The 59,881-nt window shown below is 42.8% G+C and overlaps 2 protein-coding genes and 2 pseudogenes across 2 annotated transcripts; 1 reads left to right on the top strand and 3 right to left on the bottom strand.

Annotated features, from left to right (window-relative positions):
- Positions 1-475: 475 nt before the first annotated feature.
- Positions 476-2,764, top strand: LOC135539072 (glutaryl-CoA dehydrogenase, mitochondrial-like; the record flags this gene model as incomplete). The annotated part of the gene is made up of 5 exons (XM_064964936.1): positions 476-692; positions 909-1,012; positions 1,230-1,355; positions 1,560-1,720; positions 2,180-2,764. Coding segments are annotated over 5 exons (682 nt in total), but the record flags the coding sequence as incomplete, so codon positions are not given.
- Positions 2,765-15,550: 12,786 nt separating this feature from the next.
- On the bottom strand, positions 15,551-20,257 carry LOC135539071 (tartrate-resistant acid phosphatase type 5-like). Its single transcript, XM_064964935.1, has 8 exons — positions 20,170-20,257; positions 19,227-19,317; positions 18,623-18,822; positions 18,304-18,428; positions 17,684-17,846; positions 17,222-17,404; positions 16,237-16,386; positions 15,551-16,009 (listed from the first exon to the last, which is right to left on the bottom strand). Exons 2-8 carry the CDS (start codon positions 19,315-19,317, stop codon positions 15,890-15,892), a joined length of 1,032 nt encoding a protein of 343 aa, XP_064821007.1. The 5' UTR covers positions 20,170-20,257; the 3' UTR covers positions 15,551-15,889.
- Positions 20,258-23,736: 3,479 nt separating this feature from the next.
- On the bottom strand, positions 23,737-39,888 carry LOC135539073 (interleukin enhancer-binding factor 3-like; annotated as a pseudogene).
- A 4,275-nt stretch (positions 39,889-44,163) lies between these two features.
- Positions 44,164-46,378, bottom strand: LOC135539074 (prostaglandin E2 receptor EP1 subtype-like; annotated as a pseudogene).
- Positions 46,379-59,881: the final 13,503 nt, after the last annotated feature.

Raw genomic sequence — 59,881 nt, 5'->3', positions numbered from 1 at the left:
TTCAGTTATATGGCTGCTGAAAAATGCAGGTGTAACAAACAGTAGTTCCACAATGTTTGTTGTCTCCACTGTGGGAACTTTAGGTGGCATGACATGAAGGTTAGATGTACGTGTGACTGTCTCATTATGGAAAGAACGTTATGAGAGGGACCTCATGCACAGCTTCATGCATAGCCATCCATATATAGATGACCTTACACCAGTTGTTGGCAAAGCCCACGCCAGACTGTTGGCACTGTTACGTCTCTATATATGTTTCGTAATGCAAGCAGTAACCCCATTGCCCTTGTATTAAAACTCAGGGCCATAATTATGAGCTCTTCCAGTTGGCCCTTTAGCTTTTCCCTGCCTGTCCCCCCCCCCCCCCCCACCATATTATATACGCTTACCCTCATATATGATGTAGTTGAACCTATAATACCCTAACCCTCACTATGGGTAACTGACTTAGCGTATTCTCTCCCCTATTCCCCAGGATCACCAACTCACCCGTGGCAGACATCGCGGTGGTCTGGGCCAAGTGTGAGGATGGCAGGATCAGAGGCTTCATCCTGGAGCGTGGCATGAAGGGCCTGGCAACGCCTAAGATCGAGGGCAAGTTCTCTCTGCGGGCGTCGGCCACAGGCATGATCCTGATGGACGAGGTGGAGGTGCCCCAAGAGAATATGTTGCCCAACGTCTCTGGACTGGCTGTGAGTAAGCCTAACTGTTGGACTCAAACACATAATGATGTTTAGAAATACTGTAAATAAAATGATGTACTATAGGAACAATTCTGACTCAATCAAAGTTACTGTATGTTTAGAGAACTCTTGAGATGGGATCTAGAGAACAAAGTCAGTTCTCTAAAGATGAAGAAAAGGTGCTCTGTTAAAATATAATACTGTAGATGTCTCATTTCTGGTCAGGGTCCCTTCGGCTGCCTGAATAACGCCCGCTACGGTATCGCCTGGGGAGCTCTAGGTGCTGCCGAGTTCTGCTTCCACGCTGCCCGCCAGTACACACTGGACAGGTAAACACCTCTCTCCCTCATTACGTCATCAACTCTATTCATTCAGAGCACTTTTTGGTATGAACGGATGAAGTAGCTTGTTCAGGAAGACGTTAGCTCAGTAGCAAAGAGTATTGAAGGGAGTCAAGCTGCCATCCTGCCTCTTCTTTCAGCATTTTAGGACCCTATTATATGTTGCTGACATCTGATTCGTTCTCTTTTGTTTTGGTCCATTCAGGATCCAGTTTGGCGTGCCCCTGGCCAGGAACCAGCTGATGCAGAAGAAGATGGCTGACATGCTGACAGAGATCACCATCGGCCTGCAGTCCTGTCTGGTCCTAGGCAGACTCATCGATGACAAGAAGTGAGTGTAGTCCCCACTGAGTGAGCGAAATGTTTGCTTTTGGATGTGAGGAGAGACTGCAATGTGTGTTTATGCATTGGTCTGTGTACTAGTTTCAGTTTTAATATGTGAAGAGAGACTATCTCTGTGTGTGTACTGTATGTGTCCATCTTTCTTCATTATATTAAACACTGACCTCTATCCTGTGTGTCTTCCCTCCCTCAGAGCGGCCCCTGAGATGATCTCCATGCTGAAGAGGAACAGCTGTGGGAAGTCCCTGGACATCGCCAGGCAGGCCCGAGACATGTTGGGAGGCAACGGCATCGCAGACGAGTACCACATTATCAGACACGTCATGAACCTGGAGGCCGTCAACACATACGAAGGTGAGGAGAAGATTGATTGAATATGGTATTTAAAGGATGGAAAGGTTGGATAGGAGAACAGGTGATTGGAACATGAGCAGAAAGTAGTCTGGATTGGAGAGACAATGAGACTGGATGACCAACAGAGGTCAGTAGTGTACAAATTAAGTGTTACAGTTACTTGTTGGTTTTGTGGTATAATTCTCAGTCAGTGGAGGCTGCTGAGGGAAGGACGGGTCATAATAATGTCTGGAACGGAGTAAATGGAATGGCATCAAACCACTTATTCAGCTCCAGCCATTACCATGAGCCTGTCCTCCTCAATTAAGATGCCACCAACCTCCTGTGCTCTCAGTATGTATGTATTATATAGCCCTACAATATCTAATGTAATTTAAATTAAAAAGTTTAGCCTCACTTGCACATTTCTCTTATCAAATAATCTACCCACAATGCCTTTGCGTTTGCTTGTTCTTCTAGGTACCCATGACATCCATGCCTTGATCCTGGGCCGAGCCATCACTGGACTGCAGTCATTCACTGTTGAGAAGTAAACTCTCCTCCTTGTCCTATTACAACGGACTGAATAACGGACTTAAAGTAGACTGGGAAAGCCTTGAGCGACCCATCTATCTGCCTTCTGAGAAGTAATCACTGAGGGTGTGTGCCTGACTGCTGATGGACTTCCATCCCCAAGTGCCTCTGTTTGGTGAGAGAATATTCAAGTAAAAGTCAACCTGAAAGAAACACTGGGTCCAAATATGAGACGGTTGTGTTTTGCTTATGTACCTGTACTCAATCAATCGACGATTGAAATACAATGTCAGCTTGAATGCTGATACAGTAGCTTCAGTCTCCTACTACGAAGTGATGTCACAATGGCATGTAGCATGTTGATAAGGGATCTGTATAGATTAGAAAAATATGTTATGGAATAAGTTAACTTAATGGGTGAGAGGTTGTACAGTATGTATGTGTATCTTTAGAGATTTGTTTACAACTGGTCTATTTGATTTATTTCTAGGTGAAAGAAATGAACTGTACATAAAGCATATTTTGAAATTATGAATTGTATAATTTCGTAATTGTGATACCGACGGCTGACCTAAATCAGCGCCCTGTTTGAGGACAGAGAATATACCAATTCAATGATCTGCCATATCGAAATAGTCATAGGATTAGGGACTCATTTGCAAATGATTTTTTTTCTCATTATTTCACATTATCTGGTCAAAAAAGCCATTGACACACAATCACACTAACTGAAATGACAAAGAAGCGAACCTTGGATTTGTAACAACACACTCAGGTTTATTAACCAAAACAGCACTTACAAAAGCACCAGACTTAAAACTACAGAGCAGGTATATTTAATCAGCTAGTTAACATTTGAACCAGCACCGTTATACTATACCCAACCACTGCACGGGGCTGGCACAGTACAGTGGGGTCATCAGTGTCTTCCCAAAGGGTTCCAAAAGGGTTCTTTGGCTGTCCCCACAGGAGAACCCTTTTTGGTTTCCATGTAGAACCCTCTGTGTAAAGGGTTCTTTATGGAACCCAAAAGGGTACTACATTGAACTAAAAGGATACTACCTGGAACCAAGAAGGGTTCTCCTATGGGGACCGGCAAAGAACCCCTTTGGAACCCTTTATTTCTAAGAGTGTAGTCACTCAGTACTCCGGTGCAGAGTCAGGCCCCTGTTGAGTCCTGCCAGCGCCTGGGAGACGGTGTGGAGCTCAGTGTTGAGCTTACTGCAGCTCTCCAGCACCAGGGTCAGCTCCTGGAGCGTGGCCTGCATGGCATGGCTGTTTTCCTCATAGACAGTGTACATGTGCTCCTTCATCTGCCCGCAGATCTCACCCACCTGATGGAGAGCATTGACATGGAATAGTATGTAGAGTACGCTATAATGAAACTGTTGGACAGTCTATGACAATGTAGTACAACACAACGGCCTACAAATATAACATAATATAACACTCATTTATACATATGTGCATTTAGTTTCTTGAAGTAAATACACATTGGGAAAGTACATTTTGAATTGTTGAGCAACTGGTGTGATAACTATGCCCTATGTACATAGTCATTGAACACTGGTCACTTTAACGATGTTTACATACTGTTTTACCCACTTCACATGTATATACTGTATTCTAGTCAAGGCTTTTACTATATAATTACTGCTGTACACACCTTTTCTATTCATATACTGTCCATAATGCCTATACACACCAACACATACATATATATTTATATTCTGGACTCTGACATTGCTCATTCTAATAGTTTTATATTTCTTAATTCCTTTTTTATTTTTGGGATTTGCGTGTATTGTTTTGTATTGTTAGGTATTACTGCACTGTTGGAGCTAGGAACATAAGCATTTTGCTACACCCGCAATAACATCTGCTAAATATGTGTACACAACCAATAAAATGTGGTTTGATAAACCGTGATGTTGGCAGTTAGCTACATACCTTTTCCACTAGCTTGTCCTGAAAGTTGTCCATAATCGTCTGGTCCATGGTGCGGCTGTCGTTTATCTTCCCAACCAGGTCCTGAACCTTCTTGCCAATGTCATCTATCCTGGAACTTAAAGTAAGAAAGTACATTTAGTTCATTCATCTTAAATCAACATTAACGCATTGGTTGACTTTCCACAGATGACGTGACTTTCCTTTGAGTTTCTTCCTTTACTATATGTCCCCAAATCGCGCAATAAATGAGCTGAAACAGAGACCGGAGTAGGACTTGAACTATTCATAAACAAATAAAGAGTCTTGACTAGGAACTTAATAAATACCTTATCTGGTGTTCCTGACTCTCATCTGTGCTCATGGTCATGGATGAAGATCTCTCACTGGTTGAGTCGTGGTCAGTGCCAAGACCTTCATCAGGGTCCAGCTGGGGGCAGGAGACATTCATCTGCAATCACAAGAACATACAGCGGAACTATTCGAATCAACGATGTAAATCCGATTGAACTATCTACTGTAACTAGATATATAATGTCAGAAAGGTCAATCAATAGCTGTACCTGGGTCGTCTCATGTCTGGGTTTAGGAGTTGATTGTGAGGTGGAAGGCAGCTTGTCAAAGAAAAAGGCATCCATTTGCAGATCTTCAGATTACATAAAATGTAATTAAATATAAATTAAACATAAAATGATTAAATAAATGTGAATGTTCAGAGTTTCGCCTTATATCTGGAGGGACAATGGCAATACACTTCGCGTGACTGAACAGTGGGGGTCGCTGTTTCAGCTAACGTTAACTAACTGTCAGGTAGGTAACGTTCGTGGGTGGATAAGAAATTAACTAGCCAGCTGTGACAGTAGGTTGGACAGGAAACATTTGACTAAATGCACTGGAATGAAAAACGACGAACCCTATAGAAGACAGCAATTGAAAAGTCTGCTTCTACAGGTAACATTACTTAGTTGGCTAGCTTACGTTATTGCATTTTGTCTTGTACTGCCGTTACATTAATTAAAACCTGTAGCTCGCTTACAGCGACGATGCGGCTTGTTTACAAGCTAACGTTAACTAGCTAGTTTTGGTCCTATATCCTGGCTTGCAAGCTAGTTAATAATGGTACGACCTTGTTACAATTCTCTGAGTATAATGTTTCAAAAATAGCTGGCGACTTACTACAAGCGTCGTGTAAGAAAAATAAGCCTTTGATTTTGAGATGGAATGTCAAATTGCGCGCCTGTTTGTTTCCCGGGAAAATAGCTACCTAACATTAGCCTCGAGCGCTAGTGGGGCAATATTGAGAGCCTTTCAGGGTCAGCTTTTTATTTTGAGGGAATAACATTTGATTTGAGTTAACACAAACACAGTCGGACATTATACAATTCTGCTAATTGTTAATCTAGGTTACCTATAAGTAAAATTATCTAGTGAATGAAGTAAAACATTTCCTGTTTTACTTCTGAATAGAGTACCAAAGTATGACACCTTTAAAATATTTAAACATTTAAAATAAGGGCTGTATTTTGTGTAGGCTTAAATATTTTTGTTGTTTGCTTAAGTTGAACCTCTATTTAACTAGGCAAGTCAGTTTAGAACAAATTCTTATTTACAATGACGACCTATCCCGGACAACACTGCAAATTGTGTACCACCCTATGGGACTATAGAATGTATCACATCTATATGTGATACAGCCTGGATTTGAACAAGGGACTATAGTGAAACCTCTTGCACTGAGATGCAGTGCCTTAATCCACTGCGCCACTCACCTTTACCCATCCATGACGTTTTCATAACCATGTACATCTCTCTAGGACAAGGTGACTACTATTACAACTTTCCAGAGTAAGTTGAAAGCTGGACTGAGTTCCCCCCTGCCGAGCCCGCTCCCCACAGTTTGGGAACCGCTGGTCTAGTGGACTCCACTCCATAGTGAAGGAAGTTTATGTTGATTCCACCAACAGAGTGGTGCAGAGACCAGGCTTTGTGGAATCTAGTTCAGACTACATTGATATGCCCCAAGGTCAATATATATTTTAAAAAATGAAACGCCTACCTTGTACTTATGTTTGCTCTTTGTAGTTGCATGCCTGTCTTTGTTTGGTGAAATCCATATTTTTTCAATAAATATTAATCAAGTAAATACTGACTGTTTGCTCATTGCTGCTAAGATGACAACTCAGCAAAAATGCACGTGCCAATTGAATCTCAACAAGGAAACAAATCGGTGGTGGTATTTGATTAACGTTTATTGAAAAAGTATGGATTTCAGCAAACAAAGAAATACACACAACTACAGAGGACAAACATAGGTACAATGTAGTAATTTCATATTATATATATTTTTTTTAAGTATTCACCTTGGGGGAATCGATGTAGTCGCAGCTGGATTCCACAAAGCTTGGTTTCTGCTCCACTCCGTGGGTAGAGGCATCAGAAACCTTTTTCACCATGGAGTGGAGTTTAGTCCGCTATCCATTGTCATGTGTTGCTGATAACTCAGAGGGTGACTTCCAGAGAGTGACGAGGAGATGAGTAAACTCATCAACTTCGAGACAGAATCGTGACTTGAATGATGCAATTCATGTTCCACTTATAAATAATGAAATGAGCATGAAACTCAAATGAACAAATCCCCCTGTTGTTTTACAAGATATAACCTTGGAAATAGTTAATAATTTAATTTGGGAGGTATTTCATCTTTTACACGTGAAATATAGAAATATGACAGTCAAATGCACAAGGCATATAATTAGGCACACCTCTCAATTTGTTTGTGAAATTACGCGAACTCAAAAATACTGCGGTGCCTTATGGGATTCCACGTTCTGGTCGAAGTGGTTGTTGGAGGGTCTAATTTAGAGCTGGGCGAAATATGGATAAAAATCCATATCGCAAAAAAATTGCCTAAATTGATGCGATAACAATACATAGAACAATAAGTTTATAATGATGTGCAGCACAGTTTTTTTTAAATCATCCTTTAAATTACTACTAGTTTGATGGTTGTAGCCATTGTCCCATTTACAATCACACATATTAGCAAACATATTTAATTTCAAACTTCACATTTTAGTATAGGCTATTATCATAATGAACGTTATCAGCAAAATAGCTGCGATAAGTTATCGGTATGGTCGGTGTTAATCATTTTCGGTTTATCGTCCCAGTTCTAGTCTAATTAGTCCCTTCTGTACTCCCTACATAATTTTCACTTCCTCAGCTTTGAGGGACACTTGTGCATATGGTGGAGGCGTGTGTGAATGCAAATGGAGGCCCGAGGGGCATGGGGAAGGGGGTGATTTGGGATTCGATCATTACCTTTGTGCAAAAGAAGGAAGCAAATATAGCCCATTTTTACTTTGTAGCTGTGGAATCTAGTGGAAACCTTTTATCATCTGCATACAGGCTTGAAAATCACCGCACCATCTTAAGCACCGCCAGTGAATAATAAATGACGAAAACCCAAAAGCAGGAACTACTGCTGCTCGTAATCATAATTCTATGTGAGCCTTGAAAGATTCTCACCGTTTCATCTGTCCACGAGAGATTATCTGATTGTCAACTGACACTACCTTCTTTTGCATTGACTTCTGTTCTGATCCTCTGGTTTGATCATGGGGGAGTGGATTAGGGGGCGGGACTACCCGAGGTTTCTTGTTCTCTCACAGTAATCCGCCAATCCTGTCTCGGTTAGCTATTCTCTCATCACTGTTACCAGAGGGTAGTGCCAGAGCGTCTTCAGCACCCTGGACAGTGGCCATCCTTGCTCTCCGACCTACGCTAGATCAAGCTCTCCTGCTAAGGAACCTCCCCTGCTTGCTCACCTAGGCAACACTGGAACACTTTTTCAAAGGGCTATGTTTGCTCACATATCCCAAAATGATCGAACATAAAAGAACAAGTGGTTGTGAAGACATGATCAAAGTTGAGGATTTTGGTGGACAGCATTCACTTTACAATTGAATAACTGAAATTCCAAGGTGAGCGTTTTATGTTTTCCCCCAGCATATGTGTGTTTAGAGGTGGTACTTGAAATCAGTCTCTATCAATGACTCATTTTCTTTTCATGATATTGAGTGAATAATATGCCACACATTTGCTTTTGTGTCCATATGTTGAAATTAATACACAGTCAGTTAATGTTCTTCTTATTCTGTGAATTTAAGTCTGCATGCAGCATTGACTCATTGAAAGGCTTGGATAAGAGAATCCTACAACCTTGGGACATTGTGGAGTAACTTTGTGGACGTTGTGAAGGAACTCATCGCAGAAAACATCCTGCATTACAAAGCAGCGGATCACCGCCAACATGGACGTCGTGAAAAGTTTGAACTTAACAGACAAAGCAGGACATTTAATCAAAATCCTTATTAATGATGAGGATATTCTCTATAAGGAATATAAGCCTCCTCCTAGGGACATTATCCAGCTGCCTAAATCCATGCTATATCTGCTGATGGCAGCTGTCGTGGTGGTGGCTGTGGCTTACGCTATCGTCGGTCACCTCATCAAGGACCTGGCCCTGGACATAGCAGGTAGTTGGGGGGGGGACTTTAAGGACAAGGGATGTTACTTGAGATTGGGATTAACCTAACGGGTTACCTGCGCTCAGTACTCAGTACTATATTGATCAGAGTTTTAAAGAAAATCAAGGACCTGGCCCTGGAAATAGCTGATAGTTAATCTCTTTGGGGGGGGGGGGGGATTTAAGGACAAGGAATGTTACTCGAGATTGTGATTAGCTTAACAGGTAACCTGCACATACTGTGATAGTGTTCTAGTTTAAAGTTCCAGTACTATATTGATCAGAGTTTTAAGTAGAAAGAACATACTGTATGTAGTGTACACTGGAGTGTATCAATCTATTGATGGATAATTGTACATTTGAGATGTTTTAGCCTATTAGGTTTCTGACTGTACAGCAGTTGAAAGGGGGTTACCTAGAGGATAAGGAATGAGATTCAGACTAACATGTTGATTGCACACATCAGCACTGTAGGCTAGAGTGGAGTATTAATAGATCATTGCAATTGCAGAATTTCTTAGAGAAGATACTTTGGACCCATTGACTTTGTTAGCAGGTCTCTGTGGAAAATGATTTTGACTTAAAGCAAATGTAATGCTTTTGTGGGAGAATCTACTGTATAGGAGGGATTGTGTAATACCGGCCCCCATTCGTTTCTATCCTACTAATCACAGAGAGCCGCGGATAGCCTATGCTCCTTGAGGCATGATCGGTCTAAGTAGGTACAAAGTAGGCCCTAAATCACACCATCCACCTCTCTATCCGCAGACTGCCTGCTGAAGACAATTTGTACCCATTGAGTTTCTATTGTTTATCAGGCCTCTGTGAAAGATTTGGATGTGATAATAGCCTACATTTTATGAACTGGAGAAACCTAGGAGAAAGGAGTCATATCTCTAACCCCCATTCATTTCTATGCTACTAATCACACCATCTATCCCCACATCTCTCTCCACACAGACTGCCTGCTGGGTCCCGTGGAGCCTGATCCCCTGAAGGATGGTGACCTGAAGCCCTGTGGTCCTTCCCACATGCCCCCCATCATGACCAACTCCCACCACAACGCCTTCCACGTCTGGGACACAGACAACATCATCATCCCCATGACCCCCATCGAGGGGAGCCCTCTGGCCAGCCCGCTGCTCAATGTCATAACCCACATACCCTCCTTCTTCCCGCACTCGCTCAGCGTCAACAGCCCTGCGTTGAGCCATTCCCTACATGGCCGAGAGATGAGAGAGTCGGACGCCTAAGGCCGACCACTGGAGGCAGGTAGCCAAGCGGTATGAGTTTTGGGCCAGTAACCGAAATGTCGCTAGTAATGGCCAACTCTGGCTTTGACCCCATTCTCCGAGGGTGTCTTAGGGAAAGTGGGATATGCAAAATCACATTTTCCAATTCACACACTTGTACATGTGCGAATTAGGACAAATATTAGCACCCACCCACAAGATACGGTGAAATAACCACAGAGAGAGCAAGAGGCCTAGGGACCACCCATGGGATGATGCAATAAGTACTTTATCAAGGGTGACCCACCTGCTCTAAAGATGGAGGATTGTTTAGCATGAGTGTCTTGTCTAAAATAATCTGAAGCCATTCAAGGCACGGTGCAATAGCACTCATTTTAATGGTTCTTTTGAGGACCGTAGGCTTACAGTCAGAAAGGTACATTTTAATCCAGTACTGGTAAACCATATTTAGTTAGCTATTCCATTAGCGGTTATTCTGGTGTTCATCTTAATTTGATTCATATGGCTCATGTCATTTCCAGTACCAAACCTGTAGCATTCTAGCAGATCTCTATGCTGTACCAATCCTGTAGCATGCTAGCAGATCCCCATAGACTTCCAGTCATTGCGCTAACGCTTGTTAGCATTGGCTTGTGAAACTACCTCTAACTTCCTTCATACTCTTACTGGACACAGACATAAAAGTGGTATCCACAAGTTCATCTAACTTGGGGGGAAGTAGATAAAGGGCCTCATTGCCAAAATCCAGAAGTATAACGGTACCAAACTTCCTTGTTTAGCCTCAACACATTCCATCCCAAAATGTCAGGAACAAAATAAAGACTTTTGAATGTTTTGGGCACATCATTGTGTATTCACCAGGTGAAAAGAAAATCACGGGACATCATAGGACTGCACACAATCGATTGACGGTTTTATGACACTTTTGTAATTTCACCAACTTGGTTGGAGAGTTACAGATTTCGGCCAAGCTTAATGTATATGGATGGACCTTTTCTGGAGTTGGCCCAAGTGGACATATTCTTCACATCTTTCCTATCAAGGAAACCCCAGTTGAACATGCAGAGATACTGCCTCACTTGGCCATGTTTCCCTTGGCAAAGAGGTCTTCTGATCTCAATGGGACCATCTGGTTAACAAAAGGTGAAACTAAAGGGGGTTCTGATTTAAAACCAAAGTTGGTGGGAGCAGTGCAATGACGGAAACGGAGTGATGGAAGCGTTACCTATCATCCCTCTTTAAAGCTTGAAGGGATAGCTTCAGATTGACTGGCTGTTGTGTATTAATGGCCATGGGACAAGGAGAGGAAAGCCGGACTTCCCCTGTGAACTGTCCATCGGATTTGTGCCAAGTCACCACACTTCCTTCCTCTCTTTGACACCAACAGACGAGTGACTTTTCCTCCTCGAGCATTTAAACATTAAAACTACTAATAAACACAGAAAAACAGCCACATCTGAGTATTTTATAATGAATCTGTTCAGTTGGCCTATATATCTATTATCTATCTATATCTGTTATTTCTTTACCCGTATGGGTGTCAAAGGCAGCTGGTGGCATCTTCATTGGGGAGAACGGTCTCATAACTGGCTAGAACAGAATGAATGGAATGGTATCAACCACATGGTTTCCATGTGTTTGTTACCATTACATTGACTCCATTCCAGCCATTATTATGAGCACTCCTCCCCTCACCAGCCTCCTGTGGTCAAACGTTATGGGAAAGTGAGTGTGGGTTAGCCATTCAATACTTTCAACTTAAAGAGGACTTTGTGTAAATATATGTTCGTGCGAATATGGTATTAGATTTGTTCTGTTTGATAACACCTGATACTAAGGTTATTTCCAGGCTTCAGCAGGATTAGATTAGTTGATTTACTAATTAACTAGTAGGGTTGAATTAATTCAGTTAGTAGGGGTGAGGTTAGGTTAAGGTGAGTGTGTGATTCCCATACAGGTGGCCTGGGAAGATGTTCGTGATAGGCCTATCTAAACAGTATTTTAAGTGGAAACACACTACCTTATGCAAACAAATATTAGAGGGTAAGCACACAGTAGTAGAATTCAAGTACAGTGTAGTATATTTCAATCCTGTTGCTTCCTGTGGCTAGTTATGTTCCATAATTTATGTAGTTCTCCAGAAAGGCATAGTGTTACACAACCTAAAACAAACAATTATTATTTAAGCTGGATGTTACCTGATATTGCATGTTGGATTTGATACTGTTATGCTCTTTCATCGCTTTTATCGTCAAGCTTGATGCCAACTGCGCTCATCCATCTGTGCGGGTCTTTCAAGTGCCTGTCTTCCTTTATTGAGAGAGCAGAAAGAGGGGGATTAAAGAGTAAAGATTACACACACAGCTTAGGCCTCTCTAATACAGACTCCTTTTATTACTTTTCAGCCAGGGAATTAGAGGCTCAGAGAGCAGTTTAATCTGAGGCAGAAGCTCAGAACCTCACAGACAGCTGTTATGGAATGATCTTATCAGGACTGCAGCTTAGTGTACCAACGGGAAATGAGCTGTATTGTCACGTTAGTCTTGATGGATCCATCTACAGTGTTATCCCATCTCAACCATTGACTGAACTCTGGCATAGTCTACCATCCTAACTGAGCTTCTGGAGAGGAAGGTAACTTAACTGTTCAGGGATGTGACCATGAGACCAATGGTGATTAAAACATCTGTTTCCTTCCTCTCTGGCAGCTCAGTTAGGGTGGCAGAACGTCACACTATTACTATGGAGACAGAACAGAAGTTATTCTGAGTTAATTTCATCCCCAGTTTTGGAGGACAAAGCTCAATCTCATATAGGTTAAACCTATCAAACTATTAGTGTTACTGTCAATTGGATTATAAGCCTTGACTCAACTGTTTGACCATGACCAGAGGATATGAACCAACTACTCTGTACACATTTTAATAGGAAACTATATATGAGAGAATGTGTGTAAATAGACAAGAAATATCGAAGACGACACCTGCAGGACCTCTTGGGGTGGTGAGGTATATCACATTGTCTTGGGCAGTCAGCACATGGCTGAAGCTACCTGCCGTATGAAGAGCAGATCTAGGCCTAATAAAAATCATAAGCCCAGCAGTGACACTGTTTAGACACGTTGGTGTTGGGAATAGGTATCGCCCGCACCGGTAAAGAGGGCTTAATGGAGGACTAATGAGGACTCCGCAAAGGTCGTTCTGACTCAGACTAACTGGGACACCGCTAGAGTCCCACTTGAATGTTCTAGAACTTATTCTAAAAAGTTTATGTAAAATTTCTAGAATGTCAATGTGCGAGAGACAGTTTTACTGGATTTTTAACCACTCATAAACGTGTTTATACAAGGAAAATGAATGTTTAACTTGGTTATCCAGTAAAGATCAGGCCCGGATGTCAGTCCACAGTGGGAGAATAGGCCTGCTAGGTAGAGATACAGTATAACCAAGTGCGGCAGAGGACATTTTGGGATAATCCTAAAACGGATTGGAGATTGGAACATGTGACGAGTGGATTACCGATCCCTGCAGTTTTGGACATTGTAGTGACTGGCAGGTTTGGCCAAACTGGAGAATTCACATTTTTCTACACCTGTGATGGTGCATGCAAATTCGTGCTGTGATTTAACTATTGTAGTGACTGCCAAATTATAGAAAAAGCACGGCTGGTTTGGGGGAACATTGTGTGTAAACAAGTGGTCTTTGACATCCTCAGCTATATGAGTAATGAAAAGTCTTCATAATGTTGCAGTTAACAATACTGGAAGAGATAAAGTTTCATGGCATTGCAGTAAACATGCTACAGTATCTAATGTAAACATGTTACAGTATCTAATAATGTAAACATGCTACTGTATCTAATGTAAACCTACATTATCTAATAATGTTAACATGCTACTGTATCTAATGTAAACATGCTATAGTACCTAATAATGTACATGTTACAGTACCTAATGTAAACATGCTAATGTAAACAACATAATTTGTTCTGAACTGACTTGCCTAGTTAAATAAAGGTACAAAAAACATGCTACAGTATCTAATAGTGTTCCACAAGGGCTACAAAGTCAGGTTGAAACATATTGAATTAATGTATCTATTCATTCATTACATTAACAATTCAGACATCTCGATATAGTCTCAGGTTAGTGGAAACAGAATGTTGTAACAAACCCTACCCATGACCCTTAAAGGGGAATATCCCTCCTCTTGTTTGGTATTTCAACTTGACTGCTGACATGCAACACATTTTGGGACTGAATCAACAGTGGACTAATGAAAAAAATACCTAAATATCATTTTGGAGTGGAATTCCACTTTAAGGTTTTGACCCCATGCTAAGAGGACCTGGTTCCATGGTGTGACTGACTCAGCCATCTGGCTACATGACCTGTTCTCGGTAAGTCTCTGGCCCTATCCCGTTCTGTCCCTGTCCTGCTCCTGTCCTGCTCTCAGGTCCACTAAGCTCAGCTCCCTACTGTACCTGCCAATACCGTGACGTGACGATTGCAACCGGATGATCCAGGCCTGCCTGGCTACTACACAATTGGCTTATATTTAACCTCTTAACAAATTTTATTTTCTAGTGTACTTCATGATTTGCATGCATACACTGGTAAATAACATATGGTGCAACGTGGACAAGGATAAGACGTTAAGGTATTGTAGGCTACCTCACACTAACCCACTCAACATGCATTGACATCAACCTAGGACAATACACACTGTACAATACTGGTACAGTGTGTTTGAGTTCAGTCCTATTGGTGGGTCTTGACGGTGCCAACACCATTCAGCCCTGATCCCTATTGTTCTTCTATTGGCAGCAGACCAGGGGCTCTATTCATCAATTGACAAAAGTGCATGGTCAGCAGCACAACCAGACACATCCTACTCCCTCATTTTATCTGGTTCATATGCAGTCAATGAACTAAAGCAGACCAGACCCAGACGCTAAAGCATTGGTGCCTACAGTATGGGAGTGTGCCACCCCTTAAGAGGACAGTAACTGACCATTTTGTGCCATATTAAGACAGTGTGAGTGGGACATCATTTAGCCATCATCTTTAAAAAGAGCATGGTCAGCAGCACTCACACACACCTCTGCTCCCTAATGCCAGTGGGTTCAGAGAGAGACTGAGGCATGTATTTTAGATCTAAATAGAGCAAATGTTGTTTGAAAAGAAGTGGAGCAACCGTCAAGCTGTCCAACTATCTAAGACCAATTTGATCATGACGTTTGGACTTACGTGAACACCCTTCAGTTGAGTTATTACAGTCATCAACCCTTGTCAGAGCCTGGCCTTTTTGAGTCAATTAAATTTGGACACTGGCAAACGCATTCTCCCTGATTCTTAACTGCAGTGCAGTGAAATAGCCTAGTCGCCAGAGGGCAGCATGTACAAGGATAAATAGATGATTTGGACCTTCAATGCCAATGCTGAGACCCAATGATCAATATAGCAAAAGCCTTGAAAGATTTAACAGATTGGCATCAATATGTACAAACTACAGGAAAACAAATCCAAAAGGTTATTTATTCTTTAAATGAACACACAAAAAAAATCAAACAACATCAACTTCCTTATTTATTAAAATACATTATTCTCCTTCATGCTACATTCAGGCAAACTCATAATGCCAAAGTTGTTTTCTAAAAACTCAACCTGAACTCATCCATCCACCAAACATGAGCTATAAAACCTGCCAGTCTGTATCCACACCTCAGCCATCCATCCTATTGTACATGGTCAATATCTAGCCCTTACGAAGGACTACATCTGAGTAAATTGTAATTTGACAGAATTGAACTGCTAAAGTAGAAGTATTGTAAAATAAATCAATGTAGTCCTTAATTTAAGGGCTCGGTCATATATATACACACACAGGTCAATTGTGACCGTCTATTTCGTCATCTCTTCCACTAGGGCTAATCCTCCTCGTCGCTGTCATTTTGGTCATCGTCGATGTCCCTGCGTGGCAAGACAGTGCGGTACAGAGACGTCCCTTTAGCCTGGATGAAGGTGAGGGTCATCTTGTGCTTGGTTACCTTCAATACAATACAACTTTATTGACCCCCCTCCTCCAGAAACAGGAAAATGTATGTCTTAAATGGCACCCTATTCCCCATGTAGTGCACTATTGATCAGAGACTATTGAGAATAGGCTGCCATATGACACATCCAAAGTCAGTCTACAAGTATCAAAACCACAAACAGTATACAGATACGACAATTCATTAAACCAGTAGAATGGACAATTATATTTATGACTGACCTCTCCGTGGACAAAGCCTCCCAGGGTAGAGGCCTGGCCTGTAAAAAACTTGAGGGTGTCTTTGGGGACATGATGCCAGTGACGCGTGTCTGGGTCCAGGAAGTTACCGGCACCGCTCACAACATAGCCCACACCAGACTCCTTCAGGTACTGAGGAGAGAATGGGGGGGGGGGGGGGGTCAGTCAGGGTCATGTTTGGAAGAGCGCAAACATTTTAAAACAGAGCCACTACCTGAAAATATTTTTAATTGTGTTGAACATTTTTCTACAGTTTGCCATTCCAAACAATACTATTATGCAACTTAAAAACAGCTTAAGTATTCATCCCTTTTTTTCAATTTTCACCTAAAATGACAGACCCAAACCTAATGTAGCTCAGGCCCTGAAGCAAGGATATGCATATTCATGGTACCATTTGAAAGGAAACACTTTGAAGTTTGTGGAAATGTGAAAGAAATCTAGAAGACTATAACACAATAGATCTGGTAAAAGATAATACAAAGAAGAAAAAAAATAAGTTATTTTGTATTTTTTTGTACCTTCATCTTTGAAATGCAAAAGAAAGGCCATAATGTATTTCTTTATTAATAACTTTATGTTCAAAATTGTGCACTCTCCTCAAACAAAATGGTATTATTTCACTGTAATAGCTACTGTAAATTGGTCGGTGCAGTTAGATTAACAAACATTTAAGCTTTCTGCCAATATCAGATATGTCTATGTCCTGGGAAATGATCTTGTTACTTACACCCTCTTGCTAATCGCATTAGCCTACGTTAGCTCAACCGTCCCGTGGAAAGGACACTGATCCCGAGGGAGTTTTAACATTATCCATCAATAAATCGAGAACGCTAAAGTGACACGCTAAAGTAAACAATCCATCTTCCATATGGCCTTCCTTTATCTAACAGCAACCCTCTGGTTGATAGAATAGAATAGTTGAGGAGAAGACTATGCGAAATTAAGTTTCAAAACCTCCGCAAACCTGCAGGTTGTGATCGTGACCACAGAAGTATGCAGTGGCCTTGTGCTTGACCAGAAGGGGGCGTAGTCTCTTCAGGAGGCACTCTGTGGGGCCGTGCTCAGACACTGACCACACCGGGTAGTGACCAGCCACAAGCAGGAAGTCAGCCTTGGACTGGGCCATCCTCTTTTGCAGCCAGGTCAGCTGGTAGGTGGATACAGTAAATTAAGACTTAGTTCTTGATCATTTCCTCTATTACATTGTTTTTGGGATTTCTGATGGAGAATTTGTCAGCAGTTGGAATTAATTAACCATAAGGACAAGAAGAATAACAAGTGTAAAAAGTACATCCAGTTGCAACAATAGTCAGGTTGACAGGGTCGGTGGAACAAAGTCAGTCAATAGAATCTCAAATCTTAAAGTGACTTTAAAAGTTCAAGCCAAAAACATTTTATTTAACAAAGCCCAGAATAATCTGTGTACCTGTCGGTTGGCCTCAATGGTGCTGGAGGGTCCGCGAGGCTTCTCATCATCGTAGTCGTCAGAGTTACCACACAGCATCACTGTATCCAGCATCATGATGCTCAGCGTGCGCTTGGTGTTGGGGATACGGAAGTTCAGCTCGTAGTAGTAGTGAGGGAACCGCCTGAGGGGGGATTGAGGCTCAATGAATGAAGACTGATCAATGAAGGCTAAGATAGAAACAACTCAGTGAAACAGTCTGCATCCCAAATGGCACCCTAATCCCAACATAGTGTACTATTTTAGACATTTGGGATTCAGACTAGGGTTATGCAATGAAAAGACTGATTCTGCTGCATGATAAAACATTCATGATGAACAGATATGAAAAACCTTAAAGGTTTTATGCTGTCAAAGACTTGCATAAGGTCTAAGCAAAGACAGTGGATAAATGAAGATGTTCCACTCAGGCCGTTTACCAATGAAAAAATGGGTCACAGTTCCGTTCTGCTGAAGGAGTGGCTGTTGCATAGGCACCAATGCATTATCAGCTGGGTCTTGTCTGCTTAGTTCATGAACCAGACAAGAGGTGCGAGTGAGATGTCTCGCCTCTGTCTCTGGTATAAGTGTCCGTTTCTTACCATCTGTCAGACTTGCGGCTGTAGTCGATCTGAGCCTTGACGTTGCCCGCGTGGTCGTGGTTTCCAGCCAGGATGTACCAGGGAATGTTGAGAGAGTCAGCCGTGTACACGTGCTCAAAGGTATCCTGAGAGGGCAAAGGTCATTTTAGATTGATAAACAAGTGCATTCCGTTTGCAAACCATACACATTTAAAATTCCTCAAGATGTAACACAGACACAGCAACTAACAATTAGGATCAGAAAAACATTCACAGCAAAGAAAGTAAGGATATTTGATCCATTCTGCCATAGCTGGAGTAACTCTGCTTAACAACTGACCTGGAATCTTGGGGAATCTGCACTGTTCACTCCAGAGTAGTAGAAGTTATCACCCAGGGCAAGAACAAAGTCTGCGCCCATCTGCTCTGCTATCTTGCCCATCTCCCAGGCTGTAGCCTTCTCCACCGGTGTGATGTAGGGAGGGTAGGGCACCCCGCCCCAGTCCCCAAGAGCCAGGAACCGGATGGACGTTTGGTTCTCTGGGGGAGAAACCACCATACATGTAGAATTATAGACATTTAACTTTTAACCAAATAAATGTACAGTTCAAGTGTACAAGGCCCATGCAGGAATCAAACCCATTACATCCTCCAACAAACACATAGCGTCCCAGAAAATGTAGTTTATATACACAATTTACTATAACAGATTGATTTGTAGCCAAATGGGATGCATCAGTGGAAGTGTAACTGAAAAGCAGTGGAGACTGGTGGGAGGAGCTATAGGAGGACAGGCTCATTGTAATGTCTGGAATGAAATCAATGAAACAGCGTCGAACATGAGTTTTCCATATATTTGATACCATTCCATTTATTCCAATCGAGCCATTACATGACACCCGTCCTCTTATAGCACCTCCCACCACTGTTCTAAATGTACATACTACTGCTTTGCTCCAGGTCCTGGAAGGTAGTGGGGAGGCAGTGGACCACAGGAAGGGCAGTCAGCAGGAGGGTGAACAGGGGAAGGGCCATCTGAAGGACAAAAACAATTCATGATAACTTGCTTTGGTTTTATTTGACAAAATCCAAGTCCAATGTTAGGACCACAGAATAACTGAAAATACTCTGATATGGCACTACAGATTGTAGCATTTTCCATGACAAAGCACAAACTGCAGATTGAAACTAAAACATGCAAACACTGCCAACTCAGAACAAGCAATAACCTTACATTGCACCAACTAAGCAAGAAAACTACCACAAGTAACCAAGGCTCTCACATGTGTTGACAGACTCAATTCTCTATCTTCCCCAGAGTAAGCACCACTTCTTGTAAATTCAAAATGGCTGCTTATTGATTGTTTAGTGAGTTGACCAATCCCAGCTGGGACTCGCTGTTGCCAATCAGAGTTCTAGTACCACTGTGGCAGGGAAGAGAGTAACACAACTTGTCAGAGTTGACCATTCATAGCCGGTTAGGATAATTAGGTTAATGTTAGGGTTAGCTAAAACGCTAACAAATTCAACTTTTGAATTCAATTTGACATAAGCTGTATCCGGTCGAACCATGACCCAGGGAAGGGTCATGTCTCGTGATCTCATCTCTCTCATGCCCGTTGCATTAGAAGTGTCAAAGAATGAATCTAGCAGAAGTTTTGTAACTAACAAACTATTTTAAATAACCTACAACTCACCTACAGAACTACTTCTCCAAAACCTAGATACAGAGCAGTCAACTTTACATCAAAATAAAACAGAAAATGCAGATCTATTTAGCAAAAAACAAATAGCCAGCCATATTCCTTATGAAAAAATCCTGAAAGTGCTGTTTCTACTACACTGAAACCCTACAGGTTGATAAGAATGTCATGTAAATACACTCACTGTGATAAGTGATGGTGGTGAGGTGTCCTACTGCAGCCGTGTCAACACTAGTCTGTCTAGTCAGTCTCCACTCCTCTTTTATCAGCTCCTGTCTGTCTGTCCTGATAGAACCAAGGTAACCCCGGGGCCAACCCCCAGCCACAACCCCCGCCCCGCCCCACCCCCAGCCACAACCCCCAGTCACAACCCCCGCCCCACCCCCAGGCCAGTCTGTGATCAAACCCAGACCACAACCTTGCCACTGGAGCATGACAGTTGCTCACACCCTTGACCCCGAGTCAGTCTTGGGACCAGAGAAGGAGTGCTGGCAGCATGTGACTGACATTGTTTTTAAAAGCTAATGGTCAGACTCCACATTTTCCACCTCAGTGTTAATCAGTGTTTCTCCTTATCTCTCAAGCTTCCTTCTTCCCCCCCTCTCCTCTGTTTGCTCTTTCTCTCCTTATCCTCTGTTCACCGGTATCTTGAAGGCTTGATGGATTGCTTTTGAGCAAAGGGTCTTCTTCCTTTTCTTGGAATGCCACCCCCAATCATATGTTTACAATGCTACATGTCCACCTCATATATTTACAATGTAACATGCTTATAAATCACAGCTAGTTTCACTTCACTGATGTTAACTACTGTACATTTACCTCTATGACCCCACCAGGCCCCACCTAGCAGCATTGTGTGACCTTGCCATATTCATTCATCTGTCAATGTTTGGGCAGATTCTCAGAAACATGACCTGAGGTCCTGAGTTCAAAAGAGCTGCACATCAATGATCTAACATGTCAAAACACAGATTATCCATTATATTGACCAGATACTCAATTGGCCGCTCTATTCCACAATGTAGAAAATAGTAAATAAATTAAAACACTTGAATATGGTCCAAACTAGGTGTCCAAACTTTTGATTGGTATGGTCTATCTATATATCTACACACACACACGTATGTAGCAGCATTGTATAGATACAGTGCCTTGCGAAAGTATTCGGCCCCCTTGAACTTTGCGACCTTTTGCCACATTTCGGGCTTCAAACATAAATATATAAAATTGTATTATTTTGTGAAGAATCAACAAGTGGGACACAATCATGAAGTGGAACGACATTTATTGGATATTTCAAACTTTTTTAACAAATCAAAAACTGAAAAATTGGGCGTGCAAAATTATTCAGCCCCCTTAAGTTAATACTTTGTAGCGCCACCTTTTGCTGCGATTACAGCTGTAAGTCACTTAGGGTATGTCTCTATCAGTTTTGCACATCGAGAGACTGAAATTTTTTCCCATTCCTCCCTCCTTGCAAAACAGCTCGAGCTCATTGAGGTTGGATGGAGAACATTTGTGAACAGCAGTTTTCAGTTCTCTCCACAGATTCTCGATTGGATTCAGGTCTGGACTTTGACTTGGCCATTCTAACACCTGGATATGTTTATTTTTGAACCATTCCATTGTAGATTTTACTTTATGTTTTGGATCATTGTCTTGTTGGAAGACAAATCTCCGTCCCAGTCTCAGGTCTTTTGCAGACTCCATCAGGTTCTCTTCCAGAATGGTCCTGTATTTGGCTCCATCCATCTTCCCATCAATTTTAACCATCTTCCCTGTCCCTGCTGAAGAAAAGCAGGCCCAAACCATGATGCTGCCACCACCATGTTTGACAGTGGGGATGGTGTGGTCAGGTGATGAGCTGTGTTGCTTTTACGCCAAACATAACGTTTTGCATTGTTGCCAAAAAGTTCAATTTTGGTTTCATCTGACCAGAGCACCTTCTTCCACATGTTTGGTGTGTCTCCCAGGTGGCTTGTGGCAAACTTTAAACAACACTTTTTATGCATATCTTTAAGAAATGGCTTTCTTCTTGCCACTCTTCCATAAAGGCCAGATTTGTGCAATATATGACTGATTGTTGTCCTATGGACAGAGTCTCCCACCTCAGCTGTAGATCTCTGCAGTTCATCCAGAGTGATCATGGGCCTCTTGGCTGCATCTCTGATCAGTCTTCTCCTTGTATGAGCTGAAAGTTTAGAGGGACGGCCAGGTCTTGGTAGATTTGCAGTGGTCTGATACTCCTTCCATTTCAATATTATCGCTTGCACAGTGCTCCTTGGGATGTTTAAAGCTTGGGAAATCTTTTTGTATCCAAATCCGGCTTTAAACTTCTTCACAACAGTATCTCGGACCTGCATTTATACGGAGACTTGATTACACACAGGTGGATTGTATTTATCATCATTAGTCATTTAGGTCAACATTGGATCATTCAGAGATCCTCACTGAACTTCTGGAGAGAGTTTGCTGCACTGAAAGTAAAGACGCTGAATAATTTTGCACGCCCAATTTTTCAGTTTTTGATTTGTTAAAAAAGTTTGAAATATCCAATAAATGTCATTCCACTTCATGATTGTGTCTTGTTGTTGATTCTTCACAAAAAATACAGTTTTATATCTTTATGTTTGAAGCCTGAAATGTGGCAAAAGGTTGCAAAGTTCAAGGGGGCCGAATACTTTCGCAAGGCACTGTAGATATCTATATTGATGACTTTTTCAATGCTACTTTAAACTTATCCAATCACAGCTGTGAAACACAGGAGGGACTTACATGGTCTACATGTTTGCAGCAGACACAATCACAGTTCAATAGAAAATGCTGGTGGCGAGTGATTGATCCGTTTGTTAAACTCAAATAGTGTTTTTTCTCAAATTTGCCAGGATGTTACCTGTCCTACTTATATCGGTAGACTCAGAACAACATAAACATTACAAAAACGTACATTAGATCAAATAAGCCACAGCAGCAAATAAGCCATTACATTTTTTGTTAACCAAATTCGACACTCATTGACCTCCACACAAAAACGACTGGCTTGGCGAGGAAAAACACCACCTGATGGAGAAAACAGATTTTGGGCCGTTATCCCTCTCGCGTCACCTCTTCCTCTCTGCTCAAACTGATTCCATGTTAAGCTGTGGGTTCTTTCCTCCCTTTTACTTGATTGATGTTATTAAAGGTCACTAATTAGTAAGGAACTTGCCCCACCTGGTAGTCTAGGTCTTAAACAACAAAAACAGCAGACAATAGGCCCTTCATAGAATGAGTTTGACACCCCGTAAGTAGTAGAACAGGACAGAGAATATGTATGGAGGTTTATCAGAATTGTGGGAAAAAGCTGTGAATAAAACAATATTGCATGTATATGGGGCTACATTTAATGTAAAATGTACACCACAATGGATGTTTTTCCATTTATGTCATATGGTTTTTGAAGAATGATTAACTGATAGTTGTAAGTTACAAATAAACTATTCTAGCTATAGTACATACAGTGGGGTATGGTAGGCCAGGCTCTAGAACCACAATGAGGAAGTGCATTCAGTGGCTATTGGCTAAGAGTAGAAAATAAAGCATAGCATACCTTCAGAGAAAGCATTTGGGTCATTGGCTCACAATGCATGAGCCATAATCGGCATCGTAATGTTACTTGTGATGAACATCCCTGGTATTTTAAAGTGATGCTCAAGATGAGCATAGTCTTTCTAGGGATTTAAAATGTAACCACTGCCAGTCAGGTCAACTATAGGATTTAGTCTATATTTAATACAGAACTAAAGATAATAAATAACAAGTTGGCTCGCAGCATGAAAACATGTGAGGGGATTGGTCGCCATGTGGAGAAGCCTAAACACAGACATGGGTTCAATAACTACTTGATACCTTTCAAATACATTGAGCGTTTGCTTTAGGCTGCCTGGAGTTTGAGTTTGCACTTTTGGGACATTTCTATTGTTTGCATTGCAACAGGCAAGCTTAATCAAACACAGATAAAAGTATTTGAAATTATTTAAAATAGTATTTAAACCCAGGTCTGAAAAACAGTGGTCAGTGTATGTAAATTATGACATTTTGCTCCAAAATAAAAGTAATTTATTCTTACAAACAACCAGATACAAGCCTTTTACCGAAACCTTCCAATGAAACAGCAATTAACACATTTCCATTGCTCTTTCACATAAAAATCCAAGTTACTGTCAACTTGTTGTTTTTTTTACCACACTGCTGGTTAATATAATAACAGTTAAAACATAAGTGATTCAAATGAAAAATCGAAAATAAAAATGTAAAGAAAACATGTCTTTGAAATAAGAACAGATTCTCCGTTTACATTCACATTCAACCTCGGGTGGCTTGACAACAGAAAAACAGAAAAAGTCTAAAAAAGAAGCAGAAAAAAAAAAGAAAGAAACTTGAACAAAACAAGACATCTATGACCCAAGATAGCATCATCCTGAAAGCGCTATTATTATCATCTCCTTCTTGTAATCCCTATACAGAACTGAACTACTTGTTAGACACATGTAGGTTACATTTACCACATGGTAAAAAAAAGAAATAGATAGTCTGGTTTATGAAATAAAGTGATGGTGAAAATGACTTGAGGGTTTAGGATTCATCAATATTAGATCCATATAATGAAAGTAGAGAAAGACACGAGGGTCTTCTTTTCCGCTGGGGGAATGCTTTGGAGGGTTGGTGGGGGGCTTGAGAGAGGGACGTGGTGTGTGTGTGGTACCCCTATTTGTACTGATAGTTCATGTTTCCGTATGCCGTGGGGTAGGAGGTCTGCTGGGTCTGGGGAGTAGCAGCCGCCCCATAGCCCTGGGAGGAGGCGTTCCCATACATGCTGAAGCTCGATTGGTTGCCGTAGCCTACGGACCAATGAAACATCAATAAGAACAAGGAATTAAATAATCAACCAATCAGATGCTCTACTAACAATCTTTAAACCATTATTAAGACCACATTTGGATATCAAGTGACTAAAGACAGAACCAATATCAGAAATAATACCAGATAAAAATCTATATATTAGTATACACACACATACAGTGCCTTCAGAAAGTATACCCACTCCTTGACCCTTTTCACATGTTGTTGTGTTACAGCCTGAATCTAAAATCGAATAAACATGAATTTGTTTGTCACTGGCCTATACACAATACCCTATAATGTCAAAGTGGAATTATGTTTTTAGAAATGTAAACATTTGAAGAGCTGAAATGTCTTGAGCTAATAAGTATTCAACCCCTTTGTTATGACAAGGCTAAATTACATTCCAGTATTTAATAAGTTGCATGGACTCACTGTGTGCAATAATGGTGTTTAACATGATTTTTGAATGACTTCCTCATCTCTGAACCCCACACATTATTATCATCATCATCATCTGTCAGAACACTTTCTGAAGGCACTGTTACGTCGAGCAGTTACCGGTATATGAATGCGTGTATGAGTGTGTGTGGCGGTAGGGGCCCCCTTTGGCCCCTTATATAGATTTCCACTCACCGAATCCCCACTCACCGTAACTGTACATTTGGCCCCGGTGACAGAGCTGGGGTAGGCTGTACTGTACATAGAGTAGTCCACCTGTTGTTGCTGGGTCTGTTGGGCTTGAGACTGAGCTGCAGTCAGCAGACTCTTCTTATCCCCTCCATAGCCATAACTATAGGGGCTCTGCTGGTCCAGGGGAGGGGGCACCGACTGGTAGTCACCCAGGGAAGATGCACCGACCTGGGCTTGGGCGGTCATGGCGGCCGAGGTGGCGGAGGCGGTTATGGCCGGTGTGGTGTAGGATGATTCGGGGTAGAAGGTGCCGTAGCCGGTGGTGTTGCCGCTGGCATCTGCTTCTGTGGAGGCATCACCGGTGGAGGTGGTTGTTGTGGAAGCAGCCTCTGTTGCACCCATACTGTACAGATTGTCTGAGGGAGAGATGGACAAGGAAGTTACGATAGTGTGATTGGTGAAAGGAGGACATTTAGTATTGGTTGGAGGGAACACTTAGCAAATGCTTTGAAGTGGATATCTTTTTGAGAAAAACTGAGAAATGTATAGTGATCTCAGCCAAACAACTTCAAATAGGAAGTAAAAATACTGTTTATTTTCCTTTTAATTTGTCTTATTATACACAGCTCAAAAAAATAAAGGGAACATTTAAACAACACAATGTAACTCCAAGTCAATCACACTTCTGTGAAATCAAACTGTCCACTCAGGAAGCAACACTGATTGACAATATATTTCACATGCTGTTGTGCAAATGGAATAGACAACAGGTGGAAATTATAGGCAATAAGCAAGACACCCCCAATAAAGAAGTGGTTCTGCAGGTGGTGACCACAGACCACTTCTCAGTTCCTATGCTTCCTGGCTGATGTTTTGGTCACTTTTGAATGCTGGCGGTGCTTTCACTCCAGTGGTAGCATGAGACGGAGTCTACAACCCACACAAGTGGCTCAGGTAGTGCAGCTCATCCAGGATGGCACATCAATGCGAGCAGTGGCAAGAAGGTTTGCTGTGTCTGTCAGCGTAGTGTCCAGAGCACGGAGGCACTACCAGGAGACAGGCCGGTACATCAGGAGACGTGGAGGAGGCTGTAGGAGGGCAACAACCCAGCAGCAGGACTGCTACCTCCGCCTTTGTGCAGGGAGGAGCACTGCCAGAGCCCTGCAAAATGACCTCCAGCAGGCCACAAATGTGCATGTGTCTGCTCAAACGGTCAGAAACAGACTCCATGAGGGTGGTATGAGGGCCCAACGTCCACAGGTGGGGGTTGTGCTTACAGCCCAACACCGTGCAGGACGTTTGGCATTTGCCAGAGAACACCAATTTTTGCAAATTCGCCACTGGCGCCCTGTGCTCTTCACAGATGAAAGCAGATTCACACTGAGCACGTGACAGACGTGACAGAGTCTGGAGACCCTGTGGAGAACGTGCAACATCCTCCAGCATGATCGGTTTGGCGGTGGGTCAGTCATGATGTGGGGTGGCATTTCTTTGGGGGGGCCGCACAGCCCTCCATGTGCTCGCCAGAGGTAGCCTGACTACCATTAGGTACCGAGATGAGATCCTCAGACCCCTTGTGAGACCATATGCTGGTGCGGTTGGCCCTGGGTTCCTCCTAATGCAAGACAATGCTAGACCTCATGTGGATGGAGTGTGTCAGCAGTTCCTGCAAGAGGAAGGCATTGATGCTATGGACTGGCCCGTCCGTTCCCCAGACCTGAATCCAATTGAGCACATCTGGGACATCATGTCTCACTCCATCCACCAACGCCATGTTGCACCACAGACTGTCCAGGAGTTGACGGATGCTTTAGTCCAGGTCTGGGAGGAGATCCCTCAGGAGACCATCCTCCACCTCATCAGGAGAATGCCCAGATGTTGTAGGGAGGTCATACAGGCACGTGGAGGCCACACACACCACTGAGCCTCATTTTGACTTGTTTTAAGGACATTACATCAAAGTTGGATCAGCCTGTAGTGTGGTTTTCCACTTTAATTTTGAGTGTGACTCCAAATCCAGACCTCCATGGGTTGATAAATTTGGTTTCCATTGATAATTGTGTGATTTTGTTGTGAGCACATTCAACTATGTAAAGAAAAAGTATTTAATAAGAATATTTATTCATTCAGATCTAGGATGTGTTATTTTAGTGTTCCCTTTATTTTTTGGAGCAGTGTACATTATTATTATTATTATGACAAATGCTCAACATTGTGTTGCAGCCCAGCCCTATCATTTAAGTCAACATGATGGAGAGAGATGCTAGGGTTTAAATAAAAGAAGCAATGTGTAAGTGTTAAGACTCAACTTAGAGGCCAAGGAGGACAGAAAGCAAAGCTAGCAGACAGGGCCCTCTTATCCCACTTCTGGGGCCCCATTCCTCCCTTCTTTGAAGTAGGCCTAATCACTAATTCAATCATTACACATGATTATACAGGTGATGCAAGGGGGCACATGGCTATCTAATTCATGGATTTCTAGTGATTATACTTGAAGGAAGGAAGTACTTTTGAAGGAATTAAAATGGGTACCAGTGACTCAATAGACTATAGTGGCTATAGAATAGATAAGGCTAAATAGATAAGTTACCAAACACAAATGAACACACCTAACCTATCACTCATTAGTTCCCTTGACAACAGTGTGGAGAAGACACTTACGATAACCAGAGCCAGCACTGCTTCCATAACGGTAGCTTGCTGTTAACAAGAAAAGAGATATACATTGATTACCTTAACGCAAAGGAGCCCAAAAGAGTTGGACAATTTCCTAACAAGCTCTCTAGAACAGTCCGACTAAAGGCTTATTGTCTAATCATTAACTTATTTACTAAATAATCTAAAATAAGCCACATTTGAATGATTTTCTGACAATCTCTGTGAGAACATGCTCTTAAAGACCTTAAGGCCCGTCTAGATCCTGAGAGACAGTCCAAGTGAAGCGTCCTACTTTGGTTGTAGCTGCTGCCAGTCGTAGGCTTTCCTCGACCCCTGCCTCGCCCACGGCCCCGGTTGTTAGGCTCCGTGTCGGTTGGAATGCCTCGAATAGTGCCAAAGCCTGGGATATGCTGTTGAGGGAGGGTCAAAGGTCACTAAAGGGTTCCTAATCATGGTGTGTGTGTGTGGATTAATTAATGGCTATTCCTAGTCATGATTCTATAGTATTGTGAGGTGCATTACAGTGTGTGTACGAAAGATAAACTCAGCAAAAAAAAAGAAACGTCCCCTTTTCAGGACCTTGCCTTTCAAAGATAGTTTGTAAAATTCCAAATAACTTCACAGATCTTCATTGTAAAGGCTTTAAACACTGTTTCCCATGCTTGTTCAATGAACCATAAACAATTAATGAACATGGACCTGTGGAAAGGTCGTTAAGACACTGACAGACGGCAATTAAGGAAATTAAGGTCACAGTTATGAAAACTTAGGACACTAGAGGCCTTTCTACTGACTCTGAAAAACACCAAAAGAAAGATGCCCAGGGTCCCTGCTCATCTGCGTGAACGTGCCTTAGGCATGCTGCAAGGAGGCATGAGGACTGCAGATGTGGCCAGGCAATAAATTGCAATGTCCGTACTGCGAGACACCTAAGACAGCACGGACAGCTGATCGTCCTCGCAGCGGCAGACCACGTAACAACACCTGCACAGGATCGGTACATCTGAACATCACACCTGTGGGACAGATACAGGATGGCAACAACCACTGCCCGAGTTACACGAGGAACGCACAATCCCTCCATCAGTGCTCAGACTGTCTGCAATAGGCTGAACTGAGGGCTTGTAGGCCTGTTGTAAGGCAGGTCCTCACCAGACATCACCGGCAACAACGTCGCCTATGGGCACAAGCCCAGTCGCTGGACCAAACAGGACCGGCAAAAAGTGCTCTTCAGTGACGAGTCGCGGTTTTGTCTCACCAGGGGAGATGGTCGGATTCGTGTTAATCATCGAAGGACTGAGCGTTACACCAAGGCCTACACTCAGGAGCAGGATCGATTTGGAGGTGGAGGGTCCGTCATGGTCTGGGGCGGTGTGTCACAGCATCATCGGACTGAGCTGGTTGTCATTGCAGGCAAGACATCCTCCTCCCTCATGTGGTACCCTTCCTGCAGGCTCATTCTGACATGACCCTCCAGCATGACAATGCCACAAGCCATACAGCTTGTTCTGTACGTGATTTCCTGCAAGACAGGAAGGTCAGTGTTCTGCCAAGGCCAGCGAAGAGCCCAGATCTCAATCCCATTGAGCACATCTGGGACCTGTTGGATCGGAGGGTGAGGGCTAGAGCCATTCCCCACAGAAATGTCCCGGGAACTTGCAGGTGCCTTGGTGGAAGAGTGGGGTAACATCTCACAACAAGAACTGGCAAATCTGGTGCAGTCCATGAGGAGATGCACTGCAGTACTTAATGCAGCTGGTGGTCACACCAGATACTGAATGTTACTTTTGATTTTGACCCCCCCAATTGTTCAGGGACACATTATTCCATTTCTGTTAGTCACATATCTGTGGAACTTGTTCAGTTTATATATCAGTTGTTGAATCTTATGTTCATATAAATATTTACACGTTAAGTTTGCTGAAAATAAACACAGTTGACAGTGAGAGGACATGTATTTTTTTGCTGAGTTTATATCATGTCTTACCATGGAAGTGTATGTGACTGGTTTCTTCTTCTTGGGGTCAGAGTGAGGGTTATAGTAGGGCCCCGCCCCCTCTGGGAAAAGTTTGTCCAAAGCAGCTAAGGCTGCGTAGGCTTTGGCCTCCTTCTTGTTGGAGCCTCGACCTTTGAACTTCTGTCCATCTACCTCCACCTGTGAGTGGCGGAGGTGGTAACACAGAGACACATGCTGGTTACTGTGTTTCGACATCCTGCTCTGTCAACTACATCTGGGCCCATATTCATAAAGCGTCTCAGAGTGGTAGTGCTGATCTAGGATCGTAATGAATAAGATTCTACATAAACATGGGGGACCTGATCCTAGATCACTACTTTGACTCTGAGATGCTTTGTTGAAACGAGCCCCGACCTTACTGGTTATTCATCTACTGTAGTTTCCAAATCCTTGCGCAATGAATCAATAGAATTGTCCCAAGCGTGCAAACCCCGCCCATCTGCCACTGACTGACCTCCATGACGAAGCACTTGTCATGGCTGCCCCCGGTCTCAGCAGAGAGCTCGTACTTCAGGCTGCGTCTCTTCTCGTTCAGCTCCATCACTGGGTTCTTCCCGTGCTTAGTGAGGATGGGACCGTTCTGATAGTATGGAAGACATAGCAGAACAGTCAAGTCCAATGATCATCATCAACAACAACTCTATTGCAACATAACTGCTTTATGAAAGTATACTGTGAGATTCTGGCATTTAAGACCTTGTTCTACGTACCCAGAGGCAGATAAACTCACGGATACCATTTTTATGTTGTTACATGCAATAGGAAGGAAGGAAGTGGTGGTTTCACAAGCTAATGCTAACTATCGTTAGCACAATGACTGGAAGTCTACAGGTACAGTAGCAATGCTTTGTGCTGCTTTATGAAAGTATATCAAGTCAACCATTTTAAAAAGTAACAGGGAAAAGCCAGAGAACATAGAGAGAATGACTACCTCGTCAGATGCCATAGACGCATCACTTGCTGTCGGTGTGGATGGTACGTTGGCTCCTCCCTCTTCGCCTGGTTCAATCTTCACATCCGCCCCAGTGGGCAGGCCCAACTTCTGCAGGACCTGAGACGGACAGAGAGAGGACTTGGTGACGGCAGCCATTATAAACAGTCAATACAGACGACAAGGCATTCAATGCAAAACCAGTGGATTACATTCTTGGAGAACAACGACATAACACTTTGATGAAAGCAAGCGAAGGTTACAGAGAGAGGAGAAACACCACTCTTTCTTTCAAAGAGAGTAACATTTGATTCCAGGGACCATCTTGTGTTGTACCAGTTAAACATCATATTAAAGGGATAGTGCGAGATGTGTCTAGTTACCCAGAGTCGTGGTACCATTTCTACGTGCAGTATGAAGGAACTTGCAGGTAGATTTGCACGCTAATGCTAACTAGTGTTAGCGCAATGACTGGAAGTCTATTGGTACAGCTAGCATGTTTTTGCCTAGGCATACAACCCCTTACCTTGGCAGCTAGGTGGAGTTTGGCGGTGCGTTTGGACGGCCCTGAGGCCTCGTATGTATCGCCGTCCACGTCTACAGACATGGTGAACACCGGGAAGTGCACTGGACCGCTCTGACCCGTCAGACGGTACTGCAGACCAGGCTTGTGCTGGTTGAGACGCATCAGGGCGTTCATGGCCATAGGAGAGTCCCCAGGCTTCTCTTCTGTGGCTGGGGGAAGGGAGGGTGACAGAAAGAGAGACAGGGAGAGATAGTGAGAAATAAATAGATGGGGGAGAAAGAGGGAGAGAGCATATCAGAACAGGAACAAATGTAACCTCCTCAGAAACAGCCTCAATGGTAGAATAGCTACAAAATATCCCATTCGAAGACCACTTCGGATACATACACGACTTCCTAGGAAATTTTGGATATTTCTGGAACTTCTGAGACTTCCTCTTCTTGCTGTCATCTCCCCCTTTGTCCGCAGCATCATGAGGTCTCTTGGGAGGGTAGGTGGAACTGGCCAGGATCTGAGCTGGTAGGGACATTGAAAAGGGACAAGGTTCAGGAAAAGTTCAAATTCACAACACATCAAGACTACTACTAGACAGCTAATATGAAAGTCACATTTGAGAAGCATGGGACAGGCCAGGAAGATCGCCAAAAACGGAGGAGATACTAACAACCGTAGTTTCTGAGACCTGGTCCTATGGTCCTCCTTGGTTCCCTGGCAGGCAGGGAATCCATCCCTAGCACCTTGTACAGCTGTCCGAACGCAGCCAACCTTAGGGCATGCTGACAGGGAAAAACAAACATTGACTGTGTTCTATCACAAAAGGAAGCACATGGGAGAGAATAACAATTGATATTTGATATTCTACCTGGGGCGTGTTAAGGACGCAACATAACAGGACTTTCAGCGAAAAAAATCTTGTGTAGAACAGATATTATTGTTTTTCAAGTAGAGTAGGGAATCATGTCAGCTCCATTTGTTACAATTCTACCTGGAACGTTATAGGCATAAATATTTCACCTAACCAAATGAAACTGAAGCCTGTTTTACCTGGGCACTCTGTGTAATGTCCTCACGTTGCTGAGTGTCCAGGTGGCTGATGGCGTCCACCTTCTCCTTCTCACAAGGGTCCTTGATACCCGGACCGTCTTTGAAAAACAGAAGAACATTTGAATTAGTTTAATTTGGTGGACGTCATTTCTACATTATTCTGAGAGGTGTTCAGCAAGGCTATGCTCTAGGCCCTATATTTTCTCTATTTACCCAATACAGGTCTTCATGGATAAAAGACTTACCGGCCATCAGGATTCCAGACGCCAAGCACTCGAGAACTCTGCGGAAAGACTCTCCTGCTCCCATTGGCCGATCACATGTTCCAATGGCCTTCTCACACAGCAGCTCTAAAGGCTTGACAGAACAGAAGATAATGAACCTAGTTCAGACCTGGATCCCACCGCTGCCACCCAATATAATCATTTATTGTATGACATGTATATCATTATAGTCAATATTACATGTATTATAGTAGTTTGACTTGACTCACCCATCCTCTGAGTGGAGCCCAGGTGGGGACGCGGTTACACAGGTCTCTCATGATACGGATCACGATGGCGGCCGACTTCAGGTCGTTGACCTTAGCCTGAGAGAGACAAGCACGGGCCGAGCAGAGTCAAATAGGGTGCGATATCCAACAACCTACCTACCTAGAGCACTGGCAAATAAAATAAAGGGGTGCAATATTCCAGTAGCCTCGCGAGACGCGTGATCCCGCGAGCTTACATGATGCAGGCAGCTCACGAGGCTAATATTCCTGGACAGCACAAAGGAAAAGCCTGATAAGAGTCGAATTGAACCAGTTGTGTAAGTACCGAGTCATCAGGAATATTGCACCCAGAGGTAGCATAGGAAGGTTAGTGCAGTATTCAAACACTTAATTAGGAGGAAAGGGGATACCTAGTCAGCTGCACAACTTAATGTATTCAAACGAAATGTGCATTTAACCCAACCCCTCTAAACGAGCGATGGTTACATAGTGTGTAGGGACCCTTAAAAACAACGTAGCTACAATATCAGTTGCACTAGCAAATAACAGCAATATAGTTCCAAGGAAGACAGAATGAAATCATAGAAAACAATGAGGCATTGTGAGAGCATACAAACTCACAACTCATTATGGGACAAGGCAGAATAAAAAGGCACATTTGAACACTTTATTTGACAAGTAAAGACGGGATGCAAACCTGGAACCACTTGGCGTGGCGGAGAGATGCCAAGGCAGTTAGGCATTTCTGCCTGTCCAGAACGTCCGCCGGCGCATCGCTGTCGACCGTTAGCTTTTCTATTGGTCGATGGGTGGGATAAGAAGACAAGGTACGGTTTGACCAAGGGGGGTTTCTGTCTCGAGGCTCGGGGAGGAGGTAGCTTTTCCCAAGGCAGGACAAGGACTTCTACATCTGCATTGCTTGCTGTTTGGGGTTTTAGACTGGGTTTCTGTACAGCACTTTGTGATCTCGGCTGGTGTAAAAAGGGCTTTATGAATAAATTTGATTGAAGGGGACTCCCCGCATTTATAGAGAATGGATTTACCCACCCACTAAGAGCAAAAAACTCTATGCTAGGTCTAAGTGATGAGTGTACTCTAGCCATCAGATTCACAGTGGGTACCAGAGCATAATATTTCTCAATGTAAAGTTTTGCTGGGGGGATTTCTTAGTCTTAATCAAGCCTAGTCTTAGTACCCCTGAACTGGGTCATGCTGCTCTGCACCTTTCCGAGACAGAATGAGAGGCCAGTTGGTCAAAGGTCCAGCGTCCCTAAAAACTGACACACTAGAAGGCTTAGTAAGAGAGAATCAATCAGGTTTGGAATTCCTGTACAAGGCAGTTGGAATCAGAATGCATTTGTGGTCGGCTCGGTACTGCAGCAAAACTGATAACTGCTTGGCTTCAGCTTGACTTCCCCAGCACCCAAATCTGGCCTTGATCCAAGACAAGGCCATTCTCTTGGAGGACGTAGCTACTTAAGCGGATTGAACTCAAAATGCCCTTTTCCTGACTTTTAATTAGATCACATTCATCCCCTTTGCCTCTCTCACATATACCCCCATGCATTACTCATTCACATACACCTTCCCTTCAATATCCTTTCCTCAACCAGGCAGGTCAAAGGAAGGGTCCAAAAACATTACCTGTCATGCCAATCAGTTTTGCTGCAATACGAGCCTCACGTTACACTGTTCTGCATTAAAAACACATGCAATCAAATCTATATCCGCGCATTGGCTGGCATTCTCAGAAAAGCCTTCATTTCTTAACTTGAACAATACAATTAACTGTAAATTAAGTCGTACATTACTGTTATTAAAATCACATTATTACACAATGCATTATTAACGACTAAAAGAGGCATTGTAGCGATGAAGATCGTCGCCGTTTTGTTAAATAATTACAGCGAATAGAAGAACTCCGAGCTCCAGTGAAGAACCAATCAGATTGTTTGTTCACTGGCATCGGTTCTAAAGCAGCCACTGTGCAGGTTCCACTAATCTCTATATTGACTGATCATGTATTTAAATGGTGTCTCAGTGTATGGATCAGTAGGGAGCTGCACGGTAACATGCTTTAAGTGAATAGTAACACATAGATCATCAGCTGTTGCTGTAGCTAATCTGAAGTTGCCTGCTGTTAAGTGCAGTCCAGCGCTGCCGACATTCAGCAAAGCACAATGTTGTAAAACATTGCAGATAGAAGTATTACACATAATATCTATTGGTGCACAATTCTATCACAAATAGATCTCTACATCATATTTCTATCTGAGACGTCCCACAACGCTGTGCCCTGAACACAGCCGTGGTAGTGCTGGGTAGTCCCAGCCTCCTGGCCAGGTGGGAGGCTGGTCCCTGGGGGGGGTCATACCTCCAGGTGGTTCCTCCAGGGGGGTGGTAGCTCCGGCACCCTCTGGCTCAGCCTCCATGCGTATCATGGGGGAGGTCAGGTGAATGGTTAGGGTCAGGACGGGCTCCTTGATGCTCTTGATCACAATCTCCGCCTCCTCTGGGATCTGGGTGACCTCATACTTGTCCTCTGTGACGAGCTTTAGTAGAGTTGGAATGATGGAAAAATAAATCAGTTAGGATTTTGGCTTACAGTACAGAAAGAGAGACAATATTAGCATAGAGGCAGCACCTTTCACAACCAAAAATACCTTTTTAAATATAGGTCCTATTGCAACTCTCTCAGTCCCTCTCATACTCTCACTTCAAAATCACCAAAGAGAGACAACGTTAACATCATCGAAGGATATCGGTCTTCATTGGGAAAGAGGTCTTCTGAGCGCAATGGGACTTCCTGGTTGAGTAAAGGTTCAACGAAATAGATACACTACCTCAATCTGGGTGGAGAGGTTCTCAGCCACCTTCTTGAGCAGGGTGACGGTGGGTTTCTCAGTGCAGAGCAGCACCAGCTCCAGGTCCATGTCTCCCTTCAGCAGCAGGCCCTTGGCCACCAGGCCCACCCTCATCACCCCACGCAGGATACGCTCTGGGGGAGCCACCTCACTGGGACAGGGAGGGAGAACCAAGGAAATGCTTATTCAGAGACAAATGCAATAAGTAATTCTACAAGATATGAAGAAGCACACATACCCAGGATTAGATATACTGTTATCCTTCACTTTCTCTCGCTCTCTAAAAATGCTTCTTGCCTTCCTATATTGAAGTATTCATGACATTTTAGACTTTTAGCAGATGCTCTTATCCAGAATGACTTACAGGAGCAATTAGGGTTAAGTGCCTTGCTCAAGAGCACCAACAGATTTTTTTTTTTCACCAACTAGTCGGCTTGGGATTCGAACCAGCAACCTTTCGGTTACTGACGAAACGCTCTTAACCACTAATCTACCTGCAGCCTAAGAGTCACATCTTAATTGCTTGGATTAGTGAAAGTAATAGGATGTTAATCCTGCTCTCAGCTATCCAATCATGTATCAATCTGTGCATAACTCAAGGAAATGATGAAGGAAGCGTTTCCAAACAAATCAAATCAAACTTTATTTGTCACATGCGCCGAATACAACAAGTGTAGACGTTAACGTGAAATGCTTACTTACAAGCCCAACAGTGCAGTTCAAGAAGAGTTAAGAAAATATTTACCAAGTAGACTAAAGTAAAAAAGTAATAATAAAAAGTAACACAATAACGAGGCTATATACAGGAGGCACTGGTACCAAGTCAGTGTGCGGGTGTACAGATTAGTTGAGGTAATTTGTACACATAGGTGGGGGTGAAGTGACTATGCACAGATAATAAACAGCAGTGTCCAAAAGGGGGAGGGGGTAGAAGCTGTTGAGGAGCCTTTTGGTCCTAGACTTGGTGCTCCGGTACCGCTTGCCATGCGATAGCAGAGAGAACAGTCTATGACTTGGCTGAATGGAGTCTGACAATTTTATGAGCTTTCCTCTGACACCGCCTGGCATAGGTCCTGCAGTACCAGGGTCTTTGATCAGTCTTTCTTACCTCTCCTCTGCCCCTCCACAGGTACAGGCACCACACCGACTCCGGCCTCCACATCCAGCAGGTCGGAGACGGTCTTGAGGGCACACTCCACGTGGGAGATGACTGTCTGCACCGCCTCTAGCTCCTCAGACGATGGGTACACCGCCGCGTGCTTCGCCATCATGTGGCGGTCGTCGCTCACGAAGATACGCATGGGAGGCGTGCGCACCGGAGGGGCCTGGAAGAGTGAAGGTAAGATGGAAAAGGGTACGTGAGATGTGGGTCGTGGTCAGTTGGGCACACAGTAAGAAAACGATTTGTAAAGGAAAACTGAAATCTATGTTCTCATTGTAATAAATCAACTGTGCGTCTTGCCCTTTTGAATGCCCAGCCATCTTTAGACAGCTGTTCGTTCCACAACACAAAATTCTAATACAGGCTAGTTTTGTCTCCTCTAGTCTCTCCTTATATTGGCTGTTAGATGTGAAGCAGGCTTATTTTACTTTAATGCTTTTGGGTAAAGTTTGTTATCTTTAAATAAAACATTATGGTATTAAACAGTTATTTTATTGTCATGGCAGTCTTCATCCATAATTGTCAGTTACACAGTCATACAGTTACTGAGCCAGCTCTCAGCACTGCTTTCATTTGTTACAATGGAATAGGATGTGTGTGAATGATCTGGAAAACCAGTATGACTAGTAAGTACAAATAGACCGAGGGGAAAAACTGTGACTGGAAAATTATAGTTACTGTATCATCTACAACTTCTGCAATTACATGCCTCTTAGCAAGAGGGGAAATAAAATATTTTATTAATGGCCATCATGTTGGAAACAAATCATAGGACCATTTGTTCAACATATCACAGTAGGTGCAATTGGCTGCTCGTGTTGGCCTATAAATAGTATGCACCGCAGAGGAGGCTGGTGAGAGGAGGACTGCTCATCGTAATGGCTAGAACAGAGTTGGTATTAAACACAAACAGTTTCCAAGTGCTTGATACCATCCCATTCACTCCATTCCAGCCATTATAATGAACCAGCCTCCTCTCACCAGCCTCCTGTGCTGTACAGGTGAATTCAAGTAGAATTCAACACAACACCTAGGGATAATTCTGATTCTCCAATCCTTGTGTTCATTCGGAGGTGACAGGCATTAGCCCGCGCTACATTCACACACACAGGGAATTTGTATTGACGTGAGAGAAACGGTCGAGGTGGAAGTTTGAACCTCAGTATGGGGTCGGTTCTCCTCGATCTCCTGTATGGCGGCAATGTACTCATCGTACTGCCTCAGCTCCTCCTCGTAACAGAGACAGTCATACCAGTAGCGTAGCTCCTCATATCTGGGAGGGAGAGAGACAAAGTAGTTAGAATAGAAACCAATTACAGTACTAAGTTTACCTCTTTAGATTCAACATCGACCAATTTTGGCAGAGATTAGTGCAACATTTGGAGAGAATTGAAATGCCCAGTGTGTAGAAATACTACATTGTAGTTGTCATAATGTAACATTATTATAACCAGGTGGAGTAAGAGTAAAAGGCATGGATGAGAGAAGGCACTGCTCTTCGGTCAGTGTCCCTTGCATTTCCCCCCACTAATGGTAAAAGGAAAATGCCACCCAAAAACTCTTCGTCCGTTGTTGATTTAGTCCCAAAATATTTTTTGGCATGTCAGAAATAGAGTTTTCTAGACATATAACTTTCAAAATACATAAATACAGCCGGTATGATGCATTTTGCACCATATAATGCAAATCCATCATACTGGCTATATTTTTGTATTTGGAATGTTTTTGTCTATATTTCTGACATGCAAAACACCTTGGGATTATATCAACAATGGACTAATGAAACAAATAGCCAAATATAGTTTTAGGTGGAGTTTTCCTTTAAGGTTCGGATTGGGACGTGGACCCTAGAGCTGTACCTCATTGAAACTTCACCCTGGAGGGATACAGTACCTGTCAAAGTCGTGTGGTAGCAGGCGATGGCCTCGCTGTATCAGACTGTCCCAGTACAGGAGCTCTTCATAGGCCTGGCGTTCGTCCCAGACTGCATCTGGCACTGGCTCTGCTGCCATAGCCATGAGCTTGTCTTTTAACTGCCACCTGTGTGACAACTGCTGTAGCCATGGTAACAGAAACACTGAAAATCACTCTCTGCAATGCACCACCTCATGATAAACACATGGCAAAGAAAACTATATACAGTTCTAAGAACATTTGTGAAACTTTAGTGTGACGTACGGCAGGCGTGTACACCACGTGACACCCCTGCGGTAACTACCTTGCTAACATTCGTAAACATACCAGGCAGTTGCACAAAAACGTGCAGGTAATATATACAATTTAAAAATCGAAGTGTAGGTAAACTATGCTAACTAACTGTTTGTTTACCACCAAATGTGTAAGCAGCTGTCCATACAGCTTTTGGTAGTTTGGTTTTAAAACTAAATTAAACACGCTGCAAACCAATTGGGCTAAAATAATTTGTTTTCAACCTGCGGTGCCGACGCCATTTTTATGGCAATAGCTAGCATGATACTACCAGATCAGAGACCGTACCAGATGCTGTGGTTAGCAAGGTAAGCTACTATATTTTTGACGTTTAATTCAGCACATAACTGCAATTAAATACATCGCTAGCAGAACGTTTGTGTTAATTTACAAACACTAAAGCAACAACCTTTTCTATATCGTTAAAAACACTCACCTGAGAAAGAAGGAGGCACTGTAATGTCGCGCTGTTTGGGGGCGTGGAGCTGCGCGGTGTCGCGCAATAATGACGATTTTTTTAAATATTTTTTTACCTTGTTTTGGTACTTCAACTCATCCAGTGGGTGGCGGCAATACACCTTTAGTGGTTGTAGTCCGCCATTGTCCCACAGATGAAGAATCCAGCAACACCAGGTGCGTATGAAATGTTCTGGACAGTCCTGAATTTGGCCATCTCATTCTCTTAGCTTCATGGTTCCCACCACAATTGCAACATGTCACATTGTCCTCACTTTTAAAACACATGATATGATCTTTTCCACAACTTGGACATCTTGGCTTCTCCCTTCTGCAAACACTTGAAACATGACCAAAAGCTTTACAATGGCCACACTCCATTGGTCTTGGGATAAATGCTCTGACTCTGTAGTTTATATACCCCAACTGCACTTGAGTAGGGAGTCTCCATATCAACAAATAAAAGAACAGATAAACTCTTCACTTTTTCACCATTCATCACACAATTCATCCGATGGGCATTAATCACCCCAGGAATATTTTTAATCTCTTCAAAATCCACTTCTCACGAGATACCAGCTATAACCCCCTCGGGGGGTGCCCAATTCCCGAAGAGACACACACAACACTTCAAAGTTATCAAATTGGGTGAGACGCAACACACGTTCCTTCTGATCTGCAGAAGCACAACAAATCTAAACAAGCCCGCCTCTCGTGATCCTCACAGCCTTCACTTTACCCAGCACTCTCTCCACCAGTTTGGATATCTCAAATAACACCTGGCTGCCACCTACTGTTTGCCATATCTAGGCCATATCTAGGCCTACAGTAGGTGACAGCCAGGTGTTATTTGAGATATCCAAACTGGTGGAGATACAGTTGAATTCTGAAGTTTACATACACCTTAGCCAAATACATTTAAACTGAGTTTTTCACAATTCCTAAATTTTAATCCTGGTAACAATTCCCTGTCTTAGGTCAGTTAGGATCACCACTTTATTTTATGAATGTGAAATGTCAGAATTAAGTAGAGAGAATTATTTATTTCAGATTTTCTTTCTTTCATCACATTCCCAGTGGGTCAGAAGTTTACATACACTCAATTAGTATTTGCTAGCATTGCCTTTAAATTGTTTAACTTGGGTCAAATGTTTCGGGTAGCCTTCCACAAGCTTCCCACAATATATTTGGTGAATTTTGGCCCATTCCTCCTGACAGAGCTGGTGTAACTGAGTCAGGTTTGTAGGCCTTCTTGCTCAGACACACTTTTTTAGTTCTGCCCACATATTTTCTATTGAGGTCAGGGCTTTGTGATGGTCACTCCAATACCTTGACTTTGTTGTCCTTAAGCCATTTTGCCACAACTTTGGAAGTATGTTTGGGGTCGATGTCCATTCGGAAGACCCATTTGCGACCAAGCTTTAACTTCCTGACTGATGTCTTGAGATGTTGCTTCAATATATCCACATGCTTTTCCTGCCTCATGATGCCATTTGTGTTGTGAAGTGCACCAGTCCCTCCTGCAGCAAAGCACCCCTACAACATGATGCTGCCACCCCCGTGCTTCACGGTTGGGATGGTGTTCTTCTGCTTGCAAGCCTCCCTCTTTTTCCTCCAAACATAACTATGGTCATTATGGCCAAACAGTTCTATTTTTGTTTCATCAGACAAGTGGACATTTCTCCAAAAAGTACAATCTTTGTCCCCATGTGCAGTTGCAAACCGTAGCCTGGCTTTTTTATGGCGGTTTAGGAGCAGTGGCTTCTTCCTTGCTGAGCGGCCTTTCAGGTTATGTCGATATAGGACTATTTTTTACTGTGGATATAGATACTTTTGTACCGGTTTCCTCTAGTATCTTCACAAGGTCCTTTGCTGTTGTTCTGTGATTGATTTGCACTTTTCACACCAAAGTACGTTCATCTCTAGGAGAGAGAGAATGTGTCTCCTTCCTCAGCAGTATGACAGCTGCGTGGTCCCATGGTGTTTATACTTGCATACTATTGTTTGTACAGATGAAGGTGGTACCTTCAGGCATTTGGAAATTGCTCCCACGGATGAACCAGACTTGTGGAGGTCTACAATTGTTTCTGAGGTCTTGGCTGATTTAATTTGATTTTCCCATGATGTCATGCAAAGAGGCACTGAGTTTGAAGGTAGGCCTTGAAATACATCCACAGGTACACCTCCAATTGACTCAAATTATGTCAATTAGCCTATCAAAAGCTTCTCAAGCCATGACATAATTTTCTGGAATTTTCCAAGCTGTTTAAAGGCACAGTCAACTTAGTGTATGTAAACTTCTGACCCACTGGAATTGTGATACAGTGAATTAAATATAAGTGTCTGTAAACAATTGTTGGAAAAATTACTTGTGTCATGCACAAAGTAGATGTCCTAACTGACTTGCCAAAACTATAGTTTGTTAACAAGAAATTTGTGGAGTGGCTGAAAAACTAGTTTTAATGACTTCAACTTAAGTGTATATAAACTTCCAACTTCAATTGTACATACGTGGCTACCACAATTTTATTCAGTGTGGCTTGGAGTCAAACATTTTATAGGAAAGAACTATGAGTGTTATTTATTGACTGCCATGGTCGATATAATTTGCTATTTAATTTACTAACTCTAAACCAGCATTCCTTTCTTGCTCTTGTCCCATGGGAATCACATTTTGAGCATAGTTTCCAGCATCTTATCATTTGAATGAAAAAAAAAGACCAAGTCAGACAGAATATATGAATTGTAGACAAGACTGCGGGGCCCTGAGAAATAAATAAATCAAGCGTTGGACTTAGAACTGAACAGGGATGTTTTATGAGGTGTTATGATGACCCTCAGTCCTGGTTTGCTGGGTTGGCTTGTGTTGTTGCATGTGTTTTGGGAATTTGGTGTTTTGCTGACTTTGGCCTTTCTCCAAACGTATGATTTAAAAGCTGTGTCAAATATACAGTTATGTGAGAGGAACGTTTTCAGAGAACTACGTAGGCGGTAAGCAGGCTGCAGCATTTATCTTCAGTTTCCTATCAAAGAAAATTCACTTGAGCATAATCGTCACTGTTTACTAGAATGGACCCAGTTACACCATTTGATTTCTTTGCATCGTGTGTTTTTCCACCGTATATTCAGGATACTGTACACCGTTTGAACATACTGTATTATTGTAATACTGTATTTAATACCTTGGCGGAGAGGAGAAGAAAAAGGACAACAACGGCATCTAATTCAGTCAAAACATTCTTCTTTATTTCATCACATTCAATTACGTTCCATAACTTCTTTACACGTCCCCAGAGAATTGAGGAAAAGCAATAAATATTTATAACTTGTTCAATATTTGACGTGAAGTAGCATTTTTATACATCAGAAGCTCAGGAAAAAATCGTAGTTCTCCCTTTACTTAACAAGCAATCTTAATCTTAGCATAACATTTACATGGCATACAACTCCGTTTCTTTTGGAGTCGTTCTGGAATCGTTATACATCGATGATGTTAAAATGTCATTGTTAAACCTTAACCAACAGACTTCAGAATAATCAACGTTCCACAAATGAGATCCAATATGTTGAATGAATTGTGATATTCTTCTGCGTTACATTCTATTCATGAAGATATGTAGCTAGGCTTTGAACTTCTGATCTCTCAGATGAACCTCTGTGCTGATATAGCTGCACATCTTCATACGCTTCAAGCCTTTGACCTACTCACTATGCGAGTGTGTTTCTCAACTCTCCATCTGTGGGGTATTGTGTTTCTCAACTCTCCATCTGTGGGGTATTGTGTTTCTCAACTCTCCATCTGTGGGGTATTGTGTTTCCCAACTCTCCATCTGTGGGGTATTGTGTTTCCTCAACTCTCCATCTGTGGGGTATTGTGTTTCTCAACTCTCCATCTGTGGGGTAGTGTGTTTCTCAACTCTCCATCTGTGGGGTATTGTGTTTCTCAACTTTCTGTCTGTGGGGTAATGCAGACTGACTGGTCCAATAGACCGTACTCGGACACCAGGTATGTCCGTACTCAATTCCTAGTTTTAATTTAAGAGATATCCAAAGGAGGATGATCTTAGCTTGCCAGTCACTGTGATAAAGAAGATTGAGAGATACTGCCATGGCTGAAGAACATGGAATCCTCATTTTTCAGAGCATCATATCCTTCACTATACGGGATAACAGAAATGTCCTCTTTTTCTGTCGGTGACCACCACAAGTACCAAGGACCACGCTCGCTGCATGATGAGTAACCTTGCCTGAGACCTAAAGAGTTGCTTTGGCTCCCTGGTCAATACTAGGCTTTAGCTTAGTGGGCTAATGCAGTCTTCTTCTGGCATTCACTCGAACACCGTCGGTCACACAGTCATATACTGTTGACTGTATTCTTCTCCAAGCTTTTACTCTGAAAGGGGTTCCACTCCCAGCGTAGCAGCACACTCCCTTCAAATTGGCCTGGCGCTTGGTTATGATCTCATATCCTGTTAACGGGACTGTTCTCCGAGCTCTTGCTCTGAAACGAGTTCCTCCCAGCGTCGGAGCACACCCGTTCAAATCGGCCTGGCACTTGGTGATGAGGTAGATCTTGCGGAGGACAGCCCGACGCAGCAGTATATAGACCCAGGGTCCAGGATCTGGTTCCAGGAAGCCAGCCTCACGCCCATCAAATTCAACGTCTCGTAGGTGGCCATGTCAGCTTTATCAATGGAGCCCCTATAGGAGCGCATCACCGACATGAGCCCGAAGATCTGGGGCATAAGAGAAGAGATATAATTGTTCATTGTTGTACTTTGATCCAGAAGCATCATGCAACCTATTTTATTTGATGGGGCATTGACGGCCTAATTCAATTTCTTTCAAATAATTTTGTGTAAAATAAACTATCTTGTGTATTTTCAGTGTACAAATGCATCAAACTGAAGGGTCTCTGCTGGGTGATTTTTTTCTAGATGTGTAGCGGGCGTAGGGAATAGTTGTTGGGTAATTTTTTTCTAGATGTGTAGCGGGCGTAGGGAAGAGGCATGGTGTGGTGGATGGAATCAGTGGCATCAGCATCTACACTTGTTCATGTCCTAGGTTGTCCCACTCACCAGCAGAGGGCTCCAGCAGATACAGGACGTGACCATGATGCCCACCAGCTGCACCACCATCTCTATATCATGGCTCTTGGCCACTGAGCGGTGGCTGTGGGACGATGAGTAGCCCGATGGCCTCCGTCTCAGCCTGGCCAGAACCAGGGTCAGCCCGCTGATGGTGTTACACACCAGGGCCACCCCAGCGACGTCAGGCCCAGCCCGGAGAAGAGCGTAACAAAGGCTACGTCCGCTTCCTGGGTGTCGTTAGCTAAGACCTTGATGAAGGAGAAGACAGACATTTAGTCGTTGTTGTATATAACTCTGTACTTTATCCTGTCTTATTGTACACTAGTGTTATTTCTATTAAGCTTTTGGTGGTAGTTTTAATGGTGGTAGTTTTGCTAAATAACTTTGTTTAAATAACTGCCATAGAACTTTGAGAATGTTCAACCTAAAGCATTAGGGGAGCTCAGTATCTGGCTGCCAGGGCTGGGGTCAATTTGAATTGAATTAAATCAATAAATAATACATAAAAAACAGCATCTATTTTTAATTACTTCTTAATAAACGGAGGAGTAGAAGCTATTTATTTCAAACGTTTTTCCATTTCTTCATTTTTGTATTAAAATCACTTTCTGAAGTGACAGCTGTCAATTCTAATTGACCCCAGCCCTGCTGGCTACTGACCTTGATAAAACACCAGCTGTTGGGGTGCTGGTAGGTGTATGACCCCAGCTGGAAACAGGGCAGCAGGGCCACGCAGAGGGCCACCAGCCAGATACCAGAGAGGGACAGCTTGGTACGGGTGGTGGTAACTAAGGAGGAGTGGAGCAGTGGCTGCGTGACACCCAGACAGCGCTCGGCGGCCATCGCACAGCCCAGGAACAGCGGGCACAGGCCGAAGAACACCATAGATCCACCCAGGAACTGGCACATGGGGTCGGTCGAGCCGTTTGAGGAATCGGCGACCGCCTCGGGGAACACCCCTCCGGAGAGGTAAAGCCGGAGGACCAGCGCACCCGGGATGATGTGCCCAAAAAAGTCTGTGAGTACCAGGGAGCTGGCGAAGAGGAGGAAGGTGGCTTTGGAGCGTCGGCGCTGGTGGGAGTAGGCGTTGGCCAGGATGAACAAGGCCACGATGTTGGAGATGACGCCCAGGGTCATGGAGAGAGCGGCTGCGATCGGGCCTCCGGACATAGGCCTGTCCGAGGTGAGGTTCCCCTGGTGAGCCAGACTCTCCATTTCCACCTATACAATATGCAATATGCAATACAACTTTATGTCCAATCACAATCTGAACTGTGTCTTTGTGCTGTCTTATTTTATCCAGACCACCGGACATCACACATACACACACACACAGAAGTGAAACCGGCCTCCCTCCATTAGCTAGTTCTGGCCCCCGGGACTTTAACCAGTAACCTTCCGGTTACTGTTCCACTTCTCTAATATCTGGCCTACCTACCATCTCCGTGTCCCACTGGCTGAGGTTGGAGAGGAGGTCGAGGCCCCCGGGGCCCGGAGAGGTTGTAGTGATTCATGGCTAGCATCACTGGGCTTTGAAGGTCAGGAACCCCATCACTGAGAGAGGCTGGGAAGAGAAGGAGAGAGACAATATGATTATAGTGGTATTTCAGGCTTCAATGACCTGTAAGTAACATGGGGGAATGGGGTCATCGTATAGGTAGCAATATAAATGGAAAACACACACAGTCAATACTGGAATTCAGACTCTCAAGTTTCAGCAACACATGTCTTCTTCCTTATCTAGCTAACTACTAGCTATAACATATCATGACGATGAGGAACTCGTGAATGACACCACAGAATCAGATGTGTCAAAAGTCACACTGTTCTCTATCCTATTCAACCCACATAGATAGAATATGCTTTAAAGCCCATTTAAACTTAAACTTGACAAAAAAATAGCTATTTGCACCTCAGAGAACATCTGTACCTTAGAGACTGTTTGCATTGACTCTCCACACATCCAACCCTTACACACAAGCACAAACACACAAGCACACACACACACAAACACACACACACACACATAAACATACACACACACACACTTAACACTACTGTTCTATTATATACCATTTATTCAACTGCGCAACCAAGACACTCTCCACTTTATATTTGATTTTTATTGATATTGTACTGCAATGTTGAGCGTCTATCACGCAAGCATTTCACTTCAACCTTTATACCTGCTGTAAACTGTGTACATGACTAATGATGATTTTACTTTATTTTACATTTTTATTTGAGGTAATAGCGCCTAACCCCTAACCACAGGTCTAGGATCAGCTCATTCTACCCCAATTCCCAAACATAACTATTAAGGAATCATTAAACAATATCTGATCCTGTATCAGCGGTTAGAGACAGCTTCCACCTAATCCCACAAAACAGCTGCTCAATTCACACTAAGGTTGTACAATTGAAAAACAAGGCATTTGACACAATAGTTGTGATACAACTGATATTTTTGTGTTACAACTGAGAGGTTGTCTGCACACAAATATAGACACAACCATTCTGCAGTGTCTCCACACACTGGTGTAATGACTTTTCTACTGAAAAACTCTCTGTTGTCTCACACAATCTGTTGTACATTAGTCATACGCCACTGACGGGATAGAACTAAGGGCAAGTTATAACAGTTCCCTGTTGACAAGCGCACAACTATTGAGACACATTCCATGAGCAGATTCAATCCCTCGGGCTCTATTCTAGATCAGGGAGGCGGCAGGCAACACACGTTCTCGCTCTCTCTCTCTCTTGACAAAATGGTTTCCTCACATTGACACTTGTCTTTGGGAAGCATGGAAACATGGACATCCCATTGAGGCGATGGTTCTTTTTAAACCGCCTCAAATGGTCTACGTTCGTTGGTGTAAAAGCAGACTTTCAAGCAATACATCTTACTTTCATCTTACTCATCAGACTTTCAAGCAATACAAGCAAAAACACACATTTCTGACACCTCTACACACGTGTTTGTGCTTCAACTGTGTGTCTATATTGTATTGATGTGGCAGACAGTCTAGAGGCTATGTTTCCAATACAGATCTGTCTGTTTTATTCACTGGTCTAATGTCACTGATAGAGGTGATATATGCTGCCAAGATTATTATACCCAACTCATTGAATAACTAGGCTGTTCTATTCTACTCGATTATATTCTATTATTTTCTGTTCTAATATAGTAAAAACAAATCCCAACAGGTCGTTTTGCACCTCTTTACATTCAGCATGAATGCATATATGGGTCATGAAAGACCTACATACTCACTAAACTTGAGGAAAACAGTTCTCCAGGCACAGCACACCCTTACTGTAAATGCAACTCAAATAGGTTTTCGTATCAAGTCACTGAGGATGAATCAGAAAACATCCAAAGACATTTTCTGGGTTGACCTGTCACCTTTCACTATCATCCTAATCACCCTACCTAATGATGACCTTATCACCGAGTCACCCTGTAATTATTATTATTGAGTTGAAGGTGTGTTTAGCTATTTTGAATATGCACTACCATGCCAAACATACCATTGACATGTATTTGTGGCTCTGAAACATTCTTAGCATAATTTTGTTGAGGAGGGTTATTTTTTTCCAAAGCTGTCCATTTGCTTACCCTTTATTAATATTGTTGCCATACACAAAGAAAATAAAATAAAAAGCCATAATAATTATGATAAGAAAATATTTAATGAATAATCATTACCATTACAGATAGGGATGAATAATTCCAGTCAATGGTGATGTCCACCCTGTCAACGGAATAGTCCGCGGTGTTTTTCTAAATCCAGATTGCAGATAGATATACAGGTATCTATATAATCCGAAGAAACCGTTGAAAACGAAACACATTCACCAAAGTCTTCCTAAACCGAGTGGGGCAGAATAAAAGTACTCTAAAAGAAGAACCATTGTTCCATGATATCTCTTCGGCAGGATGATGACATTGAGTTCATATTCACCACTGTTCTCGGAAAACAAATGTTCAACAATTTCCCAACAGAATTGCCTTCACCGCTTTTAAATCCGTTTGATTGGAGTTTCGTGACCAGAGAGTGAGCGCGAGGAATATCCCAATGCTGCGGATAGGCTGTACCGCAGGTTCTCTGACGCGTGTTTCTCAATAGCGTTTTATATAGCGCCGTGTCCTAGTGGATAGGTAGCCCATGGGCGGCCCCGTGAGTCAAGTTTAAGTGATATTATTTTCAGACATAGAAGAACACTTTTTCATGTCATTTGTCCATGTTTACATGTACGTTTTACGATCACTGTTATACTAGGCTACTGTAGCCAATGTGAGTCACATTACTTTTGTATGTCAGTCTGTATATCCATGGTTCAGGAAATAATAACTCCAATAGCATTACAATAACCAGATGCCAAACATCTATAGTTTAAAACATAAATATTTAAATATTTGGTTGTTTTTAAATAGCCATTATTGATTCATTTGATCATTATTGCTCAGTAAAAATGTCATGAACATGTGATTTATAACCCATCATTATAAGAGGTGAAACACTACATGCAGTAGGTTAGACAGTATCATGCAGCCTGTATAGAAAAGAGTCAAATGATACTTATACTTACTGGTATACAGTAATTCAGGCTATTTTCTGTGCTCCTGTAAAAATACATTTGTTGCAAGTGTTTTTAACTACTGCATCTCAGAGTATGCCTTGAGGTATTGTAGCAAACAATGTATATGTTTTATTGTCACATACACCAGATAGGTGCAGGGAAATGTGTTGTTTTACAGGGTCAGACAGAGTATTATGGCACCCCCTGGAGAAAACGAAGGTTAACTGCCTTGCTCAAGGGCTCATAAACAGATGTCTCACCTTGTCGGCTCGGGTATTCAAACAGCGACCTTTCGGTTACTGGCCCAACGCTCTATTCGCTAGGCTACCTGCCGCCCTAGTGAGATTAATCTGATTTCTCTAGATCAGTGTTCTTTTTCCAGGTCCTAGTATCAATGCGTGGTTTCCAATTGATGATAAAGTGCAAACCGAGAGGAGAGGTAGCATTTCTCTCTTGCTACGCTGACGCTGCATATGAAACATGATGTTATAAATAACTAGAGGTGTCAACTATCAGGCCAGACCCAGGAAAAGTTTAATACTTTGCTGAGGACACACTGTAGGCCTATGAGGTAGGCAGACTGGTTCTCTAGTGGCTTTTTACTCTCCTATCTAAATGTATGATATAGGCTAATATTAGGCAAATATATTCTAAACCAGACACTTAATTCATGCAGTGATTGATTATGACAGGCTTTATTAGCCTGCTATAGATAGCCCAGATATCAGGGGAATTAATTCACTCTGATCAGCCCAAGAATGATTCATATTTATACTATTTACTGTAGGCCTGTGTCTTATCCCACTCTGGTTTTAAATACATTGAATGTCCTTTTACTACTCACTCATATGGTTACCAAGAGACCATGCAGCTTAGTTAGGGAAATATTTTCCTTCCTCTACTACTAACATTATTCCTTTAGTGCTGAAACTGTCTGTCTTTCTCTCTTTGATTGACAGCTTAGCCTAAAAAGAGGTGATAGGAGGAATGTGTCAGGTGGTCCAACCAAAGCGTGGCGCTCGTCTCGTACTGCCCACTGGAGACAGGTGCGCGTGTTTGTTTAATTAAATCATTATTTGGCAACGCCAGGGCAGACACAGGCTTGTGGCTTGGCATTGGATTATGGGCAATAAGAAGTGAATGGAAAGGAGTTCAGAGAGAGAGAAAGAGAGGAGGGCGAGGAAGAGAGAAAGAGACAGAAAGAGAGAGAGGAAGGGCGAGGAAGAGACAGAAATAGAGAGAGAAAGAAAGAGAGGAGGAAGAAAAAGAGCCAGAAAGAGAGATAGGAGGGAGAGAAAGAGACAAAGAGAGAGACAGAGAGAGAGGAAATTCATGTTTGGTATGGTTCTGAGGGAATACTCTGAGACATTGGTTTGGTATTCCATTGGACTGGCCCAGGTCTACTACACCTTCCAAATGATTCAAAACATCTCTCACAAAGAGAGGCTTTGTGAAGGCTGAAATGGCGAGAAAGATGTCTGGCTGAAGAGTAGTCTATCAAGAAAACCAGAGCACAACGTGAGAAACTCAACATCTGTTAGAGTGAAAGAAGGTGGGAGACGGCGAGAATGATCAAACGCACAATCAGAAAAACAACCTGTGTGTGAAAAGTAAATGGAATGCCGCATAAAAAATTGAAAAGGGAATTTAACGAGGTGCATCAAAGGAGGGTTTTGACCTTCTGATCTAAAAAAATCGCTGAAGCAATCTCAGAGGTGAAAACATCTCCTGGAATTCACTTCCCATTTCCTTTTTAAATTCCTTATTCCATTTTAATGTGACATCGGACCTGAAAAACAACCCTGTGTGTGTGAAAGTAAATGGAATGTACCATTGAGGTACAGTATATTAGTTGTCACCTCTTTAATATAAAAAACGATTAACCTCCGAAGCAAGAAACATGAAAACATCTCCTTCATTTCACTTCCTACTTTCTCTTTAATTCCTTTCCCATTTTAACGTGACATTCCTGAAAATCAATCAATCAATGACATTTAATTATAAAGCCATTTTTACAGCACGGTGGCTAGAAAAAAACTCCCTAAAAGGCTCCTAGGATGAAACCTAGAGAGGAGCCACTGAGGGGTGGCCAGTCCTCTTCTGGCTGTGCCGGGTGGAGACTATAAGAGTACATGGCCATTAAGGCCGACATCGGTACCAGCCAGCATTCGTTTCTCTTTCAACGTTCCTCAGTAGGAGGCCAGGATCTGATAACACAAGCAGGAATCGCGTGACAACCGACTACCTTGATCATCAAGAAGCGCGAAACCGTTGGAAGTTCAAAGGATGAAAACGGCTCAACCCTTCCCCATTAGGAACATGTCTGCGTCCCAAATGGCCACCTATTCTCCACACAGTGCCCTACTTTTGACCAGGACCCATAGGGCTCCATAGGTTCTTGAAAAATGCACCTCATCTCTAAGAGGGCCACAGTTGTGGGAATATTGATCTGAAGTTGGATCCGGAATGCAGGACCAAGAAGAAGACAACTTTCGTTCTTTTTTTAACAGCTGGGGTTGTCGGAGTCAGACCCGTAGAGCAGAAGTCAAGTCAAGCACTTGGCCCCGACGAGACGTCCCACCCCCCGGCCCCATTTTTCTATGAAAAATGTTTCCCATTCCAATTTTCTGGTAATTTGCGCAAACTTTGCCATTTGGCCTGTGCAACGGCCCCGTTGTCCTTTCCAACACCCAGTCTGGCTCTGAGGCCTCCTCGGGCTCCCCTCGGCTCCTCAATCTCCCCACTGACCACAAAGTGGTCCTGAAAACCACTGACTGCTCTCCTCTCTCTTCCCCCCTTTTCTGTCTCAACAGTGAACCTGCCGGCCTTTGAACCGCTCTCTGATGGAGCAGCGAAATGGAGGGTTGGAAAAGCCAGGCAAAAGGTTTCGGATAAAGATCTCTGTCTGTTCATATCAAGTTGGAAATGCTAGACTAAAGAAAAGCACAGTTAAGTCCTCTTTGGTCACTGCATACCGCTTGCGGCGCGGCACTTTGTCCAAATCTGCATCCCATGCGGTAAGAAAAAACATAGTCTGTCTGTATCGCTGAACACCCCATATCTCAACCTGTCTCAGGCGTTTTAGTGTCACCCCCAAACCCAAGAATAGAGATGGTTGTGCCTCTCCGATCAGTGTCTGATGATAGTTCCTTCTGTGCAGGCTCTCCAGTCTTCACTTGCACTAAATTATTCAATATCTTACGCAATAAACCCACCTGATGTTGAATGAATATGAATTAAATGAACCCTATCAGATGCGGTGCAGTAGCTGCTGACACCATGTCTAATGTGACTTTATAATGTGCTATTCTGTCTGTATTTTGCCTTCAGAACAACCTCTCCAACTGCAGAAATCTTGATGCCCAGGCAACAGCAGCTGCAGTCCTAAATAATTTGAACAGCTTTGTTTGCCAAACTGTCCACATGCACACAGCACCGTGAGTGTTATTTTGAATCAAACAATATGCAGTCATTCAATTTATTCACAGAGACAAGCAGAAACCACAAACCATATCATAATCTGTCCCGCAAACGTTTTACAGTGAGATGTTTTGCTGTCATGATTGGAAAGCCATATGCTATCTAGCCACTCTAAAATCAACAGGATAAATTGGAGGCTTACTGGGATGTCTACAGTACATCACAATATGCAAATCAGCATCGTTGACTCTAAGCACTTAGTCCATTCATAAAGAGATGACTATGATGAGTGGAATGGAAGGAAGATGGAAGCTTGTTGGTTCTGGAACGGTTGGTTGGGTTCTTTCGGTTCCGCTGGCAAGCTAGGCTACCTCACTACTTTCTCTGTGGGAGGAGGGTGACAGTCTGACAGACAGACACTCAGACAGACAGAGACAGTAGGGGTTCTTAGATTTACCACAGCGATGGATTCATGGAATATTCCACACTTTCTATCCATCACGCGGTGTTTATCTACAAGCACTGAGCACTCACGCATTTCAAACCCCCGACCTGGGGTATGCTAATATAGGTGTTTATTGTGGCCAGGCCTTCTCTCCACCAGAACCCCATGTTGAAACCAAGAGCAGAGACAAAGAGGAGAAATGGGTTTATTGATCTGGGCACTTGGGGCTGAAATGCACTCTGGGTAGTCTTAGGATTTGTCCCAAATGTGCTTTCCCTATATAGTGCACTACTTTTGACCAGAGCCCTATGCAGTATGTAGGGAATAGGGTGCCATTTGGGAAGTAGGCCTTGTAGTTTCTGAACAGCACTGTCAGTGATGGATTGCGTTGGCTCCCACAGCTGACCATGGAGGAATGGACATGGGCTGATACAAGACAGGTGTGCATCAAGGAAAGGCTTGCCAATTAAAAATACACCTGTGTCTAGTTCACAATCAAATTCCTTTCAAGGGCAAACATTTCCAGTAGTCAGTTTAGTTAGATCTTGTCAAAGAAAAGGGTCACACATGTGTTTTTGATAAATCACTGCACTAATTATCAGTATATTCATATTTCAGTAACCAACAATCACACCCCAAAAAAACAATTATAATAAGATTACCAATAAGAGGGGAGGTTAGCATTGGGGAGGGTGGGGTGGGGGGGGTATGATCTTGATCTTGGTTATCCATCCACATTAATGTAGAAGTGTTCAGAAACATAAAGGATCAATATTTACAATAAAACTGACTCCAAAATGACACAATACATTATTCACTATTCTGTTCCTATTGGGCAAAACATAATCTGAAACACAATCAAAACAAATGTATCCAACAAGTTTGAAGAGTCAGCTTGAAGTAGTCATTGCGGGCTAGGAATATGGGACCAAATACTAAACTAATATACAACAAAAATAGAAAATGAACATCAAACATATTTTAAAACCATATGATTATGTTGGAAAGCAACCATTACCTACATGGTAACAAACATAACTCATGTACAAACCAGATGTTGAGGACAAGCGCAGGACATGTTATGTTGTTTAGTGGGTCAGTTTAGTATTTTGCTAAAACGGAAAACAGCTGTCGTCATCATCCCAAGAGGTTTGAACCCACAGATATAGATAAATAGATGTAGCTCAAGGTTTGAACCGATAGATGTAGGATCTTAATTTGATCAGTTGCAGGTGAACTTTCCTGCAATTCAGGACATTTAAAAACCTATAGTGTATTTGAGGTTTAATAAGGCTTCTGAAATGTGTAACTTCCACATTGAAATTTCAGACTTGATTTACTCTAAACAAAAAATGTACCAACCCCTTCAAAAATGTCCAACATTTATAATCCACGTCATAATTATAATTTCCTGTTGCTGTATGGATTATTTTCCTGTTGTAGCAAACTGGCTCAAATTAAGATATGGCATCTGTTCAGCAGCATCGACTTGATTCTAGTTTCTCTCTCCCTCCACAACATCACCAAGTAGAGTGATATGAGCTCAAAGCAACACAAGCTGTTACGTGGAATCCCTGACATTTGTATAAAAGACCCGATCTCAATATTGTATTTAGCTTTCACACTAGCACACCTAACCAAAGCCCACTGTTTTCCTGAACATCGTTGAAAGCGAAACCCTTTGTTTGTCTTAATACTTACTCAATGCACTGTGGCTTGTCGAAATGGTGCGCCGAAAAACGGTTTTATTATTTATTGCTTATGAATTTGGACCAAATCCTCTGGCGCTCTTGGTGGTTCATACTTTGAACGAGGCCCAGTAGAATTTCAACGAGGGTTCGAGATGGAGGAGAGGAGAGGCCAAGATAGATTTAAACTGTGGGTCAGTGTGGCATTTTTTCTCTCTTTGCAATAACAACAATTAGCCTGAAATTCCACGGATATAATAGTATGCAACCCAAATGCTTAAAATGTTTAAGCCTGACACCTTAGCCCGATTCCAGATCTGTTTGTGCTGTTTATCCAACTCCGTGGTCATACATGAAAACACAAACAGATCTGGGATCAGTCTAAAGTGTTAGGCTGCCGAGCTGCCAGAAAGGGATTTTCAACCGTTATTAAATGTGTCACTAGAGGTACTACTAGACTGATTCCAGATCTGTGTGTGCTGTCTAGCCAACTCCTATGGTCATACATGAAAATACAAACAGATCTGGAATCAGTCTAGTAGTCCCTCTAGTGACATATTTCATAACGGATGCAAATTCCTTTCTGGCAGCTCAGCAGCATTTTGAGGAAAACCATGAACTTGTCTTTTCTAAATATCATTAGACTGTCTTATTATGATTTGTGTTGTGATGGCTAACTCTCTCTAATGCCCATATGCTCCTGTCAACACATTTCATCACTTCTCACTTTTCTGGCCAAAGATCTGAAACCGAAACAAGGACTGTATCTATCTATTCTATTGTAAAATATAAACATTATTATATTGTCTTAGTATGCGTCAGATTTTTGTTGTGATAGCTAAGCTAGTCATTCCCACATTCCCACATGCTGTTATGTTGTCTCACATTTCTCCATCTTCTCTTCTCCATTTCTCCAGACTCACTTTCCCTTTTCTGGCAAAAGACCATATCTGAGTAAACATTAGTTACATTTATCTATTGTGAAACATAAATAAACAATTCCAGAAAAGTAAGCGTGGAAGCATGTAAATCATTTCCTGTTACTCCCTTGTAGCCTACCAATAAGGCTTCAGTGTGGGCAGCAAGGTTTGAGGTCAAATTACTGTACCTTTGACCTCGAAGGTTGCACAAATGACGTTTTAGATTGAAATGAGAGAAAAGGAAACCTGAGCTGATGCCACAGTTGTTTCTCCTCCATTTGGTTACACAGCAGATCATATGGAGATGATCCTTTACAGTGAGTATATAGTGTTATCCTTCTGAACTACCTTATCATTTAACAAGCAGGACATAAAGCCATTAAAAACACTCCTTTAACTTTGTTATACCTTTATATCATGCCATCCATTGGCCTAGATATATGAATACTTACTTTGTAAAATACTTATGTCAAAAAAAAAAAAATATATATATATTTTTTAGCAACCTATTTTCTTTTTAAATCACGTGTCAAACTCATTCCACGGAGGGCTGAGTGTCTGCAGATTTTCGCTCCCTCACCTTGTATTTGATTGATTAATTAAGGTCACTGATTAATAACGAACTCCCCTCACCTGGTTGTCTAGGTCTTAATTGGAAAGGAAAACAACTGAGACTAGGCCCTCCATGGAATGAGTTGACACCTCTGAATTTAAGTCAATCAACAATGGCAGTCAGTAATTTAATCTCAGTTCATATGCAGCAGTAGGAGAGACCCAGTGGAAGCATGTGATCCTTTGAGGTCTGTGTCTGCAGTATCACTTACCTCCTGCATAAATCAGATTTAGATCCTATACTAGGACGCATGCACACACACACACACACACACATTATGTTCTTCTCGTCGGGACCTAAAATAACACACAAACACACACTTCAGCATAAATCATCCCCATCCTGTACTAAGACAGACCAACCAGAGACAGACAGACCAATCAGAGAGAGAAAGACCAACCACAGAGAGACAGACCAACCACAGAGAGAGACACAGACCGACCAGAGAGACAGACCGACCAAACCGACCACAGAGAGAGACAACCGACCACAGAGAGAGACAGACCGACCAGAGAGACAGACTGACCAGACCAATCAGAGTGAGAAAGAGAGACAGACCACAGAGAGAGACAGACCAGAGAGACAGACCAACCAGAGAGAGACGACCAACCAGAGAGAGACAGAACCGACCACAGAGAGAGAGACAGACCGACCAGAGAGAGAGAGACAAACCGACCAGAGAGAGACAGACTGACCAGAGAGACAAACCGAGCAGAGAGACAGACTGGAGCAGAGAGACAGACCGACCAACCAGAGAGAGACAAACCAACCACAGAGAGAGACAGACTGACCAGAGACAGACCGACCAGAGAGAGAGAGACAGACCGACCAGAGAGAGAGACCGACCAGAGAGAGACAAACCAACCACAGAGAGAGACAGACCAACCAGAGAGACAGACTGACCAGAGAGACAAACCGAGCAGAGAGACAGACTGACCAGAGAGACAACCGACCAACCAGAGAGAGACAAACCGACCACAGAGAGAGACAGACTGACCAGAGACAGACCGACCAGAGAGAGAGAGACAGACCGACCAGAGAGACAGACCGACCAGAGAGAGAGACAGACCGACCAGAGAGACAGACCGACCAGAGAGACCGACCAACCAGAGAGAGACAAACCAACCACAGAGAGAGACAGACTGACCAGAGAGACAGACCGACCAGAGAGACAGACTGACCAGAGAGACAAACCGACCAGAGAGACAGACTGAACAGAGAGACAGACCGACCAACCAGAGAGAGACAAACCGACCACAGAGAGAGACAGACCGACCAGAGAGACAGACCGACCACAGCTGGGAGATCTTCAGAAGAATTCTTCACAATTAATCTTTTCCACTGTTGAGACCACAGATTATGGGTCTGAAGGAGGAGGGTCAAAAGTGCAAAGTGTGTGTGTGTGTGTGTGTGTTGAAGCTGACAGTCAAAGCTGAAACAGGGGAGTGATTGGGAGGTCAATAGCCCCAGCTCATCCCTCTATCCTTCCATCCCCAAATTCCTTTTTTCCGTTCATCTCTCCATCCAAAAACCGCTGTCTAGTACGCCACACGCACATAAAAATATCAGGGGTTCTGAAAAAAGAAAACATCCCTTCTTCCCCCTTTTCCTTCCACATCTCTGTCCTCCAGATGGAAAGGCCATGTGGGGCTTGTGGGTTTGGATGGTGTGGGATAAGCGGAGCTTGGAACATGGAATCCAGCGCCTCCGAGAGAATAATAACTGATTGATATTGGTGACGTGCCACCAGGCGTTTTTGTGAAGTGTTGAGAGAGAGAGAGATGGGGATAACATGGTCAACAAACTAGTGGGATGATGAAGACTAAATAAGATGTATCTAAGAACATCAGACAGACAAAGGATGATGAAGACTAAATAAGAGCTCTCAATCCGTCACGGCAATCCTGGATAATATATCTAGATCAGGCCACTTGTCTTCAAGCGGTTGACTCATTTGTTGCTTTCCTCATGGATCGACCTGTGATCTTTATAGCGATGTGGTCGTTTTAGAAAGCAGGCACGTGATCAATCGATACAGAGCCCGTGGCATCAATAAGTTACTGGTGTGTGTGAGGTGTTCGCGTTCCTCTCATTGACATGATGAAGACAGTTCCTGCTGGCAGTTGCCTTCCTCCTGAGACATACAGTACAGTACGTTGACCTATAGGTGGGTTGATAACTCTCCACCAATCACTGAAGATGAGTGTGACTGTGAATTGTAATAATAAGTAAGCCCATCCGGAGGACAAGAACAGAACTTATCCAATGTGAAATAGGCGTAACAAGGACCTAAACAAGCTTTGGTTTTGCTATTCAGGTCTCATATAAACCAGGCTCTTTTGATGAGCTTCATTGACATTTACTTTCAGTTTACCAGCCATTTAACAGCCACCAGAGTGCTCCAATATCACACTTCCACTCTATGCTTTATAAAGTCACTGACTGGCTCTTTATCTTTCCAGACTAAACCAATGACAGCTTTCCACATACTTCCATAGCTTTCTAATGGGCACCATCTTCCTCAAACATTGGTTCATTATTGTCTGCCATCTTTGCCCCCGCCAAACAAAACCTAACCTCCATCCCTAAACAAACACACCACATTTCTCTCTTTTCTCTCTCGCTCTTCAGTATTTATCCTTCTTCTCTCCTGCTCTCTCATTCTTCCCCCTCTCACTCTCTCTTCCTTCCTTTCACTCTCAATATCTTTTCTGTCTCTTTATCGCATCTCTCTGCCTCTCCTTCCTTTTCTCCATGAGAACCGACTCTCGACACGTTTACCGTTCACACTGAACAGTTTGGCTCATGATATGGCAGCAACCACTATTGTTTTGCTTTTCTTGGCCCCATGCATTAGCCCCAGGCAGACCTGGGTTTATATACTATTCGAAATCATTGAAATTACTTCAGCTGGACTTGATTGAGATTGCCTGACGCAATGGAACCAAAAGAATAGTCGTAAAAGTGCAACCTGCAAACCCCGCCCTTCTGGCACTTCAAGACAAAGAAGATTTAAAATAGTATTTGAACCCAGATCTGGCTGGCATTGCTTAAAAATCCTTCACCGATTACCTATTGGCTATTACACGTTGTTCATGTGTGGATCAGCATGCCAGGAGAAAGAGACTTGGAAGTGGAACATGGAGTCAGAACGTAGGACAAGAATTGGAGTTTAAAGATTTTTGTTGTTGTTGCCTTTCTCTGCAGTCTTGACATATCTTCCTTCCCCATTCAGGAAGACAGCCCAGAAGAAGGAAATACAT

The sequence above is a fragment of the Oncorhynchus masou genome, unplaced genomic scaffold (genome assembly GCF_036934945.1).
Source record: "Oncorhynchus masou masou isolate Uvic2021 unplaced genomic scaffold, UVic_Omas_1.1 unplaced_scaffold_182___fragment_2___debris, whole genome shotgun sequence".
NCBI lineage: Eukaryota > Metazoa > Chordata > Actinopteri > Salmoniformes > Salmonidae > Oncorhynchus > Oncorhynchus masou.
Note: the sequence above shows the minus strand (reverse complement) of the source record. Positions and strands in the feature narration are given on the sequence as shown.

What these genes read in the sequence shown, in the direction of transcription:
- LOC135539071 (XM_064964935.1), bottom strand. Translation starts at nt 19,317, where the DNA reads ATGGCCCTTCCCCTGTTCACCCTCCTGCTGACTGCCCTTCCTGTGGTC. An exon ending in GGACCTGGAGCAAAGCAGTA is followed by an intron (nt 18,823 to 19,226) that starts GTATGTACATTT and finishes TTTCTCCCCCAG; the next exon opens with AGAACCAAACGTCCATCCGG. An exon ending in CAGATTCCCCAAGATTCCAG is followed by an intron (nt 18,429 to 18,622) that starts GTCAGTTGTTAA and finishes TTGCCCTCTCAG; the next exon opens with GATACCTTTGAGCACGTGTA.